Source organism: Lactuca serriola, chromosome 8 (genome assembly GCF_051521515.1).
Source record: "Lactuca serriola cultivar US96UC23 chromosome 8, Lser_US96UC23_V15, whole genome shotgun sequence".
NCBI lineage: Eukaryota > Viridiplantae > Streptophyta > Magnoliopsida > Asterales > Asteraceae > Lactuca > Lactuca serriola.
Window position 1 is genome coordinate 167,369,822 of NC_136415.1, and position 72,089 is coordinate 167,441,910.

The 72,089-nt window shown below is 40.6% G+C and overlaps 1 pseudogene; it reads left to right on the forward strand.

Annotated features, from left to right (window-relative positions):
• The first annotated feature begins 13,470 nt into the window (after positions 1–13,470).
• LOC145067597 (casein kinase II subunit alpha-2-like) lies at positions 13,471–15,643 on the forward strand (annotated as a pseudogene).
• Positions 15,644–72,089: the final 56,446 nt, after the last annotated feature.

Genomic DNA, 72,089 nt, shown 5'->3' on the forward strand with positions numbered 1-72,089 from the left:
TCTTTTGGGTCAGATGAAGGAGTGATGGAACCTTTCTTGGTTCCACTTGAAGAAGAGCCATCAAGGGTCCGAGCCTTAGTACCCTTCGAAGAGCTCTTCCTTTTCTTCCCTCGACTTTTCCCGATTGCCAAAATTGGAGTAGAGTTTGGAGTAGGAGTGTTAACAACTGACTTCCCCTTAAGACCTATTTCTGCGGTCTTGAGAAGTCCCTGAAGTTTGCTGAGTGTGACCTCTTCCTTATTCATGTGATATGTCATGCGGAATTGATCATAGCACGATGGTAAGGAGTGCAAAATTATATCTATTGCAAGCTCCTCTGGAAAGTTCACATTATGCTTCAGCAATCGATCCACATACCTTTGCATTTTCTGCATGTGGCTCGTGCATGCTTCAGCAGATGATCTCATATCTCTCTTGTCGTGCACTTTGATGGTATCTTTCCATCAAATCTTGGTGCATTTCATAAGGGTAGAAATCCTCATAAGACTTTTGGAGTTCTGCTGTCATTGTGGCCATCATGATGCAAGCCACTTTCGTAGCATCCATTTCATGTGCCTGAAAGTCAGCGATCTCCTGGGGAGTTGCAGTGGTCTCATCAATCTCCTTAAGCTCCTTGTCAAGGACATATTCTTTGTCCTCGTAGCGGGTAATCATCCTAATGTTTCTGATCCACTCATTGAAGTTGGATCCATCAAACGTAACTTTCCCACACAAGTTCATAAAGGTAAATGAGCTATTAGGGTTAGAGCCAGAAGCAGTATTGTTTGAAGACATCTGAAAGAAAAGGACAAGACTAGTTTAGATATAAGAGAGTCCTTAATAAAACACCCAAATGTAATATTAAGGCTAGGATCCAATCACAATATAATATAACTTAGAAGAGGTATGCCGTAATCTAAGCTATACCATATTTGAAAGGTAGGTGAATGACGATTCACCAATTTCCACCACGAAAACCGAAATATTAGATATTAGGTTTTTGATTGGTTCTTAGAAATTCCTAGATTCTTTGAGATTCAATGAACTTTTCAAAGGCATGTTTCAATCTCGAGTGTGCCCTCCATGTTTTGTGACTGGGATACCGAGGATCACAAAACGAGGTGTGAAGTAACCATGCAAATCACTTGTTACCCTTAAAGTTTATTACTCAATCGATGTGCCGGTAAACCACACACGCTCCATCGATACTATAATAAACCTTAAGTCACCCTTTACCTACCTTGTTAAGTCCAAGTTAGTGTGCCGGTTAACCACACACGCTCCACCAACGACTTAAACAAAGTGTAAAGTGTAATTTCATGGATTAGCACCTTATTCACATTTTTCCTAAAGTAACTAAGATTGGGAATTTAATAAAACATTTAGTTACTTTATAATATTCATCATACTTTTAATGAGAATTTATAAGTCCTTGTCTTACCCGTTCGGCTAACGACCCTCCACCGGTCAAGCAAGCAGTGGGTGAGAGTGGACACCCATTAAGTTGCCATTTTATAGGCAACAACCTTATACCCACCTTATAGACCGGCTTCGTGAATGAGGCGTACTAGCGGTAAGACGACTTTGTTCTTATACATATATACAATTATTAAATCATAATAATATAAGTATAAGGGTTGAATTTTAACTTTTAAAATTCTAAGGGTTGGAACTAAAGTTTTAACTTGACTTTACTTGTTCCAAAACTTGAGGGAAAGTTTTGTAAACTTTCAAAACTTTTCATTTCTTGTAACTTATGAGTTTAATAGAGTAAAAAAATGAAGACTCTCCATTTTTCTAACTCTTGTGTTCTTTTAATGGTTTTTATTCCAAGTGACTTTTGGTTTTCCATAACTTGAGGACAAGTTATCGATTCCATTAAAACACATTATGATCAAGAATTAAACTACCACATAGGTTACAAATAATTCCTATGATCATCTAAACATCATAAGATCAAGAACATGAACATAAGCACTTCCATGAATCAAAACTACACTTAAAACTTTGTAATTTTGATAACTAGTTGTTGTAAATGAATTAGCAAGACATTACACCATCTAAAACAAGTTTTCAAGTACCAAAACAGTTTAGGGTAATGTTTCTAATCCATTTCCAGCAACCAAAGTCGAAATTCTGCACTCTGTCGACCCTACTCGCCGAGTGCATGAACCTACTCGGCGAGTAGGTTGAAGATACAAGTGAACTCGGCGAGTCCCCCCATGGACTCGGCGATTCCAGCAGTCAGACAGCAAGATTTTCGACTTTCTTCAACTTTTAAGCACAAATAACAAACAAACAAGCCTAGGCTCTGATACCACTGATGGGTTTTGAGCATTCTAACACTTCCTAAGTGTACATGCAACCCTAATAACCTTGGATCTATGTTTGTCTAATTATCATGCAAAGTTGAATTCCAAGGTTATATTCCTATCTAGCATACATGGGGAACATTTTTAAATTGAATGAAAGATAGAATAACTTACCTTGAGCTTGCTTATGTTCCTTGAAACCTTGTGAGCCTAGCACCCCAAGTGTGATGCCACAAATGCTTCACACAACACCAAATGCTCTTGGAAAGACTTTTGAGAGAATACACATTACTTGAAATCGGCCAAGCCCTCTAGTTTCTTATGTGTAGCCAATTTCATGGAGAATGGGACTCTTATATAGTGTTGACACATCTAGGGTTACACCATGTAAACCCTAATGTGTCATGACTCTTCATTTCCATGACCCATGGGTTTGTAACTCCCATGGAGCATCCTATGGGTAGAACCCAACTTGATAATCCATGGAGCCTCTTAGCCCACTATACAAGATATGAATGATTTACATAATCAACCCATATATTTAATTAGTTATCTTTTGATCACTTAATTAATTCCAAATTAATTCTTTGATCAAACTAATCAAATAATATTATTAATATATTAAAACTTATAATATATTAATAATCTCCAAGTATTATTTCTCTCATTTAGTCTATCCAATTGCCTGGTGCCATGCAACCCAAATGGACCATGCCGGGTCGGGTCAAGTACACCTAGAAATAGTTATGGACTTAGAAACCTTATCCAATAGGTATGTGGTGCGGTTGTTGACTTTCTAGAAAGTCAAGGCCGAACATCAGAGACCACACGAAAAGATATAGTCGTTATCCAGTCCCATGTAGAAATGGGAGATCACCATGGACTTTATCACGAAGTTTCCAAGGATGACACATGGGGTTGATTCTATATAGATCATTGTGGATAGGTTGAGCAAAAGTCCTCATTTCATCTCTATTGTTGAGAGCATTTCCACCGAGAATTTGGCTAATATCTACATCAAGGAGGTAGTTGGTTGTCATGAAGTTCTAGTTTTAGTGGTCTCTGACCGTAATGTACATTTCACCTCTAGGTTTTTGAGGAAATTTCTTGAGGAGTTAGGTAATGAAATGCCATTTAGCACAACTTATTATGCCGATACTGTCAAACACTCGAGTATATGCTTAGAGCATGTATGCTAGATTGGATACTTATCTTGTTGGGTTTTAAGCACTATAACACTCCTATGGTGCACATGCAACCCTAATGCTTTGGATCTAAGTGTTCTCTAGTTATACATGCAATAAAATATCCAAAGCATGAAGCCTACAACTAGCATACAATTTGATACTTGAATCATAAAAATAGATTAGATGATTACATGTTTATTGTAGGTTGACGTACTTGGCCTTTAAGAACTTAGCACCTCAAATGTGACCTCTCAAACAAGTCACAAACACCACGAACAAAGGAGGACTTTGAGAGAGAGTTTTTAGGCACCAAAATTCAGCTATAGCATCTCCAAGATCACTAGTGTGTCAATTTTGTGCATAAAGGGGTTACATATATAGTGTAGAATGGGAGAGTCACATGTAACCCTAATTCATACACTTAGGCTTATGATCCAAGACTTTTGTGGACTAACTCTATAGGGATTCTTACACAAACTTAGCCCATCATGGATCAATAGCCCAAACCATATGTATCACTAGTTTACATAATTAGTCCCCGTTAATTTAATTAGTCTCATTTGATCACTAAATTAATTCCACAATAATTCTTGATCAATACTAATTAAATAATATGCTTTCTCAATAAATATATTATACTTATAATATATTAGTAAATCATAAAGAACCTCTTTCTATAATATCCATCATATCAAATTGTCCCGGTGAAGGCAACCCGAAATAGACCATGCTACTCTTGGGTCAAGTACATACAAGTTATAGTTATGGGCTTAGACACCTAATCCAACAGTCTCCCACTTGGATAAGTCTAATAACTATAACTGCATGTACGACTTAAACACCAACTAGCAGTCGTAGCTCTTAAAATCCGCGGTCGAACTCCGATCTAGTTAATGACGCGCCCATTAGATAAGGGATCATATATTCCTCCTTTCTACAAGATATCACATGGACTAAGCCATGAATTATAATCATTCTCTCTATCCAGCTATTCTTTCCCAATTTCCAATTTATGACTACTGAATAATTGAACAAATCAAATCGGCTTGGCCAAGCGCTTAGGGTGCCATCACTAAATCATCGAGGATCCCACAAATATCACTTTTATCCCACATTGGGTAAAAGGAATGGATAAAAATCAACTCAAATGATTGCTTGTAATTTATCATCAAATCACACACAACAATATGTTTTATAACACCAAGTTACGAGTGCGTTTACATATGTCAATGTGCAACCGACTTGTAAACTGCAACTCACATGTCTTGGTTTCAAGAATATAAGATCTTATCGTCTCACAATCACTCGTGATAAAATCCATGAAGTGATTCAAATGAGCGTGGGTTTAATCCAATACTCAAATATTATTATAGGAGTACTCATGAATACTGCAGCAAGTTGTGCTATGTCTAACCCTTTAGACAATCTACAGATGGATTCATGACAGTCTTGCCTCAATACCTACTTCCAAAGTATGATCGACAGTGGATAGTTTGAATCATCTTATTATTCAGGAAGTCACAACATGCAATGTGAAACACGTGAATAATCGAATCCAATATGGTCTCAAAACTATTGAATATAAATAAAACATATTTTATTTAATCCGGTTCTAGTCCTTTTTTCCCTCTTAATGTCCTAGACATTTGGAAAATTAGAACATGAGAATATTATAGCACATGCAATCGATCCTATATATCTGAAGCATATGGGACACGATTCATAATGTCTTACATAAAGACCTGATACTTTACCTTCATATATGTCCTTGACTAAATTTGATTAAAATGTCAATCTAAGCTTTTAGATTCGAAATGAAGTATGAATTCCTCTCCTTTAATTATAGCAAAACAACCTTTCAAACCCTACAACTTTACAAATTGAAACCTTTATTTTCAATAATTAACATTGCTAACTCACAACACTTACCATAATAATTATGCTCCCACTAGCATAATAATTATTATCTTAATAGCATAAAACTTATGCTCCCACTAGCTTTGCCATGTACCCATAATCAGTTGGACTTCTAGAAATCAATACTCGTTGACTTTCTTACCAAGGCTCAAATTTCTGATACAAAATGCTTCGATAAGACTTTATCTAGGCTTCTCAAACTCATACACCTTTCCTTAGATAGCTCACATGTGTGTCTAAACAATTTTAGAACTTAGAGCAATAAGTGTCAAAGTTTTAGACCTTTTGCCATTTCTCACAATTCGAACTATGAAGAGGGATGTTGTAATTATAATCGAATTTGAGAATGCAAATATGACAATTGCTATCTCCTTAAAATCTACTTAGCGAAAGCGTTTCCTCACAATCATTTTCATGAATTGGAGAGAAACCTTATGATACTTAGATTTAATGGTGTGTGTGTTCCTATCCATGTGAATTTGTCACAACCATAGTCACAAGATAAGGTTAGTGACAAATCCAAACTCATATGGAGTGAACTTGTTCAATGTTGATCTCTTTCCACCTACCATTGCTTGCAAGTTGTTATGCTAACAATTGAGCACTCATAGAACTCACACACATAGTCAATTATAACTGAAATGGGCACAAAAACAAGAATATGTCAACACGATAGGTTACAAACCTCAAGTCGTGCGCTAGTGATTAATAATAGGTTTACCATTGATTATGTCTTGAAACTTTTCATGATCTTTAAGACTCCCACTGACCTGTTGACATATAAGATACTCTTGTCCTTGACAAACAAATATTCAAAAGTTAGTGCGAATTCTTATCAAGAATAACACTTCATATAATTGGTCTTAGTTGGTCTTTGTTTTATCAAAGATATCACAACTTACCAATTTCAAATGTACAAGGGTAAGAAAAATTTTATTCTAAATTTGATAAGTGTTATAACCTTTCTTAAGATTATGTCACTCAAGGCTCGATCTTGGAGTAGAATCTAAGACTTGATTTTGGAATGAAGTATGATTCACCTTTTGATTTAACCATTTCAACAATTCCCGATTCCTCTTCTTATCCATACAAGTGCACTTACAAGATCAACTGTGATATGGTTCCATAATCACTAAAATGATCATAAAACACGATACTCAAGTATTCTCCCTTCTTATAAGATTGGAGAAACTTTTATCTTTCTGCCTAATTTGATTCTTCTTATTCATTCTGCTATACATTGAAATTTTTTCAATGATTTAGAATTACACTTAATCTTGTAAGTATAACCATATATACTAAAATTTTAGTAAAACATAACGAATAGTCTTATCGTTCTTTGTGGTGGACCTAACCATCGCACAACCAAGTGTACCCGATCCCCTACTCCTTCACTTGACTCACATATACATATGAACAAGGAATTAGTCTTAATTTGCCAAAGACGAAGGTTGTCATTCATCATACAATACAAGTTGCATGATTCCAAGTTTCTACACAACTGAGACTTGGTGATGAGAATCTTTCCTTATTTGGTAAATTATGATAGTATCACAAACGAAACAGTCAAATCCATTTTCAATATTGCTAACAATGTATAAACACCAAATTTCACAAATGCCATTCCAAGGAAATATAAAACAAGATAAAATTCAAAAATTATCTTTATTTATAAAATGCGGATAAATTTATCCTTATAAATGAAAACTATGTTACTACATATTCCTAAGCAATTTATCATAACTCCTAGCGTCAACTCAAAAATCCAATCATCGAACCATGCGATCGACATCCATCTCTTTGCGATAAGAGTCAACATGCTTTTCCTTTAAGCTTCATTTGATCCTACAAAACATGAAAATGTAATTTTATCACATCATGTATTAAGAATCTCCAAATAGGAACTTAATTGAGTTAGATAGTTGACTTACCTGAAGCAGAGTCATACATTTTGACTTTACCATCCTTGTGGTCCTTTAGGTAGTCAGGGCAGCTTCGCAACCAATGCCCCTTCTCTTGGCAATAGAAACAAACATACTCTTTTGGAATGGTACACGCGACAATGTCAGACTTAGCCTTTCCCTTTCCCTTGGAAGGAGAAATATTTTCTGGACTTCCAATGTTTCTATTGTCAATGTCCATGGATGTTTGGGAAGTAGATCTTCCAATCAAATTTGCTTTACTGGTGCGCCAAATCATTGCTGATTCAGTAGCAATTAGCAAATAGGTAAGATTGATAAGGGACATGTCGCAGTCTGTTATATAGTAATCTTTAATGAACTTACTATATGACGTAGGAAGTGACTAAAGAACCCAGTCAACAGCTAACTTCTTCGACACAATAACTCCTAAGGCTCCCAACATGTCAATGTGTGACTTCATCTCCAAGAAATATGCACACACAGACCATCCATCTTGGTGTTTGCTAGCCAATAGGGATTGAGTGACTTTGAACTTTTCAAGTCTTTGCACTTGTGGGTTAGGGAGAATTATTGGAGGTGGTGGAGGAAGTGAAGTGTGATATTGAGGAATATCATGTTCATGTGGAAAGCTTTTTCCAAAAGATTCGGGAAGACCATAATTGTCTGAACAAGACATCTACATGGGAGAAATTCAAGTTAGTTGATTTAAGTCCTTAATATAACACCCAACATGAAATACTAAGGCTAGGACCCAACACAATATTTTACAATTCGGAACAGGGATGCCGTAATCCAATTACAACATATTTGAAGGTAGATAAATGACGATTTATGAATTTCCACCATGAAAAACGAAAAATAATCTTAGGTCTTAAATGAATTGAAATTTCTAGATTCTTTGAGATTCATTAAACTTTTCAATAGCATGTTTAATTCTCGATTATGCCCTTCAAGTTTGTGACTAGGATGTCGTTGATCACAAACAAGGTGTGGAAAACAATGCAAATTAGCTTGGTACACTTAATGTTACAAATCATCCAATCAATGTGTCGGTTAACCACACACGCTCCATTGATCCATGATTAACACCGAGCTACCCATTTCCATCATTCATTAGTCCTATATTAGTATGCCGGTTAGCCACACACACTCCACTAACGACTAATAAGGTGTAATGTGCAATTTCATGGGTTAGCATCAAATTCACATTTTTCCTAAATAACTAAGATTGGGAATTTATAAGTGTTTAGTTACTTGGTATTTTTATTATACTTTTAATGAGAATTAATGTCCTATCCTACCCGTTCGGCTAACGACCCTCCACTAGCCAATGAAGCAGTGGGTGAGAGTGGACACCCATTAAACCACCATTTTATAGGCAATAACCTTATACCCCCTTATAGGCAGTAACCTTATGGAAGTCAATAAAACATTTAGATCAATTCCAAAAATTAAAATTATCATATAATTCATGATTTATCTAACCTAACTCATAGCAAGGCAATTCATATCAAATCATACAAATAATTATCTTATATCTTAAAATTTGACAATTTTCCTTTAATTGGATGAGGATCATCAATACTAATCCAATTTTGTGGTAATGATCCTAATCCAATTTTGGTAATGATCCTAATCCAATTTTGGCCAAAAACTCGAAATTCTACAGCCGGAAGCCTCTACTCGATGAGTGCATGATCATGAATCGTCGAGTTGCCCTTTTACTGAGTGGACTCGTCGATTCAGTTCATGGACTCGGTAAGTTCATTAGTCAGAGGCTAGAAAATCAGTTTTTTTAGCTTTGAAAATTAACAAGCATCAAATATAATAGAAAACAATCTTAGGCTCTGATACAACTGTTACGTTTTAAGCAATATAACACTCCTATGGTGCATATGTAACCGTAATGCATATGCAACCCGTAATGGACCATGCTACTCTCGGGTCAAATACATACCAATTATAGTTATGAGCTTAGACACTTAATCCAACATATCTTCCATTGGCCGAGTCTCTTATAACAACAATTATACCGCCAGTATTGTTCGACCTCCCTCCAAGATGTTGTATGGGAGGAGACATCAGACCCCAGTTTGTTAGGGCGAGGTCAGACATCGAGTCTTAGGAATACCGAGGAGTGTTCAAGACTACTATGATGATACAACAAGTGTGAAATCGGTTGAACACTAAACAAAGTCGCCAGAAGCGTTATGCTAACCAGTAACGTTCGAAACTCATGTTTCAGGTCGGAGATTTTGTGTTTCAAAAGGTGTCCCCTTTGAAAGGTTTCATCCAGTTCTAGAAGCGGGGAAATTTAGGCCCCATATATATTGGGCCCTTCGGAATTGTTGCCCAGTTGGGCAAGGTTCGGTATCGGTTGGATCTCCCTGATGAGCTTAATCAAATCCACAAAACTTTTCATTTCTTTTAACTACGAAACTGTTTGGCTGATGATTCCATAGTGGTTCTCTTAGACAAAATTCAGGTTGATGAGCGCCTACATTACGTAGAGAGAGCAATTATGATCCTCGACATGATGACAAAGATCTTTCACAACAACGTCGTGGGATTGGTAAAAGTGAAATTGCAGCACTAGAAGGGTTTGGATTGGATATCGTAACAAGAGGAGAAGATGAAGGAGCATTACCCAAAGTTATTTACAATAGTGGACTTCGAGGACGAAGTCTGATTCAAGAGTGGGAGAGTTGTAACATTCAGAATTCCAGGTATAATTAATTTATAAATTATTCATGAGTTTTAATGGCTATAACGTCGGAGATGTGTCCCCACGACGTGGCATGGCCGAAGAGATCGCGAATCAATTTTGTGCCCCACGGAGTGGCAAATATTAGGCCTCGACGTGGCAGTTATCTGAAGACAAAACCCTAATTTTTAGACTTTAGTCCCTTTTTATGGAAAGTGAGCATTAGGGTTTTCACACCATCAACCTCCAACACCTTCGTTTCTAACCCCAATCAGATCTAGCCTCCAATTGTTGAGTTCCTGAAGTTATTGTTCCTGTTGTTGGCATCTTGAAGGAGAAGGAAGCTCCATGCACTCATAGATTCTGCTTGCAAGCCTAATCATCTTCTTATAGCACATTTATGGACCATTGTAAATGGTCAAGATCTAAGCTTTATGTTGCAAGCTTCTAAAACCAGGTTTCTTGTCCCTTTTTATTTATGTTGTGGATTTTTGGAGGAATGGATTCCATAAAGTTGGCAACTTTATGGATCCTTGAGGTCCTTTTGGGGTTATATGTTCCAGATTTAGAGTTATATAATGTATTTTCTCTCATGTACAAATTTAAGATCGCATCATCCATGCTTTGACATAGTTTGCAAGAGACATGCATTGAACATGCATGTCCATAAAGCGTCCATTTTTATGATGATTTGGGTGCATGAAATCATTCTACAAGTCATGGTGTTATGACCTTGTTTATTAAGTTCTTAATGGCTAAGTTTAAGCCTTAAGTTGTCAATTAGGACCTAGGTTTTGAGATCTTGACTTATTGGAATGTTGTAGTGGATAAAGTTGGAATTCTTATCCATCAAGACCTTGGGAAGGACTAGATCTAGGCTTTGGATATATTCAAGTGGAAGGAAAACAACTTAATCCATTAAGCTATCGAGATCCAGTTTGCATGTTGTGACATTTTGGCCACCACGACGTGGCTACTAGGGGATGTCCGACTATTTTTTCGCTATTCGACTACGACGTTGCCAATAGGAGGCCACAACGTGGAGACTCATTGAAGTTGACTTTATGGATTGGTTGACTTTTTCCCATTTAGATAGTTTTAGAAGGTGGACTTACAGTTTAACTTGTATGGTTTATCAGGAGGTGTATAACATCTGATTCAGTAATGTGAGAGATGTTAGTTGTTGACTACGTCTGCAAGGTGAGTCTTCTCACTATATTATGTAGGTTGCTATATTGTCTTTCTGACTCTTGCATGAAAGACGGTGGTTGGACAACACATGTATGAAAGTTTATGGTTGGATCATAACACATGTATGAAAGTTTATGGTTGGATCATAACACCTATATGAAGGAATGTACTTGGATCACAACACTTGTATGAAAGACAATGGTTTGATCACAACACTTTTTTTATCTTTATGACTTGCATGTAAAACCATAATTAGATCATGACATTTAGGCTACGATTAAGATGTAGTTTGAAAGTGACTATAAGACTATTGTTGGATCATATCATTAACCACTACAAGAAAAATACCCTTTAATGACACTCGTTGATTTAGGATACTCGTTTGTGTGTGTTCTTAAAAGTAGTGTCAGCCTTCCAAAATTTGAAGGATAAAGGATACGCATTTCTGCGTGCCCTAAAATTATTGTCCCACAAAAAAAAATTACAAACACGGAGGGCACCTAAATTAAATGGGTGTCGTCTATAAATGTCGCCTTATATTTTTTCATTTAAACACGCGTTTTTAAAGAGGGATCCTCTAAAATTAGAAAATTCTTAAATTTTGAAGCAATCTCCTTATCTCTCATAAAATCGCACAGAGAGACATTTTCTCCCTCCTCCTTCTCTCTAACCCTAGACACAACCACCATGAATTCACAACGATGTCTTCCTTCTTCCTTGCTCTAGATTTGTGAGTTGTGACCTTCTTCGAAGCTATCTTATCCTCCCCCACCTGGTACTACCACACTCGATGAAACCCTACCGGCCCAAAATCATCAACAATCAATGCCTCCATCAACCAGTTAGGGCTTTTATGGGAGACCTCCACAAAATTAATCAAGTTTCATCCTAATAGTGTTGGAGACTCCTTACGCTCTCACACACCTATGCCGACGACCGCGACTTCTTACACTCACGATGTTGGCGATTGGGGTTCTAAGTCCTGGATCCACCTCCTGTCAACCCTACTCCATCTACTATGGGTACCAGGACCGACCCACTGTGCTCAAATCCCTTAATTTCGTATCTGATTGGCTTGGGCAATGACCGAGGGCATCATTCCTGAGGTCCATTCTTTCTCTCTCTCTCTCTCTCTCTCTCTCTCTCTTTTTCTCTCTCTCTCTCTCTCTCTCTCTCTGGAAAACAATAATCACCCTTCTGGTTTTCTGTACCAGGTTCATCTGCTCTTGCCTTTGCTCCTATCTTTGATAACGTAAGTATCTGCACACATGATTACATCTAATGGTCGGAGTTGGCGAAATAACGGCGGCAGCTGAAGTGCGTTCTCATGGCGGAGGTTCAGGATGTTCTCTGGGATCTTGCACCATGAAGCTTAATGCAACTACAGAGATGATGCCTGTGACATGGCCAACCTTTGCAGATATGCATCCTTTTGCTCCTACCCAACAGGCACAGGGGTATCAGGTAATCAAATCTTTCTAATTTTGACTTACAATTCCAAATTATATTTTTGTTGACTTTTCTTTTTTAAGCTGAGAGCAACATAAAAACATATCTTGCAGGAAATGTTCAAGAATTTGGGGGACATGCTATGTACCATAACCTAATTTGACTCTTTCTCTTTGCAACCAAATGTTAGAGCTGCTGGAGAATATGTTAGGTTGATGGTTATCCGAGCTTATCATATGGTATTCTAAATTATACCCTTATATATATATATATATATATATATATATATATATATATATATATATATACATATATGAGGAAACATAATGAGGGTCGTGATAATCACAGCCCTAAAGAGTTGATTAATTCCCATTTACTTAATGAGGGCTAGAACCCTAATTTCTTTTATTCCTAGCTGTATTTTGAAAGGTTTTTTTTTTAATCAAACGTTGTTGCTGTTAGTCCGTCTCTTATTTTCCAAATATGATTCAGTTTCTGTCTTTGTTATGTGATTTTGGTAAAACTTTCTCATTTTATGTAGCTACTTATCTTCTTAAACTATAGCCTTATTTCTACATAATATATATATATATATATATATATATATATATATATATATATATATATATATATTTTTCTGGAAGCAGTTAACAAGTTCGATAATTGGAGCTCAGGATTCATCTTAAGTTAAGAGGGGGAGAGGCCGAGGGGCGTCGGTCGATTTTAGGACCTTTAAAACCGATCGATAAAATTCAAATATTTGAAATGCTTGTCATGTTTGTTTCTTCATTTGAGAGCAAGACAAGAAAATGGGAGCAAGAGAGGATATGATAAGAGAAAACTTTGAATTTAAGGTTTATGGGAGGAACCCTAGGAAACGACAGAAAAAAAAGTCCAAGGTAATCCAAAACCAATCAATTGTATGTGCTTATTTATTCAAGTGTGAGCAAGGCTGCAAAAATATATTTCTTTCAGAATATGTCTGGCAGCACCAGCAAATAAGTTAAGAGAGACTCGATAATAGGCCATCAGGAATTCACCTGGTAATCTTTCTTCTTTCCCACTTCTTCCTAGGTCCTATATAAATGAAATTTATACATATCTCTTAGATTTCGGCCACATTCAGGGCATATTTGTAAATAATTAAAAATTCATATTTCCATTACATTCGTTCTCATACCTCTTCCATACAAACAAAATGCCATCAATGTCATAATTTCATGACTTTTCAAATTTAATTAAGAAAAGTGTAAATGCTACAAATTTCTTCATATAGTGACCTATGTGCAAATTTACCAAGGACACCATTACCAATTCAAAATATTGCTATTTATTTCCATTTTCTCTTTATCATGGTAAAACCAAAAATCCGAAACAGTGGTTTCCTTTCTCTTTCGTGATAATCACGACCCTAAACATAATGAGGGTCGTAACAATTTTGAACCATGTAACTTGGTTGACCAAACTACCCCTATACCTCCTTTTCTGTTTTCATCAGACTGAAGATATGACTTACTGCATACTTTTATGATATTCACTACTTTTCAGACCTGTAGCTACTCTTGGTTATTGCTTTCCAAAACTTTCTTATTTCCGCCTCTAGCTTACATGAACAAGATTGAAGACAAGACCAATATGCCCCTGATATACATTTGGTCTGTTTTCTTCGGTTTCCAAGACATGATGAAAAAAAAAATTATTTGAAAAGTCCATAGCATAAATCAGAAAATACCCATAATACCCTTGTTAGCCTATAACTTGTTTTTGTCTAGACCTGAAAGTACCAAGCACGTGAAGATCAAGTTAGCTTTCCTTTGTTCAGACCCATGTTAGCCCTTTATATGGATACAATAAGACAAAATTTGACTTTTGATCACATATTTACTTTCCTTTGTTTAGACCCATGTCATGCCAACAATGTTTTGCTTTGATTCCATTCCTTGAATAAACAAATCAGTGCATCCTTATATCCTTATATATTTATCCTGTTAAGGAGCACATTATTTTCAAGGTCCTGTATCCAACATTAACAGATTATGATATTTGATATTACATTTATGAGTTTCTGAAGCTAACTTTATCTTTATCATGGGATTTGGTGAGAAGGGTAAAATGGTAAAATTTTTGAAGTTGGTACTAGTCTCTTATGTCGGGTTGCAGGCATTGGATTATTGTCACTCACAAGGAATCGAGCACAGAGATGTTTATCCTCATAATGTGATGATTGATCATGAATTGAGAAAACTCATATTGATTTGCATGTTTGCAGGAATGGTATATTTTTTAGAAATATGGAGCCTCAGTTGCATGTTTGTAGGAATTAATGGTATATATTTTTTTTATATTATACTGCTGACATCGCATTATTTTTAATAAATCCAGCTCAACAGTTTAACTTTTGATGCAGATATTTCGCAAGGAACCTTTCTTTTATGGGCATGACAATCAGGATCAGCTTGTGAAAATTGCTAGGGTAATATTTTTTTTTTCTTTTAAAAAAGTAGTAATGCAAGAATTAATAATTTAATAAAGTTTGTGAACTGAAAATAAGTGCTTGAGACTGATGAAATAAAAGCATATTTGAACAAATATCAGTTACAACTTGAACCTCAGCTTGAAGCTCTTGTTAGAAGGTAATGTTTAATCTTTAAAAAACTAAAAACTTATAATATTAAGATTTAATCGATATCATATACTAAAGTACTATATTATTTTGTCATCAGGCATAGCAGGAAACTCCTTCTCTATGATCATTAGGATAGGCTCACAACAAAAGAAAGGAAACTCCTTCTCTATGATCATCAGGATAGGCTCACAGCAAAAGAAACAATGGTTACGTTACTTTTATTTTTGTTAATTTTTTTAATATAAATGTTTATTTAAAAAACCTAATTTTATAAAATCATGAGTAAATATGACAAAGTATATATTCTTTTATTGGAATAGGCACACCCTTATTTCATCCAAGCGAGGGCTGCATAAAACAACAGGACACAGTAAGTGTGTGTAGGTTGGGTTGAATGAATGCGTCGTAAAAGGCTGTTTCTGTAGTAGTGCTTCCATCACTTGAGGTAAGTTCAATTTTAAATCATTATTTTACTATTAAAGCTAAATAAATATGTTGTCACACAAACATGCTTAAAAGGTTATATATATATATATATATATATATATATATATATAGTTGTTAGGTTTTATTTGACACCCATACTTGTTGGGTTGATTTACATAAAGAATGAACTTACTTGTTCCATGGTTATTCTTTAGAGGTGACAATGTTGAGCTTCGTCTTGCAGCTTGCCTCATGGAAGCCGTTGGAGAGTTTCAATTATAATAAAGACGAGATAAACCAGGTCCAAATTTGCCATCTAGGTGCAGTTTGTTATTATTCTATTAGTGATTTGAAGCATGGAGTTGATGCCTCCTGCAAGTGAAGTTACTTAGTTGGAATTTGATGTACATAGTAGATTAGATGCAAATTTATATATTATAAGAAATAGAATTGTATGACATTAAATTTATGCAATGGATTCTATTTTTTGTATATGATATTTTATTTTCTATTATGAAAAATTAAATACAAATTTAATTTGAAAATAAGTAAATCTATAAAGAATATATTTTTTAAACATTTAAAATTATGATACGCAAAAATGTGTGTCATCTTCATTTATGACATGGCCTATGTTGACAGGGGCTTTCTTGATACGCATTGTGAGTCATTAACACGTGCGTCGTAAGGTTACGACACGCGAATGCGTGTCGTCTTCCTTTATGACAGGGCTTTCCTTGACACGCATTGCGTATTGTAAACGCGTGTCGTAATTGCGCGTCGTAAATGAGCGTCGTAAATGTGCGTCGTCTAATAGACGATGCGCAAAAGCACGTCGTCTAATAGACGACGCGCAAAAGCACGTCGTCTCTCTTTATGACAGGGCCTTCCTTGACGCGCATTTGCGCTTCATCTGAGCCTTTTACGACGCGCAATGAGCGTCGTAAAAGGCTGTTTTTCTAGTAGTGAACATAAGGGTTGAATACACCCCCAGGGCTAGGCCCACTGATATGTGTGGTATGTTGTATTTTGAGGGACTCATTAAGCTTTGTTCTTATGTTTTTGTGGTTTGAATATTTTCGTGTACTTTCAATTCCAAAGGGATGGGCCAGACTTGACTCCACAACATCCCCTGAAGATTTTACTGCAATAATTATTATCATTTCACAGTAATGGTTAAAATACATTTTTACGATGATTGACTTTGAACAAACGTTGTATGGATTTGGTGGTTTCAAAAATAAAATTTTTATTAGTATTTTGGATGTTTCACAAGAATTATTTTCTACATTTAAAATAAATTGCATATATTGTAGTTGTATTCAAAATTAGGAATTGGTATTCTTATTATTTGCATAGTTTTAACAGGTGTATTCAAATAGAATGTCTTAAGCTTGCCTTTAGAGAAAGAAGTGATCAAACAAGAGGTGTTGGAAGAAAGGTGAAAAATGTAGCCAATGTTCCTATCTCAAAAGCCAAACTCCCAACCACAACAATTTCAATGAAAATGAAGAAGGTGAAAGTGATGACTAAGAAAATAGTTCTAATGAATTTGATTAAATGATAGATTGATTGTGTTGTATGAAGCATCTAAACAATTTCAAATTAGGTTCTTCGGTTTTGGTAAACCAGTTCTATAAGATATATTAAAACTTTTGATTTATGATATTCGAAATATTTTAGAATTTAATTTACCATTTGTCCTATTTTATGTAAAAATTTTTGCGAAATTAAACAAATATGAGGAAAAAGAAGCAAATTGTGTCCAACACCTATGGCGACGACAATTCGTTGCTATAGGTGTTCCTATATGGATGAGTTGTTGTATCTTTAGGTGTACCTATTGCGACAAAGGCTTTGACAATGACTAAATAAGGTGAATCGACCAAGGTAAAGCGACGATGCCTATGTTGAGATGTCATCCCTGACATTTGTACACTACAGTGACGACTTTGTACCCTACAATGACCATTTTTGTCGTCCTTATACATCTTTATTCTTGTAAGTATGCAGGAAGATGATAAGAAAAAAAAAATCGAAACATATTTGAAGTCTCTTTTTATTAGCCCTCACATTATGGATGATCTTCTATGTGTGCTTATAGTTTTGATGTTTGTTTTTTCTTTCATTTCTTTTACGATTGATATGAGAATACGGCGTATTATCTTATGTTTATGAAAGCTAAAATTTCAACTTTTCTGTATAGTAAATTTATCATGGAGTCTTTGCTTGGAAAGTAGTTTAAGCTTTATTGAAATATTAAAATTAGATCAAACTTCTAAATGCTAATTACAAATTCACACACACATGTCCCGTTATGTAGGAATTTTTTAGTGGCACCCTATTAGAATATGATAGTGTGTTTTTAGCCTTTGTTTAGCTCTATGTACTTTTTGTTCGATCACATTGTAATGTGTAGTTTTTGTGTTCCTTTGTTTTACCTAATTTAGACTTTCTGTATCCATCTTGAATAAAAATATTCTTATCTTTATTATCATGAAACCTTTCTCCAATGTCGTGGGGCATTGGGATATGACGTGATGTAACTTTTCATGGGATATGACAGGATGTCACTTTCCTCATTTGTAGGTTATCTAAATCATGATTACAATAAGACAAAATTACATAATAGGTTTTTATGTATATTAAAAATCAAAAACTTAGTCTTTATTAATTATTTTAAAGCATATTATTCATGTGGTTTGATACATTTGCATTAATGATATTTTTGCTAGCACTATCATCCGTTAGTGTGAAAGTAATTACATTTTTTAAAATAGTGAAGTCTGAGTTTTTATGTAATTTTGTTTATATTTTATGTTTATCAGTTTGTTGCTTTTCCACCATTTTTACCTTGTTATCACCCTTCATTTTGTAAACATTAATACTTTAATAGTTATCCCTCCGAGTATATATATATATATATATATATATATATATATATATATATATATATATATATATATATATATATATAATTTTTCATATTAATTTTCGTTAGTCAACCTAAGAACACGTGATTAATGTTTCTTCATAATTTTAGAAGATCCGTTCATTAATTTTATTTTTAAAAATACTTGTTTTTTATGCATGTGTCAATTTAAATTCGAGTTTGTTTACGTTTCGACATAATTTGTGTACATTTTTTTGTTTAATTTTATCTACGTTTCATACGTTTAAGTCGGGTTACATATAATCACTTGTGTTTGTTAAATAAAAAAATTTATTATATTCGAGTTTGTCTATGTTTCAACGTAATTGTTTTTTTTATGTTTTTATGCTTATTTTCGTTTCCTACATATTAGTCGACTCAGATGTAAATTTTTTTTATTTATTAACTTAAACAAAAACTAAATTTTACGTTCTTATTTTTATCTGTGTCGATATAAATTCAAGGTGATCAACATTTCAATGCAAATTTAATAATTTTGTTCATTAATTGAAAAAAAAAACTTACTTGCTTTTTCTATTTACGTGTCGACATAAATTTGGTTTCGTCTAAGTTTTGACGTAATTTTTTTATGTTTTCGTGCATATTTTTTTGTACTAAGAAAATAAGCACACATAAAAAAAATAAGCACATACATTAAAATAAGCACAAAATCATTAAAAAAAAATACATTATATCGTAGATGACCTCGAATTTAAAATAACAAACACAAAAAAAAGTAAGCCTTTTTTTTAATTAATGAAATAAAATTCTCAATTTACGTTGCATACATCGAAATGTTGACCATCTCGAATATATAGCGACACATATATAAAATAAACATAAAAAAATTGTTTTTTTTTTATTTTAAATTTAACAAAGGAAATGTATTATATGGGACCTGAACTATACATAGAAAAATGTACATAAAGTAAAACACAAAAACATAAAAATAATAATAATAATAATAAGTTAAAAAATAGATGTGACATCTCCTAATTTTCAGAACCCAAAAAGAACTTTCTCTACCCTTTAAAAAATCATAAAACTTTATTTGGAGAATGTTCCATTATATCAAAATCTTTTTTAATACAGGTAATTGTCTCAAATAAAATCCTAAGGATGTCATGAATCGATATAATACACAAGTTACAATGTAAAAACCTAATGTTCATGAACATTATTGCATGTTGTCTCTTATCCACTCAGCATCCCATTGAAGTTCCAGCAGCGTAATCATCGATATCTATGATGCATACAGACCGAGTGGGTAAGATTGGGAAACTGGGTGACATACATAGAGATTTCAATCCAACAATATTATTATGATAATATTTCTTAATTCTCAAACCTACAAAACCAACTGTTACCAAACAATATAGATATAACTCAAACATGAGTATCTATAAAACCTTACACTCATACATACCCATCTCAATCGATCCTCATAGATCCTAGTCCACGATTATCAAGGAGAATTATCTCACCTATTGAATCGTTTAGAGTAAGGGTTTGATTACACAACTAGGAGCTTCTTGCTCGATGTAAGTAATAAAGGTACTTTTGCCATCAGAGTATTTGATGAATATGGTATCCCATTACATCAACATATGTGGGTTATGAACCCAAACTAGAAACATAACTCACAACATTGTCTAAAATGATCAAGTGTTGTCATCTTTCTCTGGGTGACGACCAAACATATCGTTATAGTTGCCTGATCTGGGCCCATCATTTCTATTGATCCAAAAAGAATACTATATTGTACTCAAGTACATAATTTGTACATCAACACCTGATAGTTTAACAGAAAAGATCTAAACTATCTATTCCTAACTTACACACATTTTGAATGAGACCACCGAATATCAAACTTATTTGAGCTATGTATCTATAATAGTCTTATCTCCTTAATGGGAAAAACTACAATGCTCGTAATCAACATCTAATACTAACTCTTATATAGAAGCATATTTGGTTCGTATAACATATATCATCAAATATGAATTTAACAGATATTCCAAGCACTAAGCATATAGTTAACACATACACTCTCGACATATATTTAATACTTTAATTAATACTTGTATTAAAGTCATGTTCATGAAAGGGACTATGTTCTCACCTGACTTAGGTGGAAAACTAATGGTTTAGGCAGCACTTTGCCTAACATCTTAGTTTTTTATTTAATATGACCTAAGTATGAACATCACTAATTCTTAGTCTTATATTCCTTGTGACTATAATCACGATAATCTAGATTCCTCAATAATCCCAATGAATACTTATCTATAGATGATAAGGAACGACCAAGTAATATCATATTGGATGTAAGGTTAGTTTGGTATACAGAGTATACTCTTTGGAAATCCCACTTGAAACACCTCACTAAATTTAGCCTGGATCTTTCCCTTAAGTAGATCAACAAATATTTTGACTTGGAATCATTAATAAATCTTATCTAAAGATTCATAATAACTACTATGAGTATAAATATAAGTCACACTTGAAGCATCTTAAGTGCACCTTAACTTACACGAATTTGTAATGAAAATATGAAATTTTGTAGGTAGAAATTTGAAACCAAAGGCTCTATTTCACAAGGATATCTAGAGCTTCAGAACCTAACTAAGGTGCTTAAAAGTCTGGAAAAGTTAGACTCAAGGGTGGGAAAAACATATTAAAGAGAAAGAGACATGAAGTGTGAGAGAAATTAAAACAAATGAGCTGGTAATTATAGGAGTAAAGGGGCACGAAACGCCTCCTTCTAGGTGCGTCGCGTTGAACAGTTGATGTTGGTCCTCTAGCATTGTGATATGTTTCAAAATCTGCCTCAATCGCGTCTTCTTGTTAGTACGCACCACGTACGCTTTCTGTGTATGCGAAAATTTAATGTTTTACAAAAATTCATATCGATGAGTATTACAATCTTCATTCAGACTCTGTCGACTAATTATCAATTTATATTTAAAGTTATATTTTTTGTAACATCCCAAAATATCAAGAGTAGAGTTGAAGGGCTAAAAGAGTAAATTGGGAAAGAGCGACTCGGCGAGTCCATGAGTGGACTCGGCGAGTAGAGTCGCGGCTTGGTCGCGTGTAAAGTGGCCGACTCGGCGAGTCAGTAAGATGGACTCGGCGAGAAGGCGCTGAGTGGAGAAAACCCTAATTCTCGGGGGTTGAGCCCTATATAAAGAACATAACATCCATTTCCTCAGCCTCCTTACTCATCCTCAAGTCCAGAAACCCTAACCTTCGTGTGTGAGTCGATCAAGTGCATTTGGAAGCTTGGAGAAACAATTGTTGAGGAAATCTTGAAGGGTAAGAGGCTTGGAGCAAGGGGCTTTGCTTGGATTCGAGTTTCATTGCAGTTGGGGCGTTCCTTTGAGGTAATATCTCGTTTTTGAGCTGCTATTTCTTAGATGCATCATTTTGGGGGTGTTAGAGATCATATCTTTGGATGTATTGGAGTTTAGAGGTTAGATCTGAGGTTGCTACCTCAGATCTGGAATGGAAAAGGGTTGGAATGCATGAAAGTCCCTGTTTGTGAGTGGTTGATGGAGCTATCTTGTCCCAAACCCAAACCCTAGAGTGAAAACGCATAAATCTCTTTGGATTCACGTAAAGTTTGCCACTTTACCTGATGGATGGGTTGTAGGAGGCTAGATCTATGTTTTGGATCAATTGCATGGCCTGGAATGCTTCTGAATGGATTCAGGCCGGTGGTACTCGGCCAGTCACATGGGTGGACTCGACGAGCTGCTTGAAGATGAGCTGGGACTCGACGAGTTGGAAGAACAACTCGGCGAGTTGGATGAAGATGGCCTGGAACTTGGCGAGTTGTATGAACAACTCGGCGAGTAGGTTGAAGATAGCCTTAGACTCGGCGAGTCTGTTATTGGACTCGGCGAGTCTTGTCGAAGAGTCCCAATATTTTCTGGTTGAGTCGAGAATCGGCGAGTCAAGGGATGACTCGGTGAGCTGTGTGCGAGTGGACTCAGAGTTGTGGAACTCGGCGAGTCTCGAGGTGACTCGGCGAGTTGAGTCGCGGATTGGGGAAGTTCTGAACATGGGGACTCGACGAGTCGACGGGTTGACTCGGCGAGCAGGGTCAACCAGGAGGGTTGACTTTAACTGAGGACTTTGACTTTGACCAAGAGTTGACCGTTGACTTTTAGGTTTTGGTCAGCGATGTGGCCTTTAGGCCAAGAGAGGGGTAAAATAGTCTTTTACCCTTAAGAGGGTGCCATGAGAGGGGTGATTCTAGTCTCAAGAGTTATATTCATGAGAGTATTTGCCTTACGTGTTAGGCGGTGGCGAGTTCGAGATTCAAGTGTCGGGATATCTGGTTTCTGCTTGCCAGGTGAGTCTTCTCACTATACTTTACCTTGAGTAGGTAACCAGAGTTATGTGACAGAGTATTTGTATGTTATGTATGTTATGTGTTGTACTGCATTATTTCTATGTGATTTATGCTGTGCATGTTTACAGAGTTAGAACCGGAAGGTTCACAGAGTTAGAACCAGAGGGTTCACAGAGCAGGGTCCACGGACCCACAGAGTTATAGCCTCGAGTGGCTAATATGTGTTATGTGTGGTATTTTGGGGAACTCACTAAGCTTCGTGCTTACAGTGTTTGTGTTATGTATGTGTTTCAGGTTTCTTTCAGGATCACGGGATGGCACTGGCTTGATTGTACACACCAGAGAAAGAGTCATGCTTTGAGGGTCATGGTTTACTATGCAAGTGAAAATGGAGTTATGTTTTGTAATTCAATTATGAATGAGCTTTTAAACAAGTGTTTCTAAGAGTTAAACGATTATTTTTAAATGAAAAATTGTTTTGAAATTTTCGGTGTTACATTTTTATAGGCTTACATTTGTAAATTCCATATAAAAATCATAACTCTTTCGTACGACAGCTGTTATCGAATTTTTTATATCAATGAATTCCTATAATTTTTGTTTCTACTAGCAATTGATAGACTCTAATTTTGGTTTCTATGTCGCACACTACTGCATCGAATCTTTGAAAAATCCTAACTTCCTCTTATAAAGTCAGATTTGGACGTTTTCTATATGGATGCTTTCACTTTAATGGCAACTTTTAACTTCGTTTGGATTACTTAGGACAATAAGTAATCAAACTCCGATTCAATTTTTGTGACATGCATGGTTATGTTGGTTTTGTTGTGAAACTTCGATGAAGCAAAACTTCTTAATATAAGGTCAGTTTAAGTGCTCCTTATATCCTAGAGATAGTTATTACGACTACTATATCTTTAACTAAGATTATTTACTATATATTAAATGTTTAGTCCGAATTCGTGGGCACTACAATTATCTCCCATTAGGATAATTACGTCCCGAAATCATTAGCAAAAATAGGGCTAGATAATGATCTTGCGAGTGACTATTCCATCCTAAGAAATAACTATAACTCTTATGTCTTTCCCACCGAATGTCAAACTCCTAGACTTCTTAGCTGTTGGAAGTGCTTAAACTTCCATTTTCTCTACATTCAATGTTGAACCTTAAGTCCTAACCTTCGAGTTACAAACTCGATCTTTATCGGAGACTCCTACTCTTTCTTAAGTTTGGGTTGTAGATTTAGCCTAAGATAAGGTCATTACATCGGTTACCATAGACTGAATGGTCATGCTCTAATGACCTTCCATCGCATGATGCAATGGCTAGACTCACGTCTCTATGCATGTTTGTATAACCCGCTACTTGGTACCTGTTCGGCCGACAATCGAGTAGTGAGTACTCCGGATTACTCGGGGAGTACTCGGATTTGGTAATTCATCTATAAATATTTTTATGGAAATTATATATGTCAAAATCATAAATTAAAACCAAAATTTGATTGAAATATATAACAAAATTAAACACGTGTGAATACACAAAAACTGAAAAATACACAATGGTCTCATTTCGTGAATAACTATTGAAAATTTAATATATATATATATATATATATATATATATATATATATATATATATATATATGTATGTCTTAATAATCATATATGTGTGTGTTAAGTAATAAATCATTAAGTATATTATATATATTAATCGCCGAGTTCACCAAGTTTTATAACACTACTCGCTTCAGTAAGGGGCCGATCGGGGAGTACTCGGATTCTATAACTCGCCTCGGTAAGGGGTGGATTAGGGAATACTTTGCCAAGTAATCGAGTTTTACAACACTATCTCTATGAGTTAAAATCCGGCATGGAAGATACCTTCCTTCACATTCTAATGTGGCACGACAATATTGTAACAGCCCGAAATCCAGGTATTCTTCGTTTGGCCTTGCATCTTGGTTAAGTTTGTGATTTAGGGTTTTCATGGTAGGCGAGTACGGTGGGCGTACAAGGTGTACGCTGCGCGTACTCGCGCACCTCATTTGGACGCGTTCTCCCTCAGGTACGCGGGGCGTACCCAAGGTTACGCCCGACGTAATTCATTCAGACCCAAACCCTAATTTCCTTTATTGGGCTATAAAAGGAATATATGGCTGGTCTTTTCAGCCACCATTCCTCAGTTGTGGCCGCTGCCAGACCACAGGGAGGTGACTCGTTGCTGTTTCGGGAGTTCAGCAACACGAAGCCACCTGAGTTTGACGGGACACAGGATCCGATCGCTGCGATGAGATGGATTGCTGATATTGAGGGATGCTTCTACACTTGTTCATGTCCGGAGCATCTGAGGGTACGGTTCGCCTTGAACCAGCTCCGCCTGGGAGCAAAGGATTGGTGTAAGTTCGTGACGGCGAACTTCACTCTGGAAGAGGTTTCAGCTGTGACATGGGAGAGGTTTACCACTATGTTCAGAGACGAGTACGTTCCCCCGGTGGAGAGGGAACGGTTGGTTCAGGAGTTCTTAACCCTCAAGCAGGGTAATGATTCTGTTACGGTGATCATGCGGAAGTTTCATGAGAGGGCGATGTTCTGCCCCGAGCAGGTGTCCACGGAGCAGGCTCGGATGAGCCGGTATTTAGGTGTGCTGAGGAGGGATATCCGGGAGTTCGTATTGAACTCGTCATACCAGACTTTTGATGAGCTTCAGGTGAATGGCAGGAAGCGTGAGATCGAGTTGGAGACCCAGGCCAGGGAGGAGGCTGAGTCTCAACGGGTGGATTGGCGGCCGGCTCAGTCTCAGCCGGCAGCCAAGCGGACCAAGTCTCAGCCGGCAGCAAGGGTCACGAGGGGGCATGTCGATCGGGTGCTTGCTACAAGAGTGGCAAGGAGGGGCACATCGCTAGGGATTGCCCCAAGGGATTTATGGTTTGCTTTCATTGCATCCAGACCGGCGATCGGAAGGCCGAGTGCCCCCAGCTTCGCCAGGGATCTAGGCCTGCTGCTAGGGCTGCTGAGACTCCACCAGTGAAGACCGAGGCCCCGAGAGCTCGTGGGAGAGCTTTCCAGTTGACTGCGGAGGAGGTCCGCGCGGCGCCTGATGTTGTGGCTGGTATGTATTCTTTAGCGTATTTATTTTTCTATTATGAGATGTTGTGCTTATTTTATGATATGCATAGGTACTTTTCTTGTGAATTCTGTACCTGCTTTGGTATTATTTGACTCGGGTGCGAGTCGGTATTTTGTATCATTGGCTTTTAGCCAACACATCGGTATTGATCGGGAAGTGCTGAGTCGACCCCTGCGAGTTTCTATAGCGGATGAGAAGGCGGTATACGCCACTGATGTGATTCGAGGATGTGTGCTCGAAATTTTTGGGGTCGAGTTCCCTATAGACTTGGTTCCTATAGCGATGGGGGATGTCTGCGTCATCGTAGGCATGGACTGGTTGAGTAAGTTTGGGGCAGTCATTGACTGCGAGAGACAGCTGGTGACGATTCAAGACCCTAGTGGGGGAGTGCTTACGGTGTATGGCGAGGGGACCCGGTGTGGGTCGGCGTTTTGTCGGCTGCCAAGGCGAGGCAGAGTTTGCAGCAGGGCTGCAATGGATTCATAGCCTACGTGATGGATCCCCAAGTGGCCGCGGGGAGGCCCAGTTCGGTTGATGACGTTCCGGTAGTATGCGAGTTTTCAGATGTGTTCCCCGAAGAGTTACCAGGTGTGCCTCCGGAAAGGCAAGTGGAGTTCCGCATCGATTTGGTTCCGGGAGCGGCGCCCATCGCCAAGGCGCCTTATCGTCTCGCTTCACCGAAGATGCAGGAGTTATCCTCGCAGCTTCAAGAGCTGTTGGGGAAGGGGTTTATTCGACCGAGTAGCTTACCTTGGGGAGCGCCGATTTTGTTCGTCAAGAAAAAAGATGGTTCGCATCGGATGTGTATCGATTACCGGGAGTTGAACAAGTTGACGGTCAAGAACCGGTATCCGTTACCTAGCATCAACGATCTGTTCGATCAGTTGCAGCGGGCATCTTGGTTCTCCAAGATAGACTTGAGGTCGGGTTATCATCAGATGAGGGTTCGGGATGAAGATATTCAGAAGACTGCTTTCAGAACTCGTTATGGACATTATGAGTTTGTGGTGATGCCTTTTGGGCTCACCAATGCCCCGACTGCGTTCATGGATCTTAGGAACCGGGTGTGCAGGCTGATGTTGGACCGGTCAGTGATCGTATTAATTGATGATATTTTGGTATATTCGAGGTCTAGGGAGCAGCATGAGGAACATTTGAGGGAGATTCTTGGGGTATTGAGATCGGAGAGGCTGTATGCCAAATTCTCCAAGTGTGATTTCTGGTTACGAGAGGTCCAGTTCCTCGGGCATCTTGTTAACCAGAAAGGGATATTGGTCGACCCGGTCAAGATTGAGGCGGTGTTGAGGTGGGAGGTGCCAAAATCGCCCACTGAGATCAGGAGTTTTCTGGGATTGGCAGGCTATTATCGAAGGTTTATCAAGAATTTCTCCAAAATCGCCGTGCCACCTACTAGAATGACCCGGAAGGGTGTTGCTTTTTCTTGGGGACCGGAGTAGCAGTCCTCATTCGAGACCCTTCGTCAGAAATTGTGCGAGGCCCCGGTGCTTGCACTTCCGGAAGGGATGGAGGATTTCGTGGTGTACTGTGATGCATCTATATCGGGATTAGGGGTGGTGCTTATGCAGAGGGGGCATGTGATAGCGTATGCTTCGAGGCAGTTGAAGCCTCATGAGTCGAGATATCCCACCCACGACCGGGAATTGGGGGCCATGGTGTTTGTCCTCATGATCTGGCGGCATTATCTTTATGGGGTTCGGTGTACCATTTACACGGACCACAAGAGTCTGAAATACTTGATGGATCAGCCAAACCTGAATATGCGACAGAGGGGATGGTTGGATGTGGTGAAGGATTACGATTATGAGATCCTGTACCACCCGGGCAAGCTAATGTGGTAGCTGACGCGTTGAGCCGTAGGACGGAAAGCGCCCCGATCTGAGATATTTGTATGAGGATGACGGTGATGACCCCGATTTTAGATACCATTCGAGGAGCTCAGGCTGAGGCTGCGAGAGCAGAAAACCAGAAGAGGGAGCGGGTTGTGGGTCAGGTATCAGGATTCGTTACGGATGGTCGAGGGCTTATGACTTTTCAGGGTCGGATTTGGGTACCGTTTGTGGGTGGTACGCGTACTATTTTGATGGAGGAAGCGCATCGATCGAAATTCTCGATTCATCCCGGGGCTACGAAAATGTATTTGGACCTAAGGAAGGAGTATTGGTGACCCTGTATGAAAAGGGACGTTGCATGGTTTGTTGAGATATACCTGACTTGTCGGCAGGTTAAGGACGAGCACCAACGTCCGCACGGTAAATTGCAGCCGCTAGAGATTCTTGAGTGGAAGTGGGAACAAATTACCATGGATTTTATCACCAAACTGCCGCAGACTGCGAGGGGAGTCGATGCGATTTGGGTGATCGTGGATAGATTGACGAAGAGCGCTCATTTTATAGCCATCAGCGAAAACTCTTTTGCAGAGAAGTTGGTGGAATTGTACGTGAGGGAGGTAGTATCGCGGCATGGGGTTCCGATGTCGATTGTTTCGGATCACGATGTGCGTTTTACTTCCAGGTTTTGGAAGAAGTTTCATGAGGAGTTGGGTACGAGACTGCATTTCAGTACTGCATACCACCTGCAGATAGACGGACAGAGCGAGCGGACGATTCAGACACTTGAGGATATGCTCCGAGCATGTGTTTTGGATTTTGGAGGGAGCTGGGACACCTATCTGCCTTTAGCAGAATTTTCGTACAACAACAGCCATCATTCGAGCATTGGTATGCCACCCTTTGAGCTGTTGTATGGTCTGAGGTGTCGCACCCCCATCTGTTGTACTCTAGACGACCGAGCAGATTCAGCAGGTCAGGCAGAGGTTGTTGACCGCGCAGAGTCGCCAGAAGAGTTATGCAGACAGGCGGCGGTCCGAGCACGAGTTTCAGGTTGGTGACCTCGTGCTCCTAAAGGTCTCTCCTTGGAAAGGTGTTATACGATTTAGGAAGAGGGGCAAGTTGGGACCTCGGTATATCGGACCCTTCAGGGTAATTGCTATGGTAGGCCGGGTAGCCTACCGGTTGGATCTGCCTGCTGAGTTGGGGCAGTTCCATGATACCTTTCATGTCTCGTAGTTGAGGAAGTTTATTGTCGACGAATCGGCAGTGGTGCCATTAGATGATATTCAGGTGGATGCCGGCCTGAACTATGTGGAGAGACCAGTGGCGATCAGGGATCGGAAAGTTAAGGTTTTGAGGAACAAGGAAGTACCCCTGGATCAAGTGCAGTGGCAACATCGGAAGGGGTCCGAGCTGACATGGGAGACCGAGTCCGAGATGCGGGATCAGTATCCAGAGTTGTTTTCAGTATGAGACTTCGGGGGCAAAGTCTGGTTCTAGTGGGGGAGAGTTGTAACAGCCCGAAATCCAGGTATTCTTCGTTTGGCCTTGCATCTTGGTTAAGTTTGTGATTTAGGGTTTTCATGGTAGGCGAGTACGCTGGGCGTACAAGGTGTATGTTGCGCGTACTCGCACGCCTCATTTGGACGCGTTCTCCCTCAGGTACGCGGGGCGTACCTAAGGTTACGCCCGACGTAATTCATTCAGACCCAAACCCTAATTTCCTTTGTTGGGCTATAAAAGGAATATGTGGCTGGTCTTTTCAGCCACCATTCCTCAGAGTGAAACCCTAAAAAGAGTGTACTCTCGTTCTTTGGCCATTGTGTGTGTATTCTAAGCTTGGTGGTGCCAATTCAAGGTTGAAAAGGAGAAGAACAGCTTGTTGAAGAGGCTTGAAGTGGTGCTAAAGTGTAGATCTGAGCTTTGCAAGGGCTAAAGCTTCATTTTAAGGTATAAAGCTCGAATCTTGTCATTTGTTTCTTGTTGTATTCTTAAAAGGCCATTTTCTAGGGTTTAAGTCCCAAAGGTGGAGGCTTTTGTGCAAATGGCCTCCATAAGCTTAGATACTTCATATTTCTGATCTATTGGAGTTGTAGACTCATAAAAATGGCATCTTGGACGTGGGGCTTTCACCATGCATGAGATCTAGGTCCTTGAGTTTGAATAAGAGATTGTTGTGGGATGTTGGATCCTTTACAGCCGTGCCAAGGCTTAAAAGTCTCGACTTTATGGGTATAGACACTCTAGAAGAGTCGGATCTAGAAGTGGAAGTAATGGCTTAACCGATTAAGACCAGAAATGGAGAGTGGCTGATTCTGGTGGTTACGCTGGGCGTAACTTCTAGTATACGCAGCGTACTGGGTGGAGACCTCGATCAGGGAGGGGTTGGCGATGTACGCCCCGCGTACATCTAGAGTACGCCCCGCGTACTCCCCCTGTTTGACTTTTGTTGACTTTTAGGGTTTTGGTCTTTTACCCTATGAGGAAGGATGATAAGGGGTAAAGTTTAAGTGTGGAAGTCTGTGTGTAATAAATGTTATTTCTATGTTTAGGCGAGGTTGAGCCATCGTTCGGGTTCGGTGTTAGCGAGGACACGAGATCTTAGACTTTCCACGAGGTGAGTGTTCTCACTATACTGTACCCGGAAGGGTTTGACTGTGTGACCGGAAGGTCGGATATGTTATGAGATATATGTATTATGTGTGATAAGTTATTCGTTATATGTGCCATGTATGATATGCTTGATATGGGCCGGAAGGCATTATGTTATGGGCCGGAAGGCGAATATGTTATGGGCCGGAAGGCGTTGTGATGTGGACCGTAAGGTTGATGTGGGTAGGACCGGAAGGTTTACCTAGTCGGGATGGAAGTCCCCTAAGACACATGGACTGGAAGGTCAGGGCCTGGAAAGGCGTATATGCTTAAGTTGTATTTTGGGGAACTCACTAAGCAATTATGCTTACAGTTGTTGTGTTATTTGTTTCAGTTACTAGCGAGGACCATGGGAAGGCGCCGGCGTGATCGTACACATTGTCGGGGGAAAACTATTTTATGATCTTGAGAATGTATTTCGTTGTGACAATATTGTTTACATTTGAATTTGAAATGTTAACCGACGTTTTGATGTTTACAAAAATGAAAAAATTGGTTTTAAAATTTACGTTCTTGCAAATATCATAGCAGGTAGCATTTGTAGCTACTAGTTACTTAGTCTTTAATAGAAGCTGCAGTCCTTTGGTTGTTAACTTTAGATATATCCTCGACTAACATTTTGACTAAATTCAGACACTACAACGAACATGGTTCTCTGAACTGGGTAACTTAATTTGTAGACTCATCTTTGTCATACTCAATTTGTTATGGTCACTGGGGTCGGAACAAAAATCATTCCTCTTAGTCATCACCGAAACGAAAGTAATGAAGAAAATTAAAAAAAAAAATGAATTCAACTACCAATGTCTTAGTAACCTTGTGACTATTCCTGATCCAAGTGTAAGTCATATGCTTTGGGTAGTATATGCCTCTACTACCTTTCAAACCTACTCATAATCGTCCCAATACTTGCCTGGTAGTCCCCTAGTTATCATACATCGTGTCACACCCCCAAACCAGAACGGCGAAATCGTTTGAGGGCGGATGATTCATGTAGTATCGAAACAGTTGAATACATAGTAAAGGAAGTAACATAACCATCATATATATAATTTGAAAGTTTACATTGTAGAAAAGTACTTGTTTCCAAAGAAATTACAATATGACGTCAAAATGAAATTAAACTAACGACGCAACGTCCCTTCTTCAAAAGCAGTAGTTTACCTGTATTACTGAATCCCTTAGAAATACAAGTACTTTTGAAAGAGTAGGTCAGCATTTAAGCTGGTGAGTTCATAAGTATTTAGTGACAATGTTTGTATGAAATAGAATGAAAATGGTTTGTACATGTTTAAATGTTCCTAGAAAATCCCATATTTTCTACTATAGTGGATCGTAGTTTAATTGTTCCAAAACTGTAATGCAATAATGCTTTTCATGCCTAAGATACTAGGTTTATGTATAAATCGTTAAAGCATTTGAAAAGCCCCATAAATCAATGTGTTTTGAATACTCCAAGTGAGTCTTATAACCATACTATTTGACCAGGATGCCTATAACTACGTTCTTCAGGCGTTGGAAAGTTATGACATTTGTCACCCCAGGCCTGCCGACCTAGCTGTAGCTAACAACGTAGGTGCGGGATTGTTAATCCCGTATAGATCTATACACAAGTATCACGCTCCCCCTACAAGGGATTATGGTATATAATACAGGACTTAAAATGCATACTCGAAAGTACGTGAAATGTCTCACAAAACCTAGTATAAAACAGATTTACGTATGAAAATGTCCATTTGTTCTTGTATATGAAAGTATTTCCTTGATATAGTATTTGTTAGTATGTAAATGTTCATGATTTTCTTGTAAACTATACTTATTATAGTTTCTCAAAATGTGTGTTTCGTTTGTATAGTAAACCCTAGTGTAATGCTTACGTGTTATGAAAAGTATAACTTCTGTAGTGCCATAAATGAACACATACTTAAAGTATAAACATAGTGTTTGATTTGTATACATATAACAACATATTTCATTTCGAAAGACAAAATGTTATCGTGATATATTTTGCGTACGAAAGTTTCCATATAGTAGTTATGAATCACATATGATTCACTTGATAAAAAGTGTATAATGAAACTTTTATGTAACACACGATAATAACCATGTGTTTACTTGTATTCCCCCCCTGAAAAGCGTATAAAAGCATTTATAAAACATTTAAAAGTGTAGATTATAAGGGTATGAACTCACTTGGTTGATTGAATATAGTGAGATGAAAATTGAGCAGAACTTCGGCTTGTGAAAGTCGATTTTCTAAGGATTCTCGGGAATCTCGGGAATGCAAAACCTTCCTTCGGGACTTGTACGCGAAAACCGGGGCTTCGGCAGGGTCTCGGGGGCTTAGAAGCAGAGTTTCAGCACAAGAGAAGAGAGAATTGAGCACTAGAACTCGAAACCATCAGTTTCTATTTATAGGCTGAGTTTTGGGGTCTCACGTCGTGAGTTTTAGTTTTATGTAACACACGATAATAACCGTGTGTTTACTTGTATTCCCCCCTTAAAAGCGTATAAAAGCATTTATAAAACATTTAAAAGTGTAGATTATAGGGGTATGAACTCACTTGGTTGATTGAAGATAGTGAGATGAAAATTAAGCAGAACTTCGGCTTGTGAAAGTCGATTTTCTCAGGATTCTCGGGAATCTCGGGAATGCAAAACCTTCCTTCGGGACTTGGACACGAAAACTGGGGCTTCGGGAGGGTCTCGGGGGCTTAAAAGCAGAGTTTTAGCACAAGAGAAGAGAGAATTGAGCACTAGAACTCGAAACCATCGGTTTCTATTTATAGGCTGAGTTTTGGGGTCTCACGTCGTGAGTTTTGGATGTCTCAGGTCGTGAGGCTTAGTCAGCCGGATCCTCTTCGATGATTGGACGAGGCTGACACTCTGGAATACATTATTCAGAAACTCACCTCGTGAGGCACCTGATAGCTTCGTTTTTCATGCCTTAACTTGTAAAATTCGTTTCTTCCGCGTACAAGCTCCGATTTTGATGTTCTATATATGTACGCGTAGGTGTGAAAAGGCTCTACAACTCTCGTTTAGTCTTTGTCAGCTAGTTTTGAATTTATTTTTATTATATTATTTTTAATAGGCCGGACCTGGAAAAGTCCGTTTAAATTCCATAACTTCTTCATCCGATGTCCGTTTTCTTCAGACTTTATACCGTTGCACTACTATTGTTGAGACCTTCAATTCTCATTTAGGTTTTTTCGGCCAAAAAGTCTCTTGATCTCTATTTCGAGTTTTTAGCTGTCTACTGCTATATCTTGATCATGGAAAAATCATAACTTCCTCATACGAAGTCAGATTTGGACGTTCTTTTTATGTTCGTTAACGGTTTAATGATATCTACAACTTGCATTTAGATACTTAAAGCTAAAAACTATTGTATTGAAACTTCGCGTTTTTCGTTTAATCGGTGTTGCCGGTTTTGTCGGAAATCTTAGAATGGTCATAACTTCTTCGTTATAACTCGGATTTTAGTGTTCTTAGTATTCATGTAAACCTTGACATAATATCTAACATAGTAGGTAACCCAATAGAGACTTTTGTACATTTTATTTTCAAAGCTAATTTCATTATATCAAAAGTGGTTATAATACTTGACTTTTTAGGTCATTACATAGAGTCGAAATATCGGGTTGTCAAATCATCCCCCCGTTAGAGGGAATTTCATCCCGTTAATGTAAGAAAAACACTTGAGGATTAGGAAAAAAAGATGTGGGTACTTGTGTTTCATCTGATCTTCGCATTCCTAGGTGTATTCAGGTCCTCGCTTTGCATTCCAGCGGACCTTCACGATGGGTATGCGACTTTGTTTTGTTCTTTTAAATTCCCTATCCATGATTTCAATTGGTTCTTCTATAAAGTGGAGACTCTCGTTGATATCGATTTCGTCTAAAGGGACGATGAGAGTCTCATCTGACAAACATTTCTTCAAGTTCGACACATGAAAGGTAGGATGTACATTATCGAGTTCCTGTGGTAGACGAAGTTTGTAGGCTACCGGGCCGATCCTTGCAAGGATCTTGAATGACCCGATATAACTTGAGTTCAGTTTCCCACGTTTTCCAAAACGTATTAGTCCTTTCCAGGTCGAGACCTTCAATAACACTTGGTCCCCAACCTGAAATTCCAAGGGCTTCCGTCTTTTGTCTGCATAACTCTTTTGTCTGTCTCTTGAAGCCTTTATTCGTTCTCGAATTTGTACGATCTTCTCAGTTGTTTCTCTTATGATTTCTTGGCCAGTGAGAGTGCTGTCGGGTACTTGTCCCTTGGCTAGTTGCGTGTCACCCACTTCAGCCAGCACAGTGGTGATCTGCACTTTCGGCCATAGAGGGCATTGAATGGAGAAACTTTAATGCTGGAGTGATAGCTATTGTTGTATGAAAATTCGACTAGTGGTAAATGAGTATCCCATGCTTTACCAAAATCGATTACACAAGCTCTTAGCATATCTTCCAAGGTTTGTATGGTCCTATCACTTTGACCGTCGGTTTGTGGATGGTAAGCAATACTCATGTTGAGCCTCGTTCCTAGATATTTTTGTAACGATTGACAGAATCGCGAGGTGAACCTACTATCTCTGTCGGAGATAATGGATATTGGTACACCGTGCAGTCGTAAAATCTCTTGAATGTAAGTTCAAGTTAGCTTCTCCATCTTATCGGTTTCCTTTATGGGTAGGAAGTGTGCGAATTTTGTTAACCTATCGACAGTTACCCAGATGGTGTCTAGCCCACCTGTTGTCTTGGGTAATTTGGTTATGAAATCCATGGTTATCCATTCCCACTTCCACTCGGGTATTTCGGGTTGTTGTATTAATCCTGATGGCTTTTGGTATTCTACCTTGACTTTGGCGCAAGTCAGACACTTGCCCACGTAGGTAGTGATCTCTGCTTTCATGTTTGGCCACCAATATAGTTTCTTGAGATCTAAATACATCTTGTCTGAACCTGGATGTACGGAGTATCGAGTCTTATGCGCCTCGTTCATGACCACGTCTCTGAATCCACCAAACTTTGGTGTCCAGATCCGATCCATGAAGTAACGAACTCCGTCACCCTTGACTTCAAGATTCTTGTCCATTCCTCTTAGGGCTTCACCTGCCACGTTCTCTTTTTTCAAGGCTTCCCTCTGAGCTTCCCTGATTTGTGTGGACAGATGTGAATGGATCGTCATGGTTAAGGATTTCACTCGGTGACCTGAGTATTCCTTTCAGCTAAGAGCATCCGCTACTACATTCGCTTTTCCAGGGTGATAGCAAATCTCGCATTTGTAGTGATTCAGTAGTTCAACCCATCATCTCTTCCTCATGTTGAGTTCTTTTTGGTTGAGAATGTGCAGAAGGCTCTTATGATCGGTGAAGATCGTGCATTTCGTGCCATAAAGATAGTGTCTCCAGATCTTTAGCGCAAAAACGACTGGTCCTAGTTCAAGATCGTGGGTAGTGTAGTTGACTTCGTGCGTCTTGAGTTGTCTTGAGGTGTAAGCACTGACCTTACCTCGTTGCATTAGTAGGCATCCAAGACCTTGATTAGATGCATCACAGTAGACCACGAAGTCTCCTGTTCCTTCTGGCAAGGACAATATGGGTGCGCTGCATAGAGCTTGCTTCAGTGTTTGGAATGCAGTGTCATGTCTTTCTTCCCAATCGAAAGTCACACCCTTTTGGGTCAAGGTGGTAAGTAGTTTCACAATCTTCAAGAAGTTCTGTATAAATCTTCGGTAGTAGCCAGCAAGGCCCAAGAATTTTCGAATTTCCGTTGGGGTTCTTAGAGCTGACCAATTCTCGATTGCTTTTATTTTGGAGGGTTCCACATGTATTCTATCTTTGCTAACCACTTGACCTAGGAAATCTACCTTCCGAATCCAAAATTCGCACTTGGAGAATTTTGTGTATAGCTTCTCTTTTCTTAGCATTTCCAAGACTTTTCGGAGGTGTTGACTGTGATCCTCTTTAGTCTTCGAATAGATGAGTATGTCATCTATGAATACGATTACAAACTTATCTAGAAACGAACGACACACCCGTTTCATTAAGTCCATGAACACCGTTGGTGAATTTTTTAATCCAAAGGGAATTACTACAAACTCGTAGTGACCATAACGAGTTCGAAAAGTTGTTTTGGGAACATCTCCTTCCAAGACTCGTAGTTTGTGATACCCAGATCTTAAGTCGATCTTTCAGAAATAGCTCGCTGCCTGGAGTTGGTCGAATAAGTCGTCTATGCGTGGTAGTGGGTATTGGTTCTTGATAGTAAGCTTGTTAAGTTCCCAGTAATCAATGCACATGCGGAAAGATCCATCCTTCTTCTTTACGAACAATATTGGTGCTCCCCAAGGTGAGAAGCTCGGCCTGATGAATCCTTTGTTGAGTAGTTCGTTTAATTGGCTGGATAACTCTTGCATCTCTACCGGTGCTAGACGGTATGGCAACTTAGCTACTGGTGTAGCTCCGGGAATTAAGTCGATTCTGAACTCGACTTGACGTTCTGGTGGAACTCCGGGAAGATCTTCAGGGAAAACATCGGGAAAATCGCAGACTTCTAGAATGTCTTTGATGCCTTTCGTTTCTTTTTCTTTATCTACCACGTGGGCTAAGATGGCATGGTATTCCTTACGTAGGTATTTCTGGGCTTTGACGCAAGAGATGATTTGTGAATTGGTACCGGGTTTTTCACCATAAATGACAACAGTTTCTCCGTTTGGCAGATTCAGGCGAACGGCCCTTTCGTGACAAAGTATATTGGCATGGTGTAGGCTTAACCAATCCATATCGATGAAGATATCAAAGCTCTTTATAGTGGTCAACATTTGATCAATTTGAAATGAATGTTCGTTTAGAGTTAGTGTGCAGCCTATGTACATATCATATGTGCTTTCTTTTCTACCGTTTGCCATATCTACTGTAAATATCTTATTGAGTGATTTAGGGTTCTGTTTTAGTACGTGCTTGAATTTGTGACTCACAAAGCTCCTCTCCGCACCACAATCAAAGAGTATGTATGCATAAATGTTATTGAGGAGAAACATACCCGTAACCACCGTGGGATCAGCTATCGCTTCGTTCTGCCCTATTGCCAGCACTCGTGCTGGTGCCTTATAGAAATAGCCAGTGTGCCCATTCTTGTTACAGTTGTTGTAGTGCATCTCCAGAAAAATTCCATTGTGATGGAAATTGCATTTGATGTACTTTGGTAGGTTCCCAGCGTATTGTTTCACTGGTGCAAAGGTAATTGGAGTAGCAGTGGGGGCAGTAGCGGCATGGACTGCCACAATTTGTTGTTTCTTGGAAGGTTCTTGTGAAGACTAACCCTTCCTCTTGTTTCAGAACTTCTTCTTGCTATTGTTGTTGGTACTGATGTTGTTGTTGTTGTTTCCCATGGTTTGCTCCGGGGCAGCAGTCGCGAAGCCTTGACAGATTCCATGATCAACGAGAGCTTGTGCCAACTGTTTGGCGGTATCGAAAGTGACTGGTTTAGAAGCTAGTACACTTCCTTGAATATGGGGGGACAATCCCCAGAGGTACCTCTCTATTTTCTTGCTCTCTAGATCAACCATCCCTGGGCAAAGGATTGCCAAATCACTGAACCTGTTGGTATAGGTCGTGATGTCTGAGCCTACCATGGTAAGGCCCCAAAGTTCCTGTTCGAGCTTTTGTAATTCGCCTCGTAGACAGTACTCTTGCAGTAATATTTGTTTTAGATTCTCCCAGCCATAGAGTTAGCCACTACTAGCATTAGTGACTTGACATGGCCATTCCACCATGTTAGAGCTCTCTCAGGGAAAGTACAGGCAGCGAACTTCACTTTTTTCCCTTCCGGAGAAGAACAAATCTCAAAAACTGCTTCAGTTTTCTCTATCCACTGTGATAGAGCCATTATTCCTCTGGCCCCATTAAAACTAATGGGTTTTTCTATTCATGAAATCCTTGTATGTACAATCCCCTGAATGACCTGGACATTGGCCATTCGTAAAACTATTTACTCCCCCACCAGAACCATTGTTACTTATTTGGGCCATTGTCGCTGTTACTGCAGCTATCAATGCGACATTTTCCATCGTTGGAGGCGGTAGTGGTGGAGGTATCGTGCCCGGCCTGGGTCTTAGGTTTGGACGAGGAGGCATCGCACTACCAAGAAATAAAAATAAAAGATTATAAGTTTTGGTGGTTGAGAGTTGAATGATAATGATTTAACTATCTTTAATAGTTCGAGAATTTGGTTTGACCAACACAGGGCTTTGAGTTTGATTCGCCAATGGAGTTTGAATAAAAATAAACAAACTCATGAACTCAAATGAAATGCATAGAATTAACACACAAAAGAGGTATGTCCTATATATATTAAACATATGGTTGCGTTACATCCGAAGTTAGAAAAATTTTGACCTTTCTGAAGGTCTCCGATCACAGGAAGTTAAAGAAGGTAAGACTCCTAGCCGATGGTCCTATTCTATATCAAAGTTTTGGGATTTGGTAAGACTCCGCATCCGATTGCTTTGCTTCCATAAAACGCCTATCGAAGGTGGCTTGATGTTCCCTCATCTTAGAGAGGGCTGCAGTCATTTGTGCTTGGAACGTGTCGGTTTGGAGTTGGGCATTATCATGTGCCCTGTCCAGTCGACGGATGTCGGAAGTGTGAACTTGTACTTCCACATTGACTTCACGAATCCGGTTAGCTTGAACCCCGGATTGATAGGACTGGTTAGCTAGCTTGCCCACCCTGACTGGGAGTGCTCAATTGGCTGAACCTCCGCCGCGGACATCGTAGAAGTCTCGACACATTCCGCTGGGAGGAGGCACTCCTTGCTGTTGACTCCAATGGTGGAGGTGACTTCCCCTAAATGGGAGTGGGTCCCTAAAAGTTTCTCCTAACTATGGGAGGTTGAGCGACTAGTGGCTTGATTACCTCTGGTTCTGAGTTTGTCCCAGAGTCATCCCCTTCATCCAACTCGATAGGTTCTTCATCATATTCAGGGTCTCCTATACCCATCCACCATTGCCCTGATTCGGGTAGTAGGGATCCCCTTGTGGATAGAATCCAGCCATTTGACTATACGAGAATAGGGTTATAAGAATCAAACAAAATTTGAAACATGTAAAACTTAAACATGTCGATTAAACTATTGCATGTACCAAATACTCCTATAGTATTTAAATTTGTATGTTTGATACTAGTGTTTATTTTGGTAAGTTTTGACTTGTTGCTCACGATGACCATTCCTTGACATACGTTAGTCCAATCTCGGATAAATATAGTTGATCAGGCTATATTTGTCCCAAATCCAATTACATATTTCGAGGCCTAATCGTAGTGTCCAACTTGTCTTAATACTTCTTGTATAGTTCTAACCATGAAAATATATTGTTGTATGCATGTATTTGTACTTTTACGACCCAAAATAATCTAAATTAATGAAACGAGGTTTTAGGTGTAAAAACGTTTTGTCAGAGAGTTTTAGTCCCTTATGCATTTATAGTTTGTATATATTATGTGGTTCGATATACTTAGTTCACTATAAACAATGCTCTGATACCAATCTGTCACACCCCTAAACCAGAACGACGGAATCATTCGAGTGCGGATGACTTCATGTAGTATCGAAACAGTTGAATACATAGTAAAGGAAGTAACACAACCATCATATATATAATTTGAAAGTTTACATTGTAGAAAAGTACTTGTTTCCAAAGAAATTACAATATGATGTCAAAATGAAATTAAACTAACGTTGCAACGTGCCTTCTTCAAAAGTAGTAGTTTACCTGTATTACTGAATCCCTGAGAAATACAAGTAGTTTTGAAAGAGTAGGTTATCATTTAAGCTGGTGAGTTCATAAGTATTTAGTGACAATGTTTGTATGAAATAGAATGAAAATGGTTTGTACATGTTTAAATGTTCCTAGAAAATCCCATATTTTCTACTATAGTAGATAGTAGTTTAATTGTTCCAAAATTGTAATGCAATAATGCTTTTCATGCCTAAGATAGTAGGTTTATGTATAAATTGTTAAAGCATTTGAAAAGCCCCGTAAATCAATGTGCTTTTTAATGCTCCAAGTGAGTCTTATGACCATACTAGTTGACTAGGATACCTATAACAACGTTTCTTCAGGCGTTTGAAAGTTATGACATTTGTCACTCCAGGCCTGCCGACCTAGCTGTAGCTAACAACTTAGGTGCGGGATTGTCAATCCCGTATAGATTTATACACAGGTATCACGATCCCCCTACAAGGGATTATGGTATATAATACAGGACTTAAAATGCATACTCGAAAGTACGTGAAATGTCTCACAAAACATAATATAAAACAGATTTACATATGAAAATGTCTATTTGTTCCTGTATATGAAAGTATTTCCTTGATATATTATTCGTTAGTATGTAAATGTTCATGATTTTCTCGAAAACTATACTTATTATAGTTTCTCAAAATGTGTGTTTTGTCTGTATAGTAAACCCTAGTGTAATGCTCACGTGTTATGAAAAGTATAACTTCTGTAGTGCCATAAATGAACACATACACTTAAAGTATAAACATAGTGTTTGATTTGTATATATAACAACACATTTCATTACAAAAGACAAGATGTTATCGTGATATATTTTGCGTACGAAAGTTTCCATATAGTAGTTATGAATCACATATGATTCACTTGATAAAAAGTGTATAATGAAACTTTTATGTAACACACGATAATAATCGTGTGTTTACTTGTATTCCCCACCTTAAAAGCGTATAAAAGCATTTATAAAACATTTAAAAGTGTAGATTATAGGGGTATGAACTCACTTGGTTGATTGAAGATAGTGAGATGAAAATTGAGCAGAACTTCGGCTTGTGAAAGTCGATTTTCTCGGGATTCTCGGGAATGCAAAACCTTCCTTCGCGACTTGTACGCGAAAACCGGGGCCTCGGGAGGGTCTCAGGGGCTTAGAAGCAGAGTTTCAGCACAAGAGAAGAGAGAATTGAGCACTAGAACTCGAAACCATCAGTTTCTATTTATAGCCTGAGTTTTGGGATCTCACGTCGTGAGTTTTGGGTGTCTCACTTTGTGAGGCTTAGTCAGCCTGATCCGCTTTGACGATTGGACGTGGCTGACACTCTGGAACACATCAGTCAGAAACTCACCTCGTGAGGCACCTGACAGCTTCATTTTTCGTTCCTTAAACTTGTAAAATCCGTATCTTCCGCGTACGAGTTCTGATCTTGACGTTCTATATATGTACGCGTAGGTGTGAAAAGGTTCTACAACTCTCGTTTAGACTCCGTCGGCTAGTTTTGAATTTATTTTTATTATATTATTTTTAATAGGCCGGACCTGGAAAAGTCCGTTTAAAATCCATAACTTTTTCATCCGATATCCGTTTTCTTCAGACTTTTTACCGTTGCGCTACTATTATTGAGACCTTCAATTCTCATTTAGGTTGTTTCGGCAAAAAAGTCTCTCGATCTCTATTTCGAGTTTTTAGCTGTCTACTGCTATATCCGGATCTTGGAAAAATCATAACTTCCTCATACGAAATCAGAGTTGGACGTTCTTTTTACGTTCGTTTACGGTTTAATGATATTTACAACTTTCATTTAGATACTTAAAGCTAAAAACTATTGTATTGATACTTCGCGTTTTTTGTTTAATCGGTGTTACCGGTTTTGACGGAAATCTTACAATGGTCATAACTTCTTCCTTATAACTAGGATTTTAGTGTTCTTAGTATTTATGTAAACCTTGACACAATATCTAACATTGTAGGTAACCCAATAGAGACTTTTGTACGTTTTATTTTCAAAGTTAATTTCATTATATCAAAAGTGGTTACAATACTTCACTTTTTAGGTCATTACATAGAGTCAAAATATCGGGTTGTCACACATCAAAAGTAAATTACCACATCGAATAGTGTAACATAATTAGGGATTGTATAATTTATTGAAAATGGTAACAATGTTATTCAAGTTCACAATACCCTAATCTTTTTACATTATAGTACATCACACAATACTATCTATATGAGACAACTACTTAATATCTTAGACTCTTGATACACAACATCCTTCTATTGATTTCCTAAAGGGACATCTGCTACCTCTTTTATATCTCTGAGAGTCATCTAAAAAGTTTGTGCCTTTGGCTCTGATGGCACATGTGACATCCCCATTTTCACGGCCAGAAAAGACAGATATTGTTTATGCTTTATAAAAATCAGAGTATCTCTTTTAAGAAAAGCGTTGCGGAATTTGTTCCTAGAAAAACATGGTAAATATGTTATCAAAGCATTTTCGAAAAAAGTATTTTTATTCATTTTAAAACAATTGGCATGTCATAATCAATATAGAAACATAAGCATAAACAACGTAACAGCCCGGATTTCCAGGTATCTTTTATTCATATATTTTTGGTGTTTTATGAGGGGACTCAGCGAGTTGGAGCTCAAACTCACCGAGTTGGATTGCGGTTCTGCACGCGGGTTCGTGCTTGGACTCGGCGAGTCCGCGCTGTTTAATGAAACCCTAATTTCCCAGTCCTAAGCCCTATTTAAAGGACCTTATGGCCCTTCATTGCGGCTACCTTGACCTTGAGAGCACCAAAGCAACTACGGGTTCCTGTGAGTGAGATAAGAGGCCATTGTTCACCAAATTTGTGTGTATTTGCAAGAAAGGAAGGGGAAAGCCAAGCTAGAAGAGTTGGGGAGCTTGTTTGCTTTGTAATTGAAGTGTGAGAGGTCCCATGGGGATATGGTACCTAGATCTGGACCTTAGCAGGTCCAGAGAGTCCCTAATGCTATGCTTTATGTCTTTCCTTTTTGGGTTGGAGACTAGGATTGCCATCTTAGAGGTTATTTCTCCAAAAGAGCCTTGTAGGTGTTGCATGGTAGCCAAGACTGTGACTTTACGTGATGAATGAGCTTAGGAGGGCCAGATCTATGAGTGGATGGAGCGGATCTGACCTCAGAAGCGAGATTGAGTTGATGCATGGCATGGACTCGCCGAGTCTGAAGAACAGACTCAGCGAGTAGCATGAAGATTGTCCTTAACCACTCAGTGAGTGGTCCTGCCGAGTTATGGTTGACTCAGTGATTCAGGGAGAGTTAGAGAGGGTTGACAGGTGGAGTGAGTCGAGTTGGAACTCGTCGAGTTGTTCTTGAGACTCGGTGAGTTGAGTCGTGGTGGCCCCGGGAATCATGCCAGGTGGAACTCGTCGAGTCAAGAGAGTACTCGATGTGACAAAAGAGAATCCTAGAGAGTTGGTGAAAACGTTTAGACTCGCCGAGTCGCTCTAGTGAACTCGCCGAGTCCGGTCAAAGTTGGCCGTTGACCGTTGACCAGAGTTGACCGATGTTGACTTGATTGGGGTAGTCAACCTTAGTGGTAAAAGTGTTAATTAGAGATATATGATGTTATAGGAGGATTATAGCTCGGGGGATCGAGCACGAGGGATTTCCAGGATTCGCAAGTTATCGAGATATACGAGGTGAGTCTTCTCACTATACTTTACCTTGAGTAGGTAATCAGAGTTATGTGATAGAGTATGTGTATGTTATGTGTATGTTATGTGTTGTACTGCATGATGTCTATGTGATTTATGCTGTGCATGCTTCTACAGTTGGAACCGGAAGGTTCCTAGAGTTAGAACCAGTGGGTTCACAGAGTAGGGTCTACGGACCCACAGAGTTATAGCCTCGAGTGGCTAATATGTGTTATGTGTGGTATTTTGGGGAACTCACTAAGCTTTGTGCTTACAGTGTTAGCGTTGTTTGTTTCAGGTACTAGTGATGAACATGGGAAGGCGCCGGCTTGATCTGTAGACACGCACGAAATTTTTATCATATGTGATCTTGGGATTTCGTATGATATGGATTGAAGTTTTAAACCTGATGTTTTATGAAAATTAAATGAAAAATGTTTTTATATTATGCGGAAAATTATTTTGAAATTAACGGTGTTACAAGTTGGTATCAGAGCCTTGGTTTGAGGGATCCGAGTACACCTTCTGGCGTATTTGAACTCAAACTGAGGATTTGAGAAGTAGTTTCAAAAAGAGTAAAAGATTTTTGAAAAACGCAGAGCAAAGTTGTGTGTACGATCAGTCCGCGCCCGAACGGTGATTTCCCAAAATACCCTCATGTTATGTGATATTGATACTGATATGATGTAATCGCATGCTAGAGTAGGCTAGGTATTCCTATTAGGACTAGAGTGGCCTGATTTATGATGCCTTATCCTAGGTAGAGGTGAGCTGCTATGAGATGCTTGAGAGTGAGTAGGTAGCAACGAGGGGCTTATGAGAGATCTATTAGAGAGTGGTCTATACATGACAGAGTACTTGGAATTTGGGACCCGAAGAGGAGGACTTGGGGTGTATTCTGATACGGTGCGGACAATAGTATTGGGCCTGTACTACTGAAAGCACCGGAGTGGTGTACAGCCCAAGTAAAATCTTTGGAACACCAAGGATCAAGGAGGAATGAGTTGTCGAGTGTGAGTATACTCGGAAGGGTTCTAATTTATCGTATGTTGTATTTCAGAGATAGATCATGGTGAGGACACGTTTGATGCCTGAGAGCAGTGATACCAGTGATGAGGAGATCCGCCGGATCATCCACGAGGAGGTGGCTACGGCCATCAGGGCAGAGATACCAGAGATGTTCGGGTCTATTAAGACCATGCTGATTGAGACCTTTGATGAGCGTTATGCCGCTCTTTCTGAGGCTGCTGCTGCAGCGTCCACCGCAGCTATTGCTGCCGCGAGGCCGCAAGGTGGTGATGCGTTGCTGTTCCAGGAGTTTAGCAACACAAAGCCACCAGAGTTTGATGGGACCCTGGATCCGGTGGCAGCTATGAGGTGGATTTCTGATATAGAGGGGTGTTTCTTCACTTGCTCATCTCCTGAGCATTTGAAGGTTCGATTCACGCTGAACCAGCTTCGCTTGGGAGCGAAGGACTGGTGGAAGTTTGTGACGGTGCATTTTACGCCTGCTGAGCTTGCGGCAGTGACCTGGGAGAGGTTCACTGCCATGTTCCGAGATGAGTACGTTCCCCAGGTGGAGAGGGAGCGTTTGGCCCAGGAGTTTCTGACCCTCAAGCAGGGTACCGAGTCAGTACAGCGATTACCAGGATGTTCAATGAGAGGGCAATGTTCTGCCCTGAGCACGTGTCCACTGAGCAGGCACGTATGAGCCGATATTTGAGCATTTTGAGGCGAGACATTTGGGAGTTCGCGGCGAACTCCTCGTATCGGAAATTTGCTGAGCTTCAGGCAAATGCCCGGAAGAGGGAGATTGAGCTAGAGACTCAGGCCAGGGAGGAGGCGGAGTCTCAGGGGAGGGATTGGCGGCCGACACAATCTCAGCCGGCAGCCAAGCGGGCCAAGTCTGCTGATCCCAAGCCAGGGAGCCAGAAGGGCCACACTTGTGGGAAGTGTGGCAAGGGTCATGATGGAGTCTGCAGAGCGGGATCTTGCTACAAGTGTGGCAAAGAGGGGCATATGGCCAAGGACTGCCCCAAGGGGTTTGCGGTGTGTTTTCACTGCAACTAGACCGGACACCGGAAGGCGGAGTGTCCACAGTTGCGGGGATCAGCTCAAGGAGCACAGAGGGTCGGCCAGTGAAGGCCGAGGCGCCAAGGGCATGCGAGAGAGCCTTTCAGCTGACCGCGGAGGAGGTCCGCGCAGCGCCCGATATCATGGCTGGTATGTATTCTTTCATGTATTTATTTTGATGTTGAGATATTATGCTTATGTTATGTTATGCGTAGGTACTTTTCTTGTGAATTCTGTACTTGCCTTGGTGTTATTTGACTCGAGTGCGAGTCGGTCTTTTGTATCTTTGGCTTTTAGTCAGCATAACAGTGTTAGTCGTGAGGCGTTGAGTCGGCCTCTGAGAGTTTCCATAGCTGATGAGAGGGTGATATATGCCACGGAGGTTCTCCGAGGTTGTGTAGTCGAGATTTTCGGTGTTGAGTTCCCGATTGACCTGGTTCCTATTGCGATGGGTGATGTCTGTGTCGTTGTGGGAATGGACTGGTTGAGCAGATTCTGCGTGGTTATCGACTGCGAGCGTCAACTAGTGACCATACGAGACCCTAGTGGGGGAGTTCTTTCGGTGTACGGCGAGGGTACACGTTCAGGATCAGCGTTTTGTTCGGCCGCTAGGGCAAGGTAGTGTCTACAGCAGGGCTGTAAGGGTTTTGTGGCGTATGTGATGGATACGCGGGTGAATTCCGAGAGGCCGAGTTCAGTAGAGGAGGTCCCGGTGGTGCGTGAGTTCTCGGATGTATTTCCTGAGGAGTTGCCGGGTGTGCCTCCTGTGACGCAACTGGACTTCAGTATCGATTTGGTTCCAGGGGCCGTGCCTATCACTAAGGTGCCCTATCGCCTTGCACCTCCAGAGATGCAAGAGTTATCCTCGCAGCTTCAGGAGCAGTTGGGGAAGAGATTTATTCGGCCGAGCAGCTCGCCGTGGGGAGCGCCTATCATGTTCGTCAAGAAGAAGGATGGTTCACACCAGATTTGCATTGATTACCGGGAGTTGAACAAGCTGACGGTCAAGAACCGTTACCCGTTGCCGAGGATCGACGATTTGTTCGATCAGTTGCAGGGAGCATCTTGGTTCTCCAAGATTGATTTGAGGTCTGGATATCATCAGGTGAGGGTGCGGGAAGAGGACGTCCAGAAGACAGCGTTCAGGACGCGTTATGGGCATTATGAGTTTGTGGTGATGCCTTTTGGGCTCACCAATGCCCCGGCGGTGTTCATGGATCTCATGAACCGAGTGTGTAGGCCGATGATGGATCGGTCGATGATTGTATTTATCGATGACATTCTGGTATATTCAAGATCTAGAGAGCAACATGAGGAGAATTTGAGAGAGGTTCTCGGAGTTCTGAGGTCGGAGAGGCTTTATGCCAAATTCTCCAAGTGTGATTTTTGGTTGCGGGAGGTCCAGTTCTTAGGACATCTCGTTAACAAGGAAGGAATATCGGTCGATCCGGCCAAGGTTGAGGCGATAATGAGTTGGGAAGTGCCGAGATCACCCTCCGAAATCAGGAGTTTCCTAGGGTTGGCAGGGTATTATCGGAGGTTCATTAAGGATTTCTCCAAGATCGCAGTGCCACTCACCAGATTGACCCGGAAGGGTGTTGCTTTTTCATGGGGCCCCGAGCAGCAGGCCTCCTTTGAGACACTTCACCAAAGGTTGTGCGAAGCCTCGGTGTTAGCTCTCCCGGAAGGGATGGAGGACTTTGTGGTTTACTGTGATGCATCGATTCTGGGGTTGGGAGCGGTGCTGATGCAGAGAGGGCATGTGATAGCATATGCATCGAGGCAGCTGAAGCCTCATGAGATGAGATATCCCACCCATGATCTAGAGTTGGGGGCAGTGGTGTTCGCCCTCAAGATTTGGCGTCACTACCTGTATGGGGTTTGGTGTACGATTTACATGGACCATAAGAGCTTGAAGTATTTGATGGATCATGCCAACCTACATATGCGTCAGAGAAGGTGGTTGGATGTGGTCAAGGATTATGATTGTGAGATCCTGTACCACCGAGGAAAGGCTAATGTGGTAGCCGATGCATTGAGCCGCAGGGCGGAGAGCATCCCGCTGCGGGAGGTATGTTTGAGATTGACCGTGATAGCTCCAGTGTTGGACGCCATTCGTGGGGCACAGGCCGAGGCTGTGCAACCTGAGATGCAGAAGAGGGAACGGATTGTTGGTTTGGTTTTAGAGTTTGTTACTGATGGTCAGGGGCTTATGACATTTCAGGGGCGTATCTGGGTGCCGTTTGTGGGAGGAACGCGTACCATTTTGATGGAAGAGGCTCATCGGTCGAAAATTTCGATCCATCCGGGGGCCACTAAGATGTATTTGGATCTGAGAAAGGAGTATTGGTGGCCCTGTATGAAGAGGGATGTCGCGTGGTTTGTTGAGAGGTGCTTGACCTGCCGTAGGGTTAAGGCCGAGCACCAGAGGCCGCATGGTAAGTTGCAGCCTTTGGAGGTTCCCAAATGGAAGTGGGAACAGCTCACTATGGATTTCATCACCAAATTGCCAAGGACTGCCAGGGGAGTTAATTCAATTTGGGTGATTGTGGACAGATTGACGAAGAGCGCTCACTTCCTTGCCATCAGTGAGAGTTCTTTAGTAGAGAAATTGGCGGAGGTGTATGTGAGGGAAGTGGTATCTCGGCATGGGGTGCCGATCTCGATTGTTTCAGACTGTGATGTGCGTTTCACTTCCAGGTTCTGGAAGAAGTTTCATGAGGAGTTGGGTACTAGACTGCATTTTAGTACCGCATATCATCCCCAGACAGACGGTCAGAGTGAGTGAACGATTCAGACGCTCGAGGACATGCTCCGGGCATGTGTGTTGGATTTCGGGGGTAGCTGGGATGCATATTTACCCTTGGCAGTGTTTTCCTAGAACAACAGCCATCATTCGAGCATTGGTATGCCACCTTTTGAGCTGTTGTATGGGAGGAGGTGTCGGACCCCCATTTGTTGGGGAGAGGTTGGACAGAGGGTGATGGGCAATACAGAGATCGTGCTTCAGACGACAGAGCAGATCAAACAGGTCAGACAGAGGTTTTTGACCGCTCAGAGTTGATAGAAGAGTTATGCAGACAGACGCCGGTCCGAGCTTGAGTTTTAGGTCGGCGACCTTGTACTCCCAAAGGTCTCTCCTTGGAAAGGAGTGATTCAATTCAGGAAGTGGGGCAAGTTGGGGCCCCGATATATTGGTCCATTCCATGTGATCGCGAGGGTAGGCCGGGTAGCCTATCGTTTGGATTTTCCAACAGAGTTGGGGCAGATTCACGACACTTGTCATGTGTCGCAGCTGAGGAAGTGTATAGCCGACGACTCGGCAGTGGTTCCATTAGAGGATATTTAGGTAGATGTGAGCCTGAATTATGCAGAGACCCTAGTGGCCATCAGAGATCAGAAGATCAAGGTTTTGAGGAACAAGGAGGTACCCCTGGTGTTGGTTCAGTGGCAGCATCGGAAGGGATCAGAGTTGACCTGGGAGCTGGAGCGTGAGATGCGTGAGCAGCATTCGTAGCTATTTGCAGAGCGAGACTTCGAGGGCGAAGTCTAGTTCTAGTAGGGGAGAATTGTAACAGCCCGGATTTCCAGGTATCTTTTATTCATATATTTTTGGTGTTTTATGAGGGCACTCGGCGAGTTGGAGCTCAAACTCACCGAGTAGGATCGCGGTTCCGGACGCGGGTTCGCGCTTGGACTCGGCGAGTCCAAGGAATGGACTCGGCGAGTCCGCGCTGTTCAATGAAACCCTAATTTCCCGGTCCTAAGCCCGATTTAAAGGACCTTATGGCCCTTCATTGCGACTACCTTGACCTTGAGAGCACCAAAGCAGCTAAGGGTTCCTGTGAGTGAGATAAGAGGCCATTGTTCACCAAATTTGTGTGTATTTGTAAGAAAGGAAGGGGAAAGTCAAGCTAGAAGAGTTGGGGAGCTTGGATCTACTTCCATTTCGCCAGGGGAAGCTTCTTGAGGTATCATTTAGAGCTTATTTCCGTATTTTTGTTGATATGGTCAAATCTAGGGTTTCTTCTTGCCTTGTTTGCTTTGTAATTGAAGTGTGAGAGGTCCCATGGGGATATGGTACCTAGATCTGGACCTTAGCAGGTCCAGAGAGTCCCTAATGCTATGCTTTATGTCCTTCCTTTTTGGGTTGGAGACTAGGATTGCCATCTTAGAGATTATTTCTCCAAAAGAGCCTTGTAGGTGTTGCATGGTAGCCAAGACTGTGAATTTACATTATGAATGAGCTTAAGAGGGCCAGATCTATGAGTGGATGGAGCGGATCTGACCTCAGAAGCGAGATTGAGTTGATGCATGGCATGGACTCACCGAGTCTGAAGAACAGACTCGGCGAGTAGCATGAAGATTGTCCTTAACCACTCAGTGAGTGGTCCTGCCGAGTTATGGTTGACTTAGTGAGTCAGGGAGAGTTAGAGAGGGTTGACAGGCGGACTGAGTCGAGCTGGAACTCGCCGAGTTGTTCTTGAGACTCGGCGAGTTGAGTTGTGGTGGCCCCGCGATTCATGCCAGGTGGAACTCGTCGAGTCAGGAGAGTACTCGATGTGTCAAAAGAGAATCCTGATGTTGGGTCGTGTTTTGTATGTTGCGTCTATTGGGCTCGATAGCTAGTCCGTTTTTGTATCTCCGATATGGGCCTGTCCATCCGTGAGTTTAGTAGGGTTTAATATAAATATAGGTGCTTGCATGAATCTTAGGTTAACGAGAGTATAGATTGATCAGAGCATTATTCAGCAGTTGATTATCGTTCCTGTAACCCTAAATCCTCTACAGCGGAAGTTCTTAGTCGAGCTCTGCTGAGGATTGTTTGATTTAATCATTCGACACATTTTGATCCACTCTTGTCTTGTTTATTGTTTTATGTTCATCGCAATACCTGTTACATAGATCTAATCGATCTTCACGTTAGTTTTATATCTTATCAATTGGTATCAGAGCAGGAGGCTGTGTAATTCATACACATCTTTTCTGTGAAAAAGGTTGCGATTAGGGTTATTCCGCATTAACTAATATTTATTGAGCCCTCATCCCATAATTGACGTAACTCAACATTTATTTGTTTTGCCCTAATTTAATATATTACAAGTCTGATCTTTTAAACAGGTTATTTGATCTAGCATGGACGAGTCACAATCAAATCCCATTAACATCTCAAACAGCATTGGATCAACGACGAAGATTCCCATCCTTTACACCCATGATTACGAAGTCTAGCCACATCACTTTGAAGATTATGTCATTGGATCTGAGGACAACGGATATCTTATCTGGGAAGCAATCGTGTCTGGACCATTCGCTCATTTAGCAACTTCAAGAATCATTAAAACTCAGAAAGAGTATAATGATCTATTGAAAGACGTAAAAGATATTGCCCAAGACGAAAAAGATAAATTTCAGTGCAATATTAAAGCATTGAGACTAATCAGATTTGCTCTTCAATCTGATACTTTCAGGCTGGTGAGTTCGTGCAGCACTGCTAAAGAAATATGGGATAGGCTGCGAGAGTTATATTCCACATACGAAGATCTCGAGCATTCCATTCGAACCTTACTTTTGTCCGAGTTTGGTGAATTCAAGCAGGGTCCTTAAGAAACCGTAACTCAGACGTTCGATCGCTTCAATCATCTTCTTAGTAAGATGATTAAACATGATATTGAAAGGAAGTTGATTGAACAAAAGGTTACGTTTTTAAAACGGTCTTAGATCTGAGTGGAGAGCGGTTGTGTCCACTGTTAAAGCACATGAGCAATTCAAATCTTACTCATTGGCAAAGCTGGTAGGGATTTTGAAATCCCAAGAAAAGATTGTCTTGCAGGAGAAAAATGTGGTTTCTAGCTTGGGATCATTGGCTCTTCTGTCCAAAAGCAAAGGTGTGATGGAAGACTATGCAATGATGGTGTCAAACCCCAAGAGGTTCATCAAGAAAAGATTTCCTACCAATAAGAACCGAAATTGGCAGGGAAGTTATAGTTCTGAAAAGGTCAGGGAAGAATCGAAGGCAGAAAAACCAAAGAAGGAACCGAAAGTTGAAGGAGATTCGGGTGTGAACTGCTACTATTATGGAGGAAAGAACCACTATGCCAAAGATTGTGTCCTCAAGAAAATGGCAGAAAAGGATGAGGAGAAAGATGAAGAAGCTATGTTAATGAAAAAGCTGGAAAAGATCAGGAAGAAGAAAGCTGTCACTAACCCTTCAATGAATGCCTTAATTGTGCAGGGTTCGGTAGCAGATGATGAGTTCGGTGGCGTGGAGGTCTGGTCAACCGACTCTGAGGATGATGAAGTAAGGAAGCCATCTCATGGAAAGGCTTTTGTTGCGAAAGATGAAGGAAGCGGTGAAAAGTGCTTGACGGTGTCGGATGTATCTCAAATGAGGGGATACAACACAGACGGTGGGAATGAAGACACAAAGGAGCGAGAGGACTTGGGCTTCACAGCAAAACCTCTCAGCGTGCAGTTTAACGAGCTTGATGAATTAATCAAGAAGGTACAATCCATTTTTGTTTCATTCAAAGTCCCACAAAGTTCATACGAAAAAGAATTAAAAAATGTAAATTCAAGAATCTCTCATCTAGACAGCAGTTTAACTCAAACACGGGTCACCAATTCTAACCTAACTGAACAAATAAGCAGGGTGTCTTCAAAGAGTGAGGAACAGAGGATGTGGATCGAGCTGAAAGAGTCGGAGTTAATCAAATCCAAGGACGAAAACATTTATTTACAAAGAGACAATTTGAAACTTTTAAAACAAAGAAATGTCTTTTGTTTAATTGCTATGCATCTTAACACTAATATCACTCAACTTCATTTGAACTGTGAAATAGGGCAGAAAATTCATCGCATGATTTTGCCCTTCCTTGAGTTTAAGGAGGAAGAAATCGACGCTGAAGCATATAATTGTGAAAGTGTAGTTTCGTCTGAAGATGTGAATCCGAAATATATGTATGGTCTAGACAAAATCGAATCTTTCATAAAGTCCAAGGACCATAAGGACATGCTGAAAAATCTTTTGGATGAAAATGATATACTAAAACTAAGGACCAAAACCATACAAAAGTTTGAATCATTGAGTGCCAACTTGAGCTCAAAAAATAAAATTGATGTTGAAAATGCATCTGAGCTTAATGAGGACGATGATATGAGTGAAATTTCTATAGAGGATGAAGTTGACTGTTCTGAGTTTGTCAAGAGCGAACCCGAAAACCACAAAAATCTTATTTCAGAAAATTTTGTGGAGTTTGCTCGTCTGTCCCAACAAAAGTCCCCGATCCTTGAAGAAAAGGCTGTCGTATACCAAAAGGTCAGAATGACTCCAAATCAGGTGTATAAGGTCACAGGTGTAACCGAACATCAGACAGCCGAACTCACAACCATTGTAAACGAAGATAATGTTGATGGTTGTGATGAGTTCTTCTGGTCCGCCCCTATCGACAATGCTGACGAAACCGTTGGTCTATCAGAAAGGACGTCATGGAAAACCAAAGGCAAATGTGTGCCAAAGCCTTTGAACAAGCCTGATAGCTTCGAAGTGCCAAGTACTAGTGGTACAAAAGATGTTCCTGAAGAAAAAGCAGTTTCAGCAAAAGAAGTCACTCCTTCAAGCGAAACATCATCAGTTCAAAGTGAACCAGCTGACAGAAAGCAAAAACAAAAAGCGAATATCCATCGTCAGCCGAAGCAGGTGAAAAATCAAAAGCAGCAAAGGAATCAGAGATATAAGAAGAATCTATCTGAAAGAAAACAGTTTTGGCAATCTCAAAACGCCCATTTCTCTTATCATGATAGAAATTTAAAGTCAGAGAAAAGTACTGTTAGATCGCAAGAAAGTAATAACAACCGAAGGGAGAGGTTCGGTTCTGAGGGTCATAACAACCAAAAGGATACGTTCGGTTCTGAAAATTATGACAACCGAAGGCAAAGGTTCGGTTCAGAAAACACAAGCTACCGAAAGCATAAGTTCGGTTCTGAAAGCAAAATCAACCAAAGTTCTAGGTTCGGACCCACTAATGATAAAAAACAAAAGGGTCACTCAGAACCTAAAGTCAAGAAAACATCTCAGTCTAAATTCTCTCGTTCTACTTCTACTAATTCTTCTAATTCCTCTCAACCACATTCTAAATTCAATTATGTTCGCACTCAAAAACCTAAATCTTCAACAGATCTGAAAGGAAAATCGAAGGTTTCATCAGTCGAAACAAATCAAAATCCTCCCAAAGTCCAAATACCTAAACCAGAATCCAAACCGAAAGCAACAAATCCCAATAAAATTAAGGTTTTCACCATTAAAAAGAAAGATGAAACAACGTTAATAAAAAGAACATATCTTGTTGATATGTCTCTTACTATTCCTGTTCCTGTGAAAGGCTCACATGGACCCAAGAAACTTTGGGTTCCTAAATCTGCTTAATTTTTGCAGGTTATCAGTGACGAACAGTTTGACGAAGAATGGTATATTGACAGTGGCTGCTCGCGTCACATGACAGGAAGGAAGGAAGAACTGAGGGAATTTCGGTCTCTTTCAAACGGTGGAAATGTCAAGTTCGGGAACAACTCATTCGGCACAATAAAAGGCTATGGAATGATAACAAATGGTTATTTTACGATTAGGAAGGTCGCATACGTTGAGGGACTACAGCACAACCTCATCAGTGTATCTCAGCTTGTTGGAGGTACCGGTCTCAAGGTCTCATTCGATGATGAGGGTTCGGAAATAATTGAAAAGAAAACGAAAAGAGTAATTCTCAAATCGGAGTGCAAAGGCGAAATGTTTCCCCTGAACCTCAAACCCATCAAAGGGAATCCAGCTATCTGCCTGTTATCCAAAGCACAATCTGACGAAAGCTGGCTGTGGCACCGAAGGCTCTCTCATCTCAACTTTAAGGATATCAACAAACTTGTCACTGGAGGTCATGTTCGAGGTCTTCCATTGCTCAAATACGATCGTGAACATTTATGTGCTGCGTGTGAAATGGGGAAGCAGAGTCGTCAAAGTCATCCATCAATTGTAAACACTAAAGTTGTTGAACCTCTAAAACTAATTCACATTGATTTGTGTGGTCCATCATCTATCGAAAGTATCGGCGGTAGCAAGTATATTCTTGTCATTGTTGATGACTTTTCGCGCTTTACATGGGTGTTCTTTCTGAAGAACTAATCTGAAGGGACTCTGAAGCTAAAGATGTTTATCAAGCAGGTTGAAGTACAGCTGAAGAAAGTCGTTCGCAACATCAGGAGTGACAATGGGCTGGAGTTCAAAAATAAAGAATTCGAAGAATTGTTGGCCGAAAAAGGAACCAGTCACAATTTTTCAGCTCCCTACACCCGTCAACAAAACGGGATTGTCGAAAGACGAAACCGATCTTTGTGTGAGGTGGCCCGAACTATGCTAAGTTTTGCGATCTTTGGGCTGATGCTATTGCTGCAACATGTTTTACGCAGAACAGGACATATCTCAATAAGCGATTCACTCTCACTCCTTATGAGATCATCAACAACAGGAAGCCAAATGTCATATTTTTCCATGTATTCGGCTCACGGTGCTTCATCTTCAATTCTAAAGAACATCGTAACAAGTTCGATGTCATTTATGGGCTATTCTCTCACTTCGAAAGCCTACAGGGTGTTAAACAAGCTGTAGGACTGAAGTTTTATTTGATGTTGCGTCTTTAGGGCTCGTTAGTTTAGCCTTGTATTCTCCGGTTTGGGCCTGTCCAACCGAGAGCCTTTTATGTATTGTATATAAGTTAAATGCTTGCATGCATATTAGGTGAAGATTGCTGAGATTATCGAAATAGCGATTCATCCAGAGTACAACATTTTTCTTTAATCGTTCTTGTAATCTTCTAATCCTCTACAGTTGATGTTCTTAATCGAGCTCTTCTGAGGATTTTATTTAATCATTCGACACGTTTGATTCAAGCTGTTTTGTTCTTATCATTGCGTTCTTGTTACTTTATATTCATATACTTGTTCAAGATCTAATCGATCTTCATAGATTAAAAGTTGTTTTAATCCCATCAATTGGTATCAGAGCAGGAGGTGTGTAATCGATACACATCTTTTCTGTGAAAAAGATTTCCATTAGGGTTTTCCGCAATCATCGATATTTATTGAGCCGTCATCTTAATTGACGTATCTTAATATTTATTGTTTTGCCCTAATCTGCTTTATTACAAGTCTGATCTTTGAACAGGTTTTTACGATCATTATGGACGCAACGCAATCAAACCCTATTAATATTTCCAACAGCATCGGTTCGACGACAAAGATTCCAATCTTATACACCCATGACTATGAAGTATGGGCGCATCATTTTGAAGATTATGTGATTGGATCGGAGGACAATGGTTATCTCTTATGGGAAGCCATCATCAATGGACCGTTTTCTCATTCTGCTACATCCAGAATCATCAAGACACAAAAAGAGTACAACGATCTGCTTAAGGACGTGAAGGATATTGCACAAGACGAGAAAGACAAATTCCAGTGTAATATTAAGGCATTAAGGTTGATCAGATTCGCCCTTCAGTCAGACACATTCAGACTGGTCAGCTCATGTACTACGGCGAAGGAAGTATGGGATAGACTTCGCGAACTGTATTCCACAGACGAAGATCTTGAACATTCTATCCAAACCTTGCTTCTATCTGAGTTTGGAGAATTTAGGCAAGGGGCCGAAGAAACGGTGACCCAGACGTTTGATCGCTTCAATCATCTTCTCAGCAAGATGATCAAACACGACATTGAAAGAAAGCTTATCGAACAGAAGGTTACTTTCTTGAACGGACTAAGGTCTGAGTGGAGAGCAGTGGTTTCCACAGTCAAAGCCCATGAGCAGTTTAAATCATACTCTTTGGCGAAACTGGTGGGTATTCTAAAGTCTCAAGAGAAGATTGTGGTACAAGAGAAGAACGTTGTTTCTAGTCTTGGTTCGTTGGCCCTCCTATCTAAAAGTAAAGCTGTGATGGAGGATGAAGAGCTTAACTTGGAGGAATATGACCTCACGTCTGAGGATTATGCCATGATGGTGTCCAATCCTAAGAGGTTCATAAAGAAGAGATTCCCCAGCAACAAAAACCGAAACTGGCAGGGGAGTTACAGCTCTGAAAAAGCGAACAATGAACCGAAGGCTGAGGAGCCTAAGAAGGAACCGAAGGCAGATGGCGATTCCGGAGTAAGCTGTTTCTACTGTGGTGGCAAGAACCACTATGCTAAGGACTGTGTTCTTAAGAAGATGGCCGAAAAGGACGATGGAAATGATGAGGAAGCCGTGCTGCAGAAGAGATTGGATGAGTTGAGAAAGAAGAAGTCTACAGCTAACCCTTCTATTAATGCTCTTATTGTGCAGGGTTCGGTTAATGACGATGAGTTCGGTAGCACAGAAGTTTGGTCTACTGACTCAGAAGATGAAGAAGTGAGGAAGCCTACCCATGGAAAGGCGTATGTGGCTAAGGAGGAAAGCAGTGGAGGAAAATGCTTCATGGTGACTGACGTATCACAAATGAGGGGATATAATACCGATGGAGGAAGCGATGGACCGAAGGTACAGGAGGATATGTGCTTTACGGCCAAACCACTCAGCCAGCAGTTCAATGAGCTCGATGAACTGATAAAGAAGGTACAATCTGTTTTTATTTCATCTAAAGTACCACCATCCTCATATGAGAATGAACTAAAAAATGTTAATACAAGAATTTCTCATTTAGATAGTAGCTTAACTCAAACTCGAGTCACCAATTCTAGCCTGACTGATCAATTAAGCAGGGTGGCGTCGAAGAGTGAGGAGCGGCGAATGTGGATTGAGTTAAAAGAGTCGGAATTAGTTAAAGTCAAAGCCGAAAACATTTATTTGCAGAGAGACAATTTAAAATTGTTAAAACAACGAAATGTTTTTTGTTTAATTGCTAAACGTTTATATTCCAATATTACTCAACTTCACTTAGACTGTGAGATAGGCCAAAAGATCCATCGCATGATTTTGCCCTTCCTAGAGTTTAAGGAGGATGAAATCGATGCCGAAGCCTACAATTGTGAGAGTGTGATATTGTCTGATGATGTCAACCCAACCTATATGTATGGACTGGACAAAATTGAGTCCTTCATCAAATCCAAAGACCACAAGGACATGCTCAAAAATCTTTTGGACGAAAATGACAGACTTAAACTGAGAACCGAAACCATGCAAAAATTTGACTCTCTAAACGCCAATGTAAGCTCAGAAAATAAAATCGTTGTTGAAAATGCATCTGAGCTTAACGAGGACGAAAACATGAGTGAAATTTCTGTAGAGGATACGGTCGACTGCTCAGAATTTGTTAAAAGCGAAACTGAAAACCACAAAAATCTTATTTCTGAAAATTTTGTGGAATTCGCTAGATTGTCCCAACAAAGGTCCCCGAAATTAGTAGAAAAAGCTGTTGTGTATCAAAAGGTCAGGACCACTCCGAATCAGGTATACAAGGTGATTGGAGTAACCGAACATCAAACAGCTGAACTCACAGCTATTGTTAACGAAGACAATGCTGATGGCTGTGATGAGTACTTCTGGGAAGCTCCTATTGATAATGCAAACGAAACCGTTGGCTTGTCTGAGAGAACCTCCTGGATGAGCAAAGGAAGATACATCCCTGAACCATTAAATAAGCCGGATAACTTCAATGAGCCAAGTACCAGTGGTACGAAAGATATTCCTCAGGAGAATGGTCACTTAGCGAGAAAAGACACTTCCTCTACTCCAACCGCTCAAAATGAAAATTCATCAGATATTCCTTCCACTTCCTTAGTGCAAACTGAATCTTCTTCGGATATTCCCTCTGCTCCCTCGGCTCAAAGTAAAACTCCTGAAGTTCAAAAGGAACCAGCCAAGGTGACAACAAAAACGAAAGCAAACGTTCATCATCAACCTAAGAAAATGAGGGATAAGAAGATAGAAAGGAACCAAAGATACAGGAAAAACCTTTCTGAAAGTAAACAATTCTGGCACTTCCAGAATGCATACTATTCACACAAAGACAAGAATCTGAAGTATGAAGATAATCCTGTAAGAAAGCCTGAAAGTTCCAACAACCGAAAGCCAAGGTTCGGTTCACAAGAAAATACCAACCGAAAGCCAAGGTTCGGTTCACAAGAAGATACCAACCGAAGGCAAAGGTTCGGTTCTGAAAAGGACTTCAACCGAAACCAAAGGTTCGGTTCCAAGAACAACTCCAACCAAACGCAGAGGTTCAGTTCTGAAGTCAAAGGAGAACAAGACTCTAAGGCCAGTCCCTCCAATGATCAAAAGCAAAAGAGTCACCTAGAGTCACCAACCAGGAAGTCCTCTCCATCCAAAACCTCTCATTCTAACTCTTCTCATTCTTCTAATTCTTCTACTTCCACCAATTCATCTCCATCCTGCTCTAAAGCTAATCCCGCTTCTCCTCAAAAACCTCATTCATCAGCTGAACAGAAGGGAAAGCAGAAGGTCGATGAATCCAAACCAGATTCCAAAACGAACACATCCAATCCTAACAAAATAAAAGTCTTTACCATTAAAAGGAAAGATGAAACAGCTCTAATAAAACGAACATATCTAGTTGACATCTCTCTTACTATTCCCGTTCCCATGAAAAGCTCACATGAACCCAAGAAACTTTGGGTTCCTAAATCTGCTTAATTTTTGCAGGTTATAAGTGACGAGCAGTTTGACGAAGAATGGTACATCGATAGTGGCTGCTCGCGTCACATGACAGGGAGGAAAGAGGAGCTCAGGGAATACAGATCTCTTGCAAATGGTGGCAACGTTAAGTTTGGAAATAACTCTTTCGGCACCATAAAGGGATACGGGATGATAACGAATGGTGACTTTACAATAAGGAAGGTGGGTTATGTGGAAGGACTCCAACACAACCTCATCAGTGTATCTCAGCTTGTTGGAGGTACAGGTCTTAAAGTCTCATTCGATGATGAAGGTTCTGAAATCATAGAGAAAAAGACAAAGAAAGTGATTCTAAAGTCAGAGCGAAAGGGTGAAATGTTTCCTCTGAACATGAAACCCATCAAAGGAAACCCAGCCATATGTCTGTTATCAAAAGCTCAATCCGACGAAAGCTGGTTGTGGCACAGAAGACTCTCTCATCTCAATTTCAAAGATATCAACCGACTTGTCACTGGAGGTCATGTTAGGGGTCTTCCATTGCTCAAGTTCGACAGAGAGCATTTGTGCGCTGCATGCGAAATGGGAAAGCAGAGTCGTCAAAGTCACCCATCTGTAATCAACACAAAAGTTGTTGAACCACTCGAATTGCTTCATATCGATTTGTGTGGTCCTTCATCTATCGAAAGCATCGGTGGTAGCGAGTATATTCTTGTTATCGTTGATGACTTTTCACGATTTACATGGGTGTTCTTTCTAAAGCTCAAATCTGAAGCGACTCAAAAGCTGAAAGTGTTTATCAAGCAAATTGAAGTCCAGCTCAAGAAGGTCATTCGCAACATCAGGAGCGACAATGGTCTTGAATTCAAGAATAGGGAGTTTGAAGAGTTTCTTGCAGAAAAGGGAATTAGTCACAATTTCTCAGCTCCCTACACACCACAACAGAACGGAATAGTCGAAAGACGAAACGGATCCTTGTGTGAAGCTGCCCGAACTATGCTAAGTTTCGCTTCCTTACCTCTTTACTTTTGGGCTGACGCTATTTCTGCTGCTTGTTATACACAGAACAGGTCCTATCTCAATAAGCGATTCACGCTCACACCATATGAGATAATAAATAACAGAAAACCCAATGTGAAATTTCTTCATGTGTTTGGCTCAAGGTGTTTCATTTTTAACTCTAAAGAACACCGCAACAAGTTTGATGTCAAAGCCGACGAGGGAATCTTTCTGGGTTACTCACTCACATCCAAGGCGTACAGGGTCCTAAACAAACGTTCAAGAAGGATTGAAGAGACATACTATGTGACCTTCGACGATAGCTATGTCAAGAAGCTATAGGCCATAGATGACACTGCCAGGGAAATCTTTCCTCAAACTGGACAAGTCACAGTCTCAATCGCCAATTTATACGAGAATTTTCTGGAACTCTTTGACGAACCAGAAAAAGCTTCTCTCTCAGAAGCAGGTGCAGCTGACAACAAAGTTGATCATATGAAGCAAATTGTCGAAGATGCTGCAAGAAGAATGCATGAAGGAGAATCGCCCACTGATGAATCTCCATCCAACAATGCTTCAGTCGAGGGGGAGCCAAGTTCTCATGTCGAGGGGGAGCCAAGCTCACAAGTCCAGGGGGAGCCACGCTCTACAACTTCAACCGAAGGTCCTTCACCAACCGAAGGTGCCTCTCCAACCGAAGATGCCCCTCCAAACGAAGGTACTTCAACGCCTGAAAGTCCAGCACCACAAGAAACCCCTGAACCTCATGTTTCTCAAGACTTATCAATTGAGGGGGAGCATGATGATATGACGCTTGATTACGATAGCCAATCTGAGCCAGAAGAGATGATCAACGCTGAACTAGATCCAACCTTCGATCCGCATTACCCTCCTCTTACCAAATGGACCAGAGATCATCCTATCTCTCAAGTAGTTGGTGATGTATCTGAAAAAGTTCTAACCCGATCTCAACTGAAGGCAAAACAGACATCCTTATTTTCAAAGGTTGAGTTTTGTATGTTTAACTCATTCGTATCAAAAGTTGAACCGAAGACAGTGAACACTGCCCTCGATCACTCTGATTGGGTTCAAGCAATGCAAGACGAACTGAACGAGTTTGAAAGGAATAAAGTCTGGCGCCTCATTCCAACTCCTCCAGATGCTTCGGTTGTTGGTCTCAAATGGGTTTTTAGGAACAAAATGGACAAGGAAGGTAATGTCATAAGGAACAAGGCTCGTCTGGTGGTCAAGGGATACTGTCAGGAGGAAGGAATAGATTACGAAGAGACATTCGCTCCAGTAGCTAGGCTAGAACCTGTTAGAATATTTCTGGCCTATGCTGCTCACAAAAACTTTGAGGTTTTCCAAATGGACGTCAAGTGTGCATTTCTCAATGGAGAACTCGAAGAAACTGTGTATGTGGAGCAACCTCCTGGGTTCGTGAACGAAAAGTATCCAAATCATTGCTATATTCTGGATAAAGCTGTGTACGGCCTCAAACAAGCTCCGAGAGCCTGGTATGAAACGCTTACAAAATTTTTAAAGATGTCTAAATTGAAACAAGGTTCGGTTGACCCAACCTTCTTTCGCAAAAAGGAAGGTAACCACCTTATGATAGTTCAAATTTATGTCGATGACATCATCTTAGGCTCCACGAATCCCAGCTTAACAGCTGAATTCAGAAAGTTGATGGAGACTAAGTTTGAAATGAGCTCAATGGGTCCTATTAATTTTTTTCTTGGTTTAAACATAAGACAGGGACCCGAAGGCATCTTTATCAATCAGGAAGCTTACACAAAGACTCTCCTAGCGAAGTTTGGCATGATGGGAGACTCAAAAGTCAAAGTCCCAATGGCATTCGACACCAAGCTTACCCCATCTCTAGACAAACCGGCTGTCGATATCACGCTCTATCGTCAAATGATAGGCTCACTGATGTATTTAACTGCTAGCAGGCCTGATATCATGTTTTCTGTGTGTTATTGTGCTCGATTTCAGGTTAACCCACGCGAACCTCACATGCTGGCAGTAAAGAACATACTACGCTATCTCAAGCGAACCACCTCCTTAGGTCTATGGTATCCATCCAATTCAGGCTTCTTCGTTCAAGCCTATTCTGATGCTGACCTTGGAGGATGTGGACTCGACCGTAAAAGCACAACTGGTGGCTGTCAATTTCTTGATGGGAAGTTGGTCAGCTGGCAATCCAAGAAACAAACGTGTGTGTCACTGTCTACTGCCGAAGCGGAATACATTGCCGCTGCATCCTGCACATCCCAAGTGATTTGGATCCAGAGTCAACTTCGAGACTATGGACTCAATATGAAGAAGATCCCACTATATTGTGACTCTGAAAGTGCAATTAGGATCTGTCATAACCCAGTGCAACATTCTAAAACCAAACACATAGCACTGAGGTATCACTTCATCAAAGATCATGTGGAAGATGGAAATGTCGAAGTTCACTTCGTAAGAACCACTGATCAACTGGCTGACGTCTTTACCAAAGCTCTTCCTGAAGCATCATTCAATAAAATATTGCAAGGGCTAGGTATGATGGAATCAGAGTCAGTACCCCACACTACCTCTCAAACTCAAACGTAAGAAGCGAAACCAACCGAACATTCGGGTTCGGTTCAACCATCTGACTCGCTCATTACTTCAAAGGTAGTTCTTCTGAGTTGTATATTTTCTTTGTACAAAATTTGTTTTTCTTTGTGTAAAAAGTTTTTCCAAATTGCATATCTAAACTCCTTGGTTTCTTAAAATTTTCAAAACCGAAACCTCCCGAAGGTTCGGGTTCGGTTTTCCAAAATTTTCCTGAACCGAAACCAACCGAAGGTTCGGGTTCGGTTTTTCAAAATTTTCCTGAACCGAAACCAACCGAACGCTTGGGTTCGGTTTTTCATCTTTTTCCCAACCGAAACCAACCGAACGTTCGGGTTCAGTTTTTCAATTTTTTCCAAAGTTTTTTTTTAAATCGTATTTTTTTTTAACTCTTTTATAATTTTTAAGTCTTATTTTTTTTTTTTTTAAATTTCAAAACTCCACAAATATTTTATTTTTTTGTGTGTGCTCATTTGTTTATGGGGATATATTTGATGACTTACTTAAGTGTCCCTAGAAGCATGCTGCTGTATGTGTCTCAAGCCTCATAAGATTTTGAATAATAGCCTTCATGACCTGGTATACACAAACCTTGTCTTCCCAATAAGGCTAACATATTTATTCTAATCGTGAGCTACCTCACTCTTTTCTCACATGAGTTAAGAGTTTCCTGCTTGGTCCTTATTTTCGCAGCAGAGGTACTATGTTTTCTTACACCATCCCCATTACCCTTCTCCATTACATTCGTTTCATCAACGTAACCCTTGAGACTCTCAGAAACTACCACTGAGGTTTATGGTTACACAACATCTGTGTTTATGATCTTAGTTTCGTGCCACTACGAGCTGCGTGAAACCCAAAATTCAACACCAACGAATTGACGGTGACCAATTAATTTGATCAAGATTTCACCAATGAATTGACGAATGTACCCTCATGAAATCTCAATTTTTCTTTTGAGTGATTCCCATGAAATTGTTACACACCATAACATTTCTTCCCAAGGGATCCAGTTTTAAATTTTCATATGAGATTTCATATTAATCAAAGCCAATACAAAATCAACTCCAACCTACTTGTTTAACAGACTACACCGGTCTCACAAGTACTTTGTTCACTTTCGTTCTTATATCAAGAATTGAATTGATGAATCAAAGCGAAACCACCCTTAATAAGCCTAATTAAAAGAAGCCTTTCAACATTTATTAATAAATGTTTGATCGTAATTTAACGGGATTCCACACTAACACTTTGAGGTCTCTCTTGACCTTGAAGGAAGAGATTCGTGCCCGGGATCATCAGTTTCGTGTCATTATTGACATCACAGATTATCCTAAAAAGAGTTGCTTTATTTCTTTTTCTTTTACACTCTTTGCACGAAAATCCTAGATTTTCAAAAACTCCGTTACTAATTATTTTACAGGCTGGATTACTACTGGATGGTTACTAATGAAGTTGTGGTCAAAAATTAGCCACGTGGGTCATTAATTGAAAATAGCCGTTTAAAAGAGGATAAGACAAAAAGTTGCTGACTCGGCAGGAGTTAAAAGGATAGAAATTCAAACGACGGTAAAAAGGAGGGCGCGTGAATTTGAAACGACTGCGCTTTTTATGACACTTTAAGGACGCGTGTGCGATATTGAAGCGTCATCACTCTGGCATTAGAGGCGCGTGTGGAAATGGAAACGGTTCCTTTCTCTGAACCGGCGCTTATTGGACGGCGTAATCCTAGGAATCTGACACTCTCTCTCCTACGTGATCCTCGCACGCCCCAACTGTCACCAATCAGTCACTCAAAAACCCCGCTTCGTATTTCCATAAGAGATTTGAAACGATTTTTCTCTCTCCTATCACCCACTATAAAAAGCCATCAACACCACCTTTTACCTCTTTACTGCCTCCATAATTTCCAAAGCAAAAACACTCCCAAACACTCTCCAAACCTGCAACAATGGCTGAATCTTCTTCCGTTCATGCAACTTCTCAGATTCTTCCCATCCGGCCCCAACAATGCCTAGTCATTGATCTGAACCCACTGGCGTATGATTCCTACATGTCGCCGGTCATAGAATGCCTCAAGTACTCCTAGCTTGCTCCTGCACTGTCTCGGATCGAAACAGTGCCAATGGTGGCCTTATCTCAGGTCTATGCGACGGCTTACTACGACAAGACCGTCGACAGGGTATTCTTTGAAGTGGCAGAACACAAGACCTCGATTTCTCGCCCCCGTTTCTGCACTATGTTAGGGTTTGCTGCTGACCCATCGCGAGTTCACCCGGAGACGATTCCGGTTGGGATGTTATACAACATGTTTTACAACATGGGCTACACAGAGGTTCTCACCTCCGTCGCCAAGTTTAAGAAGTCCTGCCTACCGCCCCAGTGGAATGGGTTATTTACAGTTCTCTTCAAGGGACTGTCAGAGAGGAGCTCAGGATCTGACGGTGCAAGTCGTCTTTTCCTTTCGATAATGTATGGGGTGTACCATGGGATAAACCTGGACTATGGGTTTGTCCTTTGGCAATAGCTGATTCAGAGCCTCTCTTCCTCTTCCCGACACTCTGAGGTGTCGTTGGCCCGGTTCTGGATCTTGATCACAAGATGGGCCATGGACAAGTTCAATGTTCCAACAGCCGATGGTGCATCGATGTCTTCTATTGGTACGTTTCACACCAAGAAGATCATCGTATCCGATGCATCAAAATTCTCATTCATTGGCTCTATCCCGGAGTCGATGTATGCCGATGTGCCCGCTGATAGCAGACTGATCAGGACGATCAAGGAGTTTAGGCCAACTGGTCCGAGGGAACTGACACCGGACATGCTGCGATCGATTCATGATGCCGATAAACCGGTGGCCAGGGGCAAAAATGCAGAGAAGGGGAAGCAAGTGTCCAAAGCTCCAAAGGGACCTTCTCCCAAGAAGCGAAAACAACCGAAGGCTGCTTCATCCCCACAGCCGAAAAGGAGGAAGACCCAACAGAAGCGAAAGCTCGTTATTCCCTCCTCTTCAAGCGAATCCGAAGGTGGGAGTTCGGACTCTGAAGGATCACAAGGAGACGAATCTCCTCAACGAGGCAACACACCACCTCGGTCCCCAACCCCAGAGATGGAACTTCATCAATCCCCAGTTCCTTCACCTCCACCCACAATTCCTATTTCCATTCCCACCATAAACCCCACTATTCCCCCAACCTCATTCCCTATACCTCCACCCATATTCACCACATCAACTGAAACACCACCAGTTACCGAAACCCCTCCTGTAACCAAACCACCACAAACTCAAACACATACAACCGATCCTACCCATACACAACCACCACCCGAAACTAACCCCCCACCCACTCAACCTGAACCAACCAAACCCATCACACCCCCAGCTTCACCACCACCTCAATCTCCAGAAGACGCCTCCGATGGCGGTGATCAATACCTTGGTGGTGATCACATGAACTTCGATTCGGTCTACTATAGTCCGTTTCAAGTTCAGAGTGATGAGGAGGATGATGCTCCAGTGACACGGAAGCATCTTCGCGAGCTTAACGAGAAGGTTGATCAACTTCTCGCCTCCTCTTCCAACCAGCAGTCATCTTTGTCTGAAGCTGCCCTTCAGAAGATCGTTGACGCCTTCTCCAGGGCTCAACATGATTCTGTGGCCTCAGCAACTGCTGCTATCGACGCCTCCACCCGCGCCTGTGAGGCAGCGACCGAAAAAGTCGATAAACTATTCAATGACGCTTCTGTCCTGCTGCAGTCCTTGCAGGAGAGTGCCGAAGCCACTAAGACAACTCTGGAACCAGTTGTTCAACAATTGGCCAAGTTTGTCTCGACGGAGCTGTCATCGTTCGCTACTCTCAGACAACATCTTAGCGACGACAACTCGGCACTTCGTGCCTCCATCGATGGCCGCCTGGCAAAGCTACAAGAGGATCTTGCGGCAGAAAATTCTCTGATGGACGTCTTGGCGAGTAAGACTACCGCCCTTAAGGTCAAGAGCACACAGCTTTCCAACTCCCAGCAACAATTGGAAGCTCTTCGATCCGAGAGGGAGGTAATAAAGACGTGTGTTTCGGATGTCCACGCAGCTCTATCAAACATCTTGGAAGCACACGACCCCATCCTTAACCACTCAGTGAGGCGTACCCTCGCTGAAAAACTCTCTCCGGCCATGGACCTTTTAAGCAAAATTGAAGGCCTACCGAGTTTCTTGTCCATTCCGAAACAAGGGGGAGATGAGAAGAAAGGATCGAAACCACCTCCTTCCTCCAAAGCGACTCACACAACCGAACCACCCCCAACTGGTCATGTCTCGGGTTCGGGTGTGAAGAACAAGGGCAAAAACATAGCAGAGGGAGGAGATGGAGATGAAGATGAAGATGAAGACAAGGAGACCATTGCAGACATGTTAAAAAGAAAGAACAGTCGCAATGCTGAAGACGATGCCAGTCGTGTGGCGCGTGAGGCTGAAGAAGCCAAACGAAAGCAAAAAGAAGCCCACGATCTCCTTGAGAGCAGAAAGTTGCTCTTCCCTGCCTGGACCAGGGATCGTTTGATAAAAGAGGCCATAGAGACTCCAAGCATACTATGGCTCGAACCGGTGATATCATTCGACTGCAACAACTCTATCGATTCGCAGTTTGATATGCCGCTGACTCGAAAGGCGTTCATCTTCCACGTCTTCTCTAACATTTTTGAAGTCCCGCATCCGAACGATGAGCTTGACAGGGAGCTCATTGACTTCTACCTGGAGGCCGCTCACCCTCAATACCTCACCTGGAGCGCCCAGAAGATTGTTAATGTTCGGGTGCTGAAGCCTTATGCCGTGGGGAGATTCACAAACGTTAAGTTCAAGCTCATCCGAGGATCTGCAAGAACTGCCCACATCATCTCCCTAGCGGATCTGCCGAATCTGAATCCTCATGACTGGATAGTCTTGTACAATATCCTGCTGACAGATGAATCTGAATATGGTCCCATCATAGACCATGTCAAAAGGATGTTGGCTTGCTACATCATGGAGGTTGCCCCAATGGATCAGGAGGTCGCCACAGTTTTTAAGAAGAAACCGAAAGTAGCACCTGTGGGATCGGCCAGTGATCTGAATCAAATGCAAATCGGCAAGATAGATCCGAGGCGAAACTCAGTGATGTTCACTAGAGCCGAAGGACAGAAATGTCTCTTCGCTTTAGCTGACAAACACCTTTACACCACAGCTTGCTTGGAACACGTCTTATCAATCATCAAGCGGTGTAAGGATAATTCGGCTGATGACATCAAGTACTTCAATGATATGATCAATTGGTACATCCGGTTTAGACAGACCATCCTCTCCATAACCAAGTGTCTGTTTAGCACCGTGAAGAAGAAGGTACCAGCTTCAGGTGCCGGCCCAAGTAAGAAGTGAAGGTCTCGCTCCAAATTGACGCAAAGGGGGAGATTGTAGGGCTGAAGTTTTATTTGATGTTGCGTCTTTAGGGCTCGTTAGTTTAGCCTTGTATTCTCCGGTTTGGGCCTGTCCAACCGAGAGCCTTTTATGTATTGTATATAAGTTAAATGCTTGCATGCATATTAGGTGAAGATTGCTGAGATTATTGAAATAGCGATTCATCCAGAGTACAACATTTTTCTTTAATCGTTCTTGTAATCTTCTAATCCTCTACAGTTGATGTTCTTAATCGAGCTCTTCTGAGGATTTTATTTAATCATTCGACACGTTTGATTCAAGCTGTTTTGTTCTTATCATTGCGTTCTTGTTACTTTATATTCATATACTTGTTCAAGATCTAATCGATCTTCATAGATTAAAAGTTGTTTTAATCCCATCACAAGCGCTCGAGGAAAATAGACGAAACTTATTATGTGACTTTTGATGATAGCTATATCAAAAAGCTAAAGGCCAACGAAGACACAGTTGGAGAAATCTTTCCTCAAATAGGCCAAGTCACGGCCTCGATCGCAAACCTTTTTGAGAAGTTTGTCGAGTTATTTGATGAACCAGAGAAGGCTACTCTCTCGGAAGCCAATGCAGCAGACAACAAAGTAGATCATCTGAAGCAACTCATCGAAGATGCTGCCAAGCAAATGAATGAAGGAGGATCAAGTTCCAACGAACCTCCATAGCACGACGCTTCAGTTGAGGGGGAGGATCCATCTTCTTCATCACAACCGAGCTCACATGTTGAGGGGGAGAACAGTTCTCAAGCTGCTCTCGAAAGTGCCACAACACCCGAAGGTGCTACAATACCCGAAAGTGCCACAACACCCGAAAGTGCTACAACACCCGAAGGTGCGTCAACACCCGAAAGCTCGACACCACCCTAAACCCCTGTAACTCCGGAAACTAAAAAGACACCTGAAAGCTTATCTATCGAGGGGGAGAATGCCGATATGCTCTATGACGATGAAAGTCAATCTGAACTAGAAGAGGTGGTAAACGCTGAATTGGATCCATCTTATGATCCAAATTACCCTCCTCTTGTCAAATGGACCAGAGATCATCCTATTTCCTAGGTTGTCGGTAATGTCTCTGAAAAGGTCCTGACCCGATCACAACTAAAGGCAAAACAAACTTCCTTATTTTCAAAAGTAGAATTTTGTATGCTTAACTCCTTCGTCTCAAAAGTTGAACCAAAGGCAGTTAACACTGCTCTTGACCACTTCGATTGGGTTCAAGCTATGTAAGACGAACTGAATGAATTCGAAAGGAATAAAGTTTGGCGCCTAATTCCAACTCCTCAAGATGCCTCAGTTGTTGGTCTCAAATGGGTCTTCAAAAATAAGATGCACAAGGAAGGCAACGTGATACGAAACAAAGCCCGTCTGGTGGTGAAAGGATACTGTCAGGAGGAAGGAATCGACTATGAAGAAACTTTTGCTCTTGTAGCTAGGCTGGAATCCGTTAGAATATTTCTTGCCTATGCTGCACAAAAAAACTTTGAGGTCTACCAAATGGATGTCAAGTGCGCATTTCTAAATGGAGAACTTGAAGAAAACAGTGTACGTGGAGCAACCTCCTGGATTCGTCAATGAAAGGTACCCCAATCATTGTTACATTTTGGACAAAGCCGTATATGGACTGAAACAAGCTCCGAGGGCCTGGTATGAAACGCTAACCAAGTTTTTAAAGATGTCCAAATTTAAACAAGGTTCGGTTGACCCAACCTTCTTTCGTAAGAAGGAAGGTAACCACCTTATGATTGTTCAAATTTATGTCGATGATATCATCTTTGGCTCAACGAATCCTAGCTTAACGGATGAATTCAGAAAACTGGTGGAGACTAAATTTGAAATGAGCTAAATGGGTCCAATTAACTTTTTCCTTGGTTTAAATATTAGACAGGGATCAGAAGGCATCTTTATTAATCAGGAAGCTTACACGAAGACTCTCCTTGCAAAATTTGGCATGATGGGAGATTCAAAGGTTAAAGTTCCAATGGCGTTCGACACCAAGCTCACTCCATCCTTGGATAAGCCAGCAGTTGATATTATGCTATATCGCCAGATGATCGGTTCTCTGATGTATCTCACTGCTAGCAAGCCTGATATAATGTTCTCTGTTTGTTACTGTGCTAGATTTCAGGCGAATCCACGTGAACCTCATATGCTTGCAGTGAAGAACATACTCCGATATCTCAAGCGAACTACCTCTTTAGGCCTATGGTATCCATCCAACTCAGGCTTCTTCGTTCAAGCCTACTCAGATGCAGACCTTGGAGGTTGTGGACTAGACAGGAAAAGCACCACGGGAGGCTACCAATTCCTTGACGGGAAGTTAGTTAGCTGGCAATCAAAGAAACAGACTTGTGTGTCTTTGTCTACAGCTGAAGCAGAATACATTGCAGCTGCCTCTTGTACTTCTCAAGTGATTTGGATCCAAAGTCAACTCCGGGACTATGGACTCAATATGAAAAAGATCCCACTATATTGTGACTCTGAAAGTGCAATTAGGATCTGTCATAACCCAGTGCAACACTCCAAGACTAAGCACATAGCACTGAGGTATCACTTCATTAAGGATCATGTGGAAGATGGGAACATCGAAATTCATTTTGTTCGAACCACTGATCAACTGGCTGACATCTTCACCAAAGCTCTACCTGAAGCATCATTCAACAAAATTCTACAAGGGCTAGGTATGATGGAATCGGAGTCAGTACCAAAAATTACCTCTCAATCTCAAAAGTAAGAAGCGAAATAGACCGAACATTCGGGTTCGGGTCTTGTACTAATGTACTGAAATAAACCGAACGCTCGGGTTCGGTTGAATAATCTGCTTTTCGGTAATCAATCAAAGGTAGTTTTCTTGGTTGTAGATCTTATGTATAATTGTTCTAAATGCATTTATCTTATAGTCAAAGTTATTATTTTTTTTAACCTATTTTATTTGGCAACCGAAATATACCGAACGTTCGGGTTCGGTTTCAAAATTTTTCTCACCTGAAATAGACCGAACGCTCGGGTTCGGTTCCAAAGTTTTTACCGAAATAAACCGAACGCTCGGGTTCGGTTCCAATTTTTTTTTTATATATAAATTTTTTTATGTTTTTTTTATATTATCAATAATTCCAAAAATATTTTTTTTTTATAAATTCAAAAACTCCAAAAATATTTTGTTCTTTATTTTCTTTTTGGCTTTAATTTTC